At 39.2% G+C, this 72,089-nt stretch overlaps 1 protein-coding gene and 1 long non-coding RNA gene across 2 annotated transcripts; both read right to left on the bottom strand.

Moving 5' to 3' along the window:
- Positions 1-41,164: 41,164 nt before the first annotated feature.
- On the bottom strand, positions 41,165-44,005 carry LOC122358169. The gene is made up of 3 exons (XM_043257957.1): positions 43,183-44,005; positions 42,404-42,572; positions 41,165-41,566 (listed from the first exon to the last, which is right to left on the bottom strand). The coding sequence occupies exons 1-3, from the start codon at positions 44,003-44,005 to the stop codon at positions 41,431-41,433; spliced, it is 1,128 nt and encodes a 375-aa protein (XP_043113892.1). The 3' UTR covers positions 41,165-41,430.
- A 1,424-nt stretch (positions 44,006-45,429) lies between these two features.
- Positions 45,430-48,294, bottom strand: LOC122358048. The gene is made up of 3 exons (XR_006252564.1): positions 48,256-48,294; positions 46,640-46,764; positions 45,430-45,466 (listed from the first exon to the last, which is right to left on the bottom strand). It is a non-coding gene; the product is annotated as an uncharacterized LOC122358048 (long non-coding RNA).
- Positions 48,295-72,089: the final 23,795 nt, after the last annotated feature.

The raw sequence follows: 72,089 nt of genomic DNA, 5'->3' as shown, positions 1-72,089 counted from the left end.
TTTCATGGCTGTAGGAATGCCATAAATCATGTCTAACAAGGGCTGTGTTAGTATGGCGTAGTCTGCAATCCATTGTCTGCAGTAGTTACACAAACCTAAAAATTGCAACATCTGTTGCTTTGTCTCGGGTTTTGGTGCTAGCTGTATAGCCTCTTTTCTGCTGTCAGTTAGGGCTCTACCTAGCGGGGTTATTTTGTGACCTAAAAATACCACTTCCTGTTTTGCCCATTGCAGTTTGGCTAAAGAAGCTTTGTTCCCTGTCGCTGCTAAATGCTGAAACACTTTTACAGCAGCTTCTTTGTTGTGCTCTTGTGTGTCTGATGCAATCAATACGTCATCGACATAAACTAAAACCTGACTGTGGGTTGGAACCGCGAGGGGTGACAGACAGCTCATTAGTTCTGATGAAAAGATTGTCGGGCTATCAACAAATCCCTGAGGAAGGCGGGTGTAAGTGTATTTTTTACATTTGTAAGTAAACCCAAACCACCCCTGTGAGTCTTTATGTACTGGTATGGAGAAAAATGCATTGCTTAAATCCACTACCGTAAACCATTTCATTTCAGGTTTTAACTGATTCAACAATGTGTGTGGATCTGGCACACAGGGGGCCCTGCTCTCTACAGCTTGATTTACAGCTCTTAAATCTTGAATCATCCTCCAGCTCTGGGAGTCTGCTTTCTTGACAGGAAAAATCGGCGTGTTACAGTGGGCCTCGGGGGCTTCAACTATTATACCTGCCTTTATCATTTCTTCAATAACTGGTTTTATGCCTTCCTGTGCATCTGGCTTAAGGGATATTGCTTTATGCGGGGCCTATAGTTTGTTTTGGCTTTATAACCATGGGTGATGCTGTCGTCATTAACCCTACGTCTGTCTTCCCTCTTGACCAAAATTTTTCTGGCACTGCTTTGAGAAAAGGATCTATCTCAACAGCGGCTAAAGAATGTCATATTGTGTCTTCAGTCAAATGGGCTCTGGGGTAAGTGTACACATCCAGTTCACTGTTTTGGAATAGAGAGCGCCTCTCATTCACTTCCCACCCATCCCCATTGTCTGACCATCTGTCTAGCTGTCCTTGCTCTATCAGTTTTGGCAACACTTCCCACTTCATCTTATCTGTTTTAGACAAAGATACATGTGGCGGTCTGCCTTGACCTTCAAAAAGTCGCTGTGCCTCGCTGTAAAGTTTCACAGAGCAAACAGCATTTCCTTTTCTGTCTGTGTATAGTGTGCTCAATGTCACGTGTTGAGGCCCTAGCCTCAAAATCTTTCTGAGTAGGCTGGGTCGGGCCCTGGGTCTCGCTTGTAATACATAGTCACATGTAGGTCCCTGTCAGTTTTAACTTCTGTCTTTGGGGGTGTTGGTTCTGGTAACAAATCTAGCAGATTCTTCCCTATCCTCCCTGGATCTTGATCGGGGAAATCTAAAGACCAGTAGTAATTGGGCTCTTTTAAACACTGCACTGGGTATGTGGGCACTTCCTCATCCTTCCCTATAGCAACCATGCCTGTTTTCAGTGGGTGTATGGAGATTTGAAGTGGGGACATGAGATCCCTACCCAGGAGGTTTACTGGACAACCTGGACATAACACTACTTCTGTGTCTGTGCTGAGGCCCGTTTTTGGATCGTTAATGGTGGTTGGTTGAGAAAACTTATTCTCTGTAACCAGCCCATTGGCTGATTTTACATATATCTTTTTAGAGCTAGGCTGCAATCCTGGAATTATGTCATGTAATACTGTTCTGTCTGCCCCAGAGTCACAGAGAAATTTCACTCGGGTTCCATTCACTATTAGCTCTCGTTCGGGTGAGCGAGTATTTCCTGACAAAGCTAAAAAAGCCTCGATACTGCTCTGCAAGTCTAGGTCAGTTTTGGGGTCATTATCAGTCTCGCCTAGATCGGAGTCATTTTCTGGGTCACTTATGGGGTCGTTATTGGGCTCGACTAGTCATAATTGATCATTATATGGGGCTGGTCTGTAGCTCTCTTCGGGGCTTCTACCCTGTGTTCTGGGCTTTAGCGGTTCTGGGCAGTCTCGGCTATAATGGCCTTCCTTGTGGCAATTAAAACACCTATCATATTCTCTGTCATCGCGTGCCAGTTTCGACAACTCTCTCTCTCTACCTCGACCACGTGCTGCTTTTCTCCCCCTCCCTCTTCCTCTCCGATTAGCTTGGTAATAAGTGTCTGCACCACGTGAGGCCCCGCCTTGGGAGAGGGCAGTGAGTGCAGCGAAAGTATGGGCCCTGTCTGCTTTTTCTTTTTTATTTTTCAACAATCCCTGTCCATGTTTGGCATTAGTCATTATGCTATTCACTGAGTCGGTGGACCAACTTATATTATATTTTTTGATGTAGTTCGTCAACTGGGGATTGAATCCTGAAAGGAGTGCTTGTTTTAATTGCTGTTGGTATGGACTAGCCTCCACGACACTATACTGAATCCCACTGTTAACCCTAAAAACTTCTTCCAGACGTGCTCTGTATTCCTGTACATCTTCTCCATCTTTCTGTGTACACTGGGATATATTAGAGTAATCTGGGCGCGTTCCAAGGGTGTTTCTAATTCTTTCTGTCAATGCTCCTACTGCATTTTTCAATGCCTCTCCATCATGAGCTAACGGATCATTATTCCTATCTAGACCCGTGAAATTATCCCTAACCAGGCCATATTTGTATTTAAGAGCCAATCCCGCAACTCTGTCAACCTCTTGGCCATTTAAGCGATCGTGCGTATCAGTTGGTTAAAATTCTCTATCCATGCAGCGGTATTTTCAAGTGGACCAAGTGCCTCTGCTGCCTCTTTAATTTCTTGGTCTGACCATGGGCGATACACATTAAGGTATCTATTGCGATCGTCCTCTACACCGTAATGTGGATTTGCCACTTGGATGGCTGGAAAAACGAAATCTGATTCTGATGAAAGGTGTGAGGAGTTCAAGGGGTCTTTTTTATGCTCTTTTTCTTCCTTAATTCTCTCTATCAGGGCAACTGCTTCAGCATAGGGTGTATTTCGTCTAGTCTGAGGGGGACTGAATTCAGTTATCTTGGATCGGTCATGTTTTTCTGTCTCCTTCCCTTTTACTCGCACTTCGCTTTGTGCTGCCTGCTCTCTCGGCTCCTCTCGCTGAGCTGCTCTCTCTACTCTTAACTTTTCTTGCCTATACAATGCCTCTGGTCTCCCAACATAATCTGCTGGATCCTCTTCTTTTTGCACTGCAACCAATCTTTCTAGTTTCTGTCTTTTTTTCTCTTCGACTTCCACCTGTCTTTTATCAGCCTGCTCTTGCCACTTCGTCGCTTCAATCAATTGAAGTTTCAACAGATCAACCTTTTTTCCCTTGGCTAAGGATAAATCAACCTTTATTTTGTTTATTAAGAGAGCGCAGTACCTTTTGACTAATTTACCACTGAAATCATATTTTTTATTCCACTCATTGAGATATCGCACACTGTCTGCCGAATATGCATGCATAAACTTTGGATCTCCCGTCAATTTACTATTTCCTGCGCCCATGTTTGCTTTTTGGTAAGAGTCAACGATTAGTCACACGTCTGATCAGATCGTCCACTGCACCAAGCTTCTACAGACACTAATTTGTCTGCCGATACAGCCGTCTGAACAAACCAACTTTTCAATTTTGACTCAAACCCAATATAAATTTTATGTTTGAACAACACAACTCCCCTTCTAGTGGGGAAAAATATCAGTTGTGTTATTCCTAAACCACAACAACCACCTTATTCACCGCAAATCCTAGTGATTCACAATGACGTTCATACAACACATTCATACCATTCATACAATGCGCGCTTAGAACAACCTTTTGTCGACAAACCAATGTCCTAGACAATTGGTCGACAGATTCTTCTGTCGAGATTACTGTGCTCGCGGAGTCGATCCAGATCCTTCACCTTAACAGGTAAATCAACGGGTACGCTCCAGCCAGCAGCTAGTAACCTGATTACTGTGCCCTCAGAGTCGATCCAGATCCTTCACCTTAACAGGCAAATCAACGGGTACGCTCGAGCTAGCAGCTAGTAACCTGATTACTGTGCTACCAGAGTCGATCCAGATCCTTCGCCTTAGCAGGCAAATCAACGGGTACGCTCGGGCTAGCAGCTAGTAACCTAGGCTCGAGTCGATCCAGATCCTTCGCCTTAGCAGGCAAATCAACGGGTACGCTCGAGTTATACCTCGAGTACCTATTATACTGCAGTCTCATCCACATACTTCACCCATAAAAACAATACCGGTATATCACCTGATCAGTGCGTTGAGTTGTCCTTCCAACGGCTCCCGTCAGACAGCCCGGAGAAGTTGATTTTTCCAGACGAAGAATCACCGACCCCCCTCGAATTCACGCGGGTGGATTTTTTTTTCAGGCAGCTATTGCCTGGCTCTGCAGAGACTGTCTCTCGGCTCCTCTTCGTCCTCTCCTCCTCCGCTCTGTCGTGTTGGGATCCGGCTCGAAGGACCAAGTAAATGTTGAGACTATTTCACTCAAACGGCTCTTTACCAGGAAGGATCAACTCAAGGCGAAGTAAAACACAAGACAAGTTTCTGGATTTTAAAGCTTGCAAGGATTGCGCTGTCGATTGCAAGCGGGAGAGAAGCAGGTTTCTCCTTAACCTCCCTTTTGCCTCCGAAGCTCAGATTGCAAGTCGCTTTATTTATAGAGAAAAAGACAAGATACAGTAAATGAAAACAATTGGCAACTTCTCTCGTGCGTCAGAATCTTCACTCCTTCAGATTCTTCCGGTGGCCCTATCAGTATTATACAGAGGCCATGTCACGACTAAGGATCAAACTGAAACTAAAAGGCCACAGGTGCATAACTGTCAACATTCAACTCTAACATTCCGTTCTCACCAGGCTGACAAAGCCTGGCACCCGATGGAAGCTGAAACTGAAGGATCAAAGTTGCATAATTTCAATACATAACCCTAACACAGCTGAAGTCATAAAAACTCTCGTTTACATGAACAAAAAGACACAGTTTGGAGTGATCACATGGAGCGTGGAGTAGTTTTACGATTTATGAACACGCTTCAAAGATTTTATTTAATTTTGTTCGTGTCAAACAACTTTTAGAAGTCTTAGTTTGTTTGACACGTGACCACGTGATTAGTCCGAACGGAGCGACCACGTTGAAAACTCCATTTCAGCTGAAGTCATAAAAACTCTCGTTTACATGAACAAAGAGACACAGTTTGGAGTGATCACGTTGAGCGTGGACTAGTTTTACGATTTATGAACATGCTTCAAAGATTTTATGTAATTTTGTTCATGTCAAACAACTTTTAGAAGTCTTAGTTTGTTTGCCACGTCATCACGTGACCACGTGATTAGTCCGAACGGAGCGACAACTTTGAAAACTCCATTTCAGCTGAAGTCATAAAAACTCTCCCTTACATGAAGAAAAAGACACAGTGTGGAGTGATCACGTTGAGCGTGGAGTAGTTTTACGATTTGTGAACACGCTTCAAAGATTGTATTTAATTTTGTTCGTGTCAAACAACTTTTAGAAGTCTTAGTTTGTTAGCCACGTCATCACGTGACCACGTGATTAGTCCGAACGGAGCGACCACGTTGAAAACTCCATTTCAGCTGAAGTCATAAAAACACCCTTTTAAACAAAAAAAGAAACACAGTTTGGAGTGATCACGTGGAGCGTGGAGCAGTTTTACGATTTATGAACACGCTTCACAGATTGTATTTAATTTTGTTCGTGTCAAACAACTTTTAGAAGTCTTAGTTTGTTAGCCACGTCATCACGTGACCACGTGATTAGTCCGAACGGAGCGACCACGTTGAAAACTCCATTTCAGCGGAAGTCGATAAAAACTCTCGTTTACATGAACAAAGAGACACAGTTTGGAGTGATCACGTTGAGCGTGGAGTAGTTTTACGATTTATGAACACGCTTCAAAGATTTTATTTAATTTTGTTCGTGTCAAACAACTTTTAGAAGTCTTAGTTTGTTTGACACGTCATCACGTGATAAGTCCGAACGGAGTTTCTTTATTCATGTCAATGGGTGTTTTTATCGCGTTCAGCTGGAAATGGACTGTTTAACGTGGTCGTTGTGCATTACTGACACTGTGTCAGACCGATAAACCTTTTCTATCTCCATTTAAAGGAGAGTGGATGTGGTGGACCTTATTTGATCTTATTCGCTTAGTAGTTCGGAGAACAGGGTATCAGTATCGCACAGCGACCACGTTGAAAACTCCATTTCAGCTGAAGTCATAAAAACACCCTTTTAAACAAAAAAGAGACACAGTTTGGAGTGATCACGTGGAGCATGGAGTAGTTTTACAATGTATGAACACGCTTCAAAGATTTTATTTAATTTTGTTCGTGTCAAACAACTTTTAGAAGTCTTAGTTTGTTAGCCACGTCATCACGTGACCACGTGATTAGTCGAACAGGAGCGACCACGTTGAAAACTCCATTTCAGCTGAAGTCATAAAAACTCTCGTTTACATGAACAAAAATACACAGTTTGGAGTGATCACATGGAGCGTGGAGTAGTTTTACGATTTATGAACACGCTTCAAAGATTTTATTTAATTTTGTTCATGTCAAACAACTTTTAGAAGTCTTAGTTTGTTAGCCACGTCATCACGTGACCACGTGATTAGTCCGAACGGAGTTTCTTTATTCATGTCAATGGGTGTTTTTATCGCGTTCAGCTGGAAATGGACTGTTTAACGTGGTCGTTGTACATTACTGACACTCTGTGTCAGACCGATAAACCTTTTCTATCTCCATTTAAAGGAGAGTGGATGTGGTGGACCTTATTTGATCTTATTCGCTTAGTAGTTCGGAGAACAGGGTATCAGTATCGCTTTGGCGACCACGTTGAAAACTCCATTTCAGCTGAAGTCATAAAAACACCCTTTTAAACAAAAAAAGAGACACAGTTTGGAGTGATCACGTGGAGTAGTTTTACGATTTATGAACACGCTTCAAAGATTTTATTTAATTTTGTTCGTGTCAAACATTTTTTAGAAGTCTTAGTTTGTTTGACACGTCATCACGTGACCACGTGATTAGTCCAAACGGAGTTTCTTTATTCATGTCAATGTGTGTTTTTATCGCGTTCAGCTGGAAATGGACTGTTTAACGTGGTCGTTGTACATTGCTGACACTGTGTCAGACCGATAAACCTTTTCTATCTCCATTTAAAGGAGAGTGGATGTGGTGGACCTTATTTGATCTTATTCGCTTAGTAATTCGGAGAACAGGGTATCAGTATCGCACAGCGACCACGTTTGAAAACTCCATTTCAGCGGAAGTCGATAAAAACTCTCGTTTACATGAACAAAGAGACACAGTTTGGAGTGATCACGTGGAGCTTGGAGTAGTTTTACGATTTATGAACACGCTTCAAAGATTTCATTTAATTTTGTTCGTGTCAAACAACTTTTAGAAGTCTTAGTTTGTTAGACAAGTCATCACGTGACCACGTGATTAGTCCAAACGAAGTTTCTTTATTCATGTCAATGGGTGTTTTTATCGCGTTCAGCTGGAAATGGACTGTTTAACGTGGTCGTTGTACATTACTGACACTCTGTGTCAGACCGATAAACCTTTTTGTCTCTCCATTTAAAGGAGAGTGGATGTAGTGGACCTTATTTGATCTTATTAAACCTTAGTAGTTCGGAGAACAGGGTATCAGTATGTCGCTTTGCGACCACGTTGAAAACTCCATTTCAGCTGAAGTCATAAAAACTCTTTTACAATAACAAAAGAGACACAGTTTGGAGTGATCACGTGGAGCGTGGAGTAGTTTCTGATTTATGAACACGCTTCAAAGATTTTATTTAATTTTGTTCGTGTCAAACAACTTTTAGAAGTCTTAGTTTGTTAGACACGTCATCACGTGACCACGTGATTAGTCGAACAAGTTTCTTTATTCATGTCAATGGGTGTTTTTATCGCGTTCAGCTGGAAATGGACTGTTTAACGTGGTCGTTGTACATTACTGACACTTTGTGTCAGACCGATAAACCTTTTCTCTCTCCATTTAAAGGAGAGTGGATGTAGTGGCCCTTATTTGATCTTATTAAACTTAGTAATTCGGAGAACAGGGTATCAGTATCGCTTTGGCGACCACGTTGAAAACTCACATTTCAGCTGAAGTCATAAAAACACCCTTTTAAATGAAAAAAGACACAGTTTGGAGTGATCACGTTGAGCGTGGAGTAGTTTTACGATTTATGAACACGCTTCAAAGATTTTATTTAATTTTGTTCGTGTCAAACAACTTTTAGAAGTCTTAGTTTGTTTGACACGTCATCACGTGACCACGTGATTAGTCGAACAAGAAGTTTCTTTATTCATGTCAATGGGTGTTTTTTATCGCGTTCAGCTGGAATGGACTGTTTAACGTGGTCGTTTACATTACTGACACTCTGTGTCAGACCGAAAACCTTTTGTCTCTCCATTTAAAGGAGAGAGTGGATGTAGTGGACCTTATTTGATCTTATTAAGCTAGTAGTTCAGAACAGGGTATCAGTGGGCGACCACGTTGAAAACTCCATTTCAGCTGAAGTCATAAAAACACCCTGGAGTAGTTTGGAGTGATCACGTGGGCGTGGAGTAGTTTTCGATTTATGAACACGCTTCAAAGATTTTATTTAATTTTGTTCGTGTCAAACAACTTTTAGAGTCTTAGTTTGTTAGCCACGTCATCACGTGACCACGTGATTAGTCGAAACAAGTTTCTTTATTCATGTCAATGGGTGTTTTTATCGCGTTCAGCTGGGAATGGACTGTTTAACGTGGTCGTTGTACATTACTGACACTTTGTGTCAGACCGATAAACCTTTTCTCTCTCTCCATTTAAAGGAGAGTGGATGTAGTGGCCCTTATTTGATCTTATTAAGCTTAGTAGTTCGGAGAACAGGGTATCAGTATCGCTGGCGACCACGTTGAAAACTCCATTTCAGCTGAAGTCATAAAAACACCCTTTTAAACAAAAAAAGAGACACAGTTTGGAGTGATCACGTGGAGCGTGGAGTAGTTTTACGATTTATGAACACGCTTCAAAGATTTTATTTAATTTTGTTCGTGTCAAACAACTTTTAGAAGTCTTAGTTTGTTAGACAAGTCATCACGTGACCACGTGATTAGTCCGAACGGAGCGACCACGTTGAAAACTCCATTTCAGCTGAAGTCATAAAAACTCTCGTTTACATGAACAAAAATACACAGTTTGGTGTGATCACGTGGAGCGTGGAGTAGTTTTTCACGATTTATGAACACGCTTCAAAGATTTTATTTAATTTTGTTCGTGTCAAACAACTTTTAGAAGTCTTAGTTTGTTAGCCACGTCATCACGTGACCACGTGATTAGTCGAACAAGTTTCTTTATTCATGTCAATGGGTGTTTTTATCGCGTTCAGCTGGAAATGGACTCTTTAACGTGGTCGTTGTACATTACTGACACTCTGTGTCAGACCGATAAACCTTTTGTCTCTCCATTTAAAGGAGAGTGGATGTGGTGGCCCTTATTTGATCTTATTCGCTTAGTAATTCGGAGAACAGGGTATCAGTATCGCTTTGGCGACCACGTTGAAAACTCCATTTCAGCTGAAGTCATAAAAACACCCTTTTTAAACAAAAAAGAGATCACAGTTTGGAGTGATCACGTTTAGCGTGGAGTAGTTTCTGATTTATGAACACGCTTCAAAGATTTTATTTAATTTTGTTCGTGTCAAACAACTTTTAGAAGTCTTAGTTTGTTAGACAAGTCATCACGTGACCACGTGATTAGTCCGAACGGAGCGACCACGTTGAAAACTCCATTTCAGCTGAAGTCATAAAAACTCTCGTTTACATGAACAAACATACACAGTTTGGAGTGATCACGTGGGCGTGGAATAGTTTTACGATTTATGAACACGCTTCAAAGATTTTATTTAATTTTGTTCGTGTCAAACAACTTTTAGAAGTCTTAGTTTGTTAGCCACGTCATCACGTGACCACGTGATTAGTCGAACAAGTTTCTTTATTCATGTCAATGGGTGTTTTTATCGCGTTCAGCTGGAAATGGACTGTTTAACGTGGTCGTTGTACATTACTGACACTGTGTCAGACCGATAAACCTTTTCTCTCTCCATTTAAAGGAGAGTGGATGTGTGGCCCTTATTTGATCTTATTAAGCTTAGTAATTCGGAGAACAGGGTATCAGTATCGCTGGCGACCACGTTGAAAACTCCATTTCAGCTGAAGTCATAAAAACTCTCTTTTACATGAAAAAAAAGACACAGTTTGGAGTGATCACGTTGAGCGTGGAGTAGTTTTACGATTTATGAACACGCTTCAAAGATTTTATTTAATTTTGTTCGTGTCAAACAACTTTTAGAAGTCTTAGTTTGTTAGACACGTCATCACGTGACCACGTGATTAGTCGAACAAGTTTCTTTATTCATGTCAATGTGTGTTTTTATCGCGTTCAGCTGGAAATGGACTGTTTAACGTGGTCGTTGTACATTACTGACACTCTGTGTCAGACCGATAAACCTTTTCTCTCTCCATTTAAAGGAGAGTGGATGTGGTGGCCCTTATTTGATCTTATTCGCTTAGTAATTCGGAGAACAGGGTATCAGTATCGCTGGCGACCACGTTGAAAACTCCATTTCAGCTGAAGTCATAAAAACACCCTTTTAAACAAAAAAGACACAGTTTGGAGTGATCACGTGGAGCGTGGAGTAGTTTTACGATTTATGAACACGCTTCAAAGATTTTATTTAATTTTGTTCGTGTCAAACAACTTTTAGAAGTCTTAGTTTGTTAGACACGTCATCACGTGACCACGTGATTAGTCGAACGAAGTTTCTTTATTCATGTCAATGGGTGTTTTTATCGCGTTCAGCTGGGAATGGACTGTTTAACGTGGTCGTTGTACATTACTGACACTCTGTGTCAGACCGATAAACCTTTTCTCTCTCTCATTTAAAGGAGAGTGGATGTGGTGGCCCTTATTTGATCTTATTCGCTTAGTAATTCGGAGAACAGGGTATCAGTATCGCACAGCGACCACGTTGAAAACTCCATTTCAGCTGAAGTCATAAAAACACCCTTTTAAACATGAAAAAGAGACACAGTTTGGAGTGATCACGTTGAGCGTGGAGTAGTTTCGATTTATGAACACGCTTCAAGATTTTATTTAATTTTGTTGGTGTCAAACAACTTTTAGAAGTCTTAGTTTGTTAGCCACGTCATCACGTGACCACGTGATTAGTCGAACAAGTTTCTTTATTCATGTCAATGGGTGTTTTTATCGCGTTCAGCTGGAAATGGACTGTTTAACGTGGTGCGTTGTACATTACTGACACTTTGTGTCAGACCGATAAACCTTTTCTCTCTCTCCATTTAAAGGAGAGTGGAGGTAGTGGCCCTTATTTGATCTTATTAAACAGTAATTCGGAGAACAGACAGGTATCAGTATCGCTTTGCGACCACGTTGAAAACTCCATTTCAGCTGAAGTCATAAAAACACCCTTTTAAACAAAAAAGAGACACAGTTTGGAGTGATCACGTGGGCGTGGAGTAGTTTTACGATTTATGAACACGCTTCAAAGATTTTATTTAATTTTGTTCGTGTCAAACAACTTTTAGAAGTCTTAGTTTGTTAGCCACGTCATCACGTGACCACGTGATTAGTCGAACAAAGTTTCTTTATTCATGTCAATGGGTGTTTTTATCGCGTTCAGCTGGAAATGGACTGTTTAACGTGGTCGTTGTACATTACTGACACTGTGTCAGACCGATAAACCTTTTCTCTCTCCATTTAAAGGAGAGTGGATGTAGTGGCCCTTATTTGATCTTATTAAGTTAGTAATTCGGAGAACAGGGTATCAGTATCGCTTTGCGACCACGTTGAAAACTCCATTTCAGCTGAAGTCATAAAAACACCCTTTTAAACAAAAAAAAAAGACACAGTTTGGAGTGATCACGTGGAGCGTGGAGTAGTTTCACGATTTATGAACACGCTTCAAAGATTTTATTTAATTTTGTTCGTGTCAAACAACTTTTAGAAGTCTTAGTTTGTTAGACAAGTCATCACGTGACCACGTGATTAGTCGAAACGAAGTTTCTTTATTCATGTCAATGGTGTTTTTATCGACCACGTTGAAATGGACTCCATTTCAGCTGAAGTCATAAAAACTCTCTCTCTCCATTTAAAGGAGAGTGAAGCCCTTAATCTTATTACAGAACAGGGTATCAGTTTGGAGTGATCACAGCTGAAGCGTGGAGTAGTTTGGACGATTTATTTATGAACACGCTTCAAAGATTTTATTTAATTTTGTTCGTGTCAAACAACTTTTAGAAGTCTTAGTTTGTTAGCCACGTCATCACGTGACCACGTGATTAGTCGAAACGAAGTTTCTTTATTCATGTCAATGGGTGTTTTTATCGCGTTCAGCTGGAAATGGACTGTTTAACGTGGTCGTTGTACATTACTGACACTTTGTGTCAGACCGATAAACTTTCTCTCTCCATTTAAAGGAGAGTGGATGTAGTGGCCCTTATTTGATCTTATTAAACAAGTAATTCGGAGAACAGGGTATCAGTATCGCTTTGCGACCACGTTGAAAACTCCATTTCAGCTGAAGTCATAAAAACACCCTTTTAAACAAAAAAAAGACACAGTTTGGAGTGATCACGTTGAGCGTGGAGTAGTAGTTCACGATTTATGAACACGCTTCAAAGATTTTATTTAATTTTGTTCGTGTCAAACAACTTTTAGAAGTCTTAGTTTGTTAGCCACGTCATCACGTGACCACGTGATTAGTCGAGCAAGAAGTTTCTTTATTCATGTCAATGGGTGTTTTTATCGCGTTCAGCTGGAAATGGACTGTTTAACGTGGTCGTTGTACATTACTGACACTCTGTGTCAGACCGATAAACCTTTTCTCTCTCCATTTAAAGGAGAGTGGATGTAGTGGCCCTTATTTGATCTTATTAAACAGTAATTCGGAGAACAGGGGTATCAGTATCGCTTTGGCGACCACGTTGAAAACTCCATTTCAGCTGAAGTCATAAAAACTCTCTTTTACATGAAAAAAAGACACAGTTTGGAGTGATCACGTGGGCGTGGAGTAGTTTCACGATTTATGAACACGCTTCAAAGATTTTATTTAATTTTGTTCGTGTCAAACAACTTTTAGAAGTCTTAGTTTGTTAGCCACGTCATCACGTGACCACGTGATTAGTCGAACAAGTTTCTTTATTCATGTCAATGGGTGTTTTTATCGCGTTCAGCTGGAAATGGACTGTTTAACGTGGTCGTTGTACATTACTGACACTTTGTGTCAGACCGATAAACCTTTTCTCTCTCTCCATTTAAAGGAGAGTGGATGTGGTGGCCCTTATTTGATCTTATTAAGCTTAGTAATTCGGAGAACAGGGTATCAGTATCGCTTTGGCGACCACGTTGAAAACTCCATTTCAGCTGAAGTCATAAAAACTCTTGCTTACATGAAGAAAAAGACACAGTTTGGAGTGATCGCGTTGAGCGTGGAGTAGTTTTACGATTTATGAACACGCTTCAAAGATTTTATTTAATTTTGTTCGTGTCAAACAACTTTTAGAAGTCTTAGTTTGTTAGCCACGTCATCACGTGACCACGTGATTAGTCGAACAAGTTTCTTTATTCATGTCAATGGGTGTTTTTATCGCGTTCAGCTGGAAATGGACTGTTTAACGTGGTCGTTGTACATTACTGACACTTTGTGTCAGACCGATAAACCTTTTCTCTCTCTCCATTTAAAGGAGAGTGGATGTAGTGGCCCTTATTTGATCTTATTAAACAGTAATTCGGAGAACAGGGTATCAGTATCGCTTTGCGACCACGTTGAAAACTCCATTTCAGCTGAAGTCATAAAAACTCCCTTTTAAACAAAAAAAAGACACAGTTTGGAGTGATCACGTTGAGCGTGGAAGTAGTTTTGATTTATGAACACGCTTCAAAGATTTTATTTAATTTTGTTCGTGTCAAACAACTTTTAGAAGTCTTAGTTTGTTAGACAAGTCATCACACGTGACCACGTGATTAGTCGAACGGAGTTTAACGTGGTCGTTGTACCACGTTGAAAACTCCATTTCAGCTGAAGTCATAAAAACTCTCGCTTATAAAAACTCTCTTTACATGAACAAAAAGACACAGTTTGGAGTGATCACGTGGAGCGTGGAGTAGTTTTACGATTTATGAACACGCTTCAAAGATTTTATTTAATTTTGTTCGTGTCAAACAACTTTTAGAAGTCTTAGTTTGTTAGCCACGTCATCACGTGACCACGTGATTAGTCGAACAAGTTTCTTTATTCATGTCATGTCAATGGGTGTTTTTATCGCATTCAGCTGGAAATGGACTGTTTAACGTGGTCGTTGTACATTACTGACACTTTGTGTCAGACCGATAAACCTTTTCTCTCTCCATTTAAAGGAGAGTGGATGTAGTGGCCCTTATTTGATCTTATTAAGCTTAGTAATTCGGAGAACAGGGTATCAGTATCGCTGGCGCGACCACGTTGAAAACTCCATTTCAGCTGAAGTCATAAAAACTCTACGTTTACACAAAAAAAAAAGACACAGTTTGGAGTGATCACGTGGGCGTGGAGTAGTTTCGATTTATGAACACGCTTCAAAGATTTTATTTAATTTTGTTCGTGTCAAACAACTTTTAGAAGTCTTAGTTTGTTAGCCACGTCATCACGTGACCACGTGATTAGTCGAACGAAGTTTCTTTATTCATGTCAATGGGTGTTTTTATCGCGTTCAGCTGGAAATGGACTGTTTAACGTGGTCGTTGTACATTACTGACACTCTGTGTCAGACCGATAAACCTTTTCTCTCTCCATTTAAAGGAGAGTGGATGTAGTGGCCCTTATTTGATCTTATTAAACTTAGTAATTCGGAGAACAGGGTATCAGTATCGCTTTGGCGACCACGTTGAAAACTCCATTTCAGCTGAAGTCATAAAACACCCTTTTAAACAAAAAAGAGACACAGTTTGGAGTGATCACGTTGGGCGTGGAGTAGTTTTCTGATTTATGAACACGCTTCAAAGATTTTATTTAATTTTGTTCGTGTCAAACAACTTTTAGAAGTCTTAGTTTGTTAGCCACGTCATCACGTGACCACGTGATTAGTCGAACAGAAGTTTCTTTATTCATGTCAATGGGTGTTTTTATCGCGTTCAGCTGGGAATGGACTGTTTAACGTGGTCGTTGTACATTACTGACACTTTGTGTCAGACCGATAAACCTTTTCTCTCTCCATTTAAAGGAGAGTGGATGTAGTGGCCCTTATTTGATCTTATTAAACTTAGTAGTTCGGAGAACAGGGTATCAGTATCGCTTTGCGACCACGTTGAAAACTCCATTTCAGCTGAAGTCATAAAAACACCCTTTTAAACAAAAAGAGACACAGTTTGGGTGATCACGTGGAGCGTGGAGTAGTTTCACGATTTATGAACACGCTTCAAAGATTTTATTTAATTTTGTTCGTGTCAAACAACTTTTAGAAGTCTTAGTTTGTTAGCCACGTCATCACGTGACCACGTGATTAGTCGAACAAGTTTCTTTATTCATGTCAATGGGTGTTTTTATCGCGTTCAGCTGGAAATGGACTGTTTAACGTGGTCGTTGTACACATACTGACACTGTGTCAGACCGATAAACCTTTTCTCTCTCCATTTAAAGGAGAGTGGATGTAGTGGCCCTTATTTGATCTTATTAAGCTTAGTAATTCGGAGAACAGGGTATCAGTATCGCTGGCGACCACGTTGAAAACTCCATTTCAGCTGAAGTCATAAAAACACCCTTTTAAACAAAAAAAGAGACACAGTTTGGAGTGATCACGTGGGCGTGGAGTAGTTTCTGATTTATGAACACGCTTCAAAGATTTTATTTAATTTTGTTCGTGTCAAACAACTTTTAGAAGTCTTAGTTTGTTAGCCACGTCATCACGTGACCACGTGATTAGTCGAAACAAGTTTCTTTATTCATGTCAATGGGTGTTTTTATCGCGTTCAGCTGGGAATGGACTGTTTAACGTGGTCGTTGTACATTACTGACACTTTGTGTCAGACCGATAAACCTTTTCTCTCTCTCATTTAAAGGAGAGTGGATGTAGTAGCCCTTATTTGATCTTATTAAACAGTAATTCGGAGAACAGGGTATCAGTATCGCTTTGCGACCACGTTGAAAACTCCATTTCAGCTGAAGTCATAAAAACACCCTTTTAAACAAAAAAGACACAGTTTGGAGTGATCACGTGGAGCGTGGAAATAGTTTCACGATTTATGAACACGCTTCAAGATTTTATTTAATTTTGTTCGTGTCAAACAACTTTTAGAAGTCTTAGTTTGTTAGACAAATGTCATCACGTGACCACGTGATTAGTCCAGACATAAACCTTTCGACCACGTTGAAAACTCCATTTCAGCTGAAGTCATAAAAACTCTCGTTTACATGAACAAAAAAGAACACACAGTTTGGGTGATCACGTGGGCGTGGAGTAGTTTACGATTTATGAACACGCTTCAAAGATTTTATTTAATTTTGTTAATGTCAAACAACTTTTAGAAGTCTTAGTTTGTTAGCCACGTCATCACGTGACCACGTGATTAGTCGATTTCAAGTTTCTTTATTCATGTCAATGGGTGTGTTTTTATCGCGTTCAGCTGGAAATGGACTGTTTAACGTGGTGGTTGTACATTACTGACACTTTGTGTCAGACCGATAAACCTTTTCTCTCTCCATTTAAAGGAGAGTGGATGTAACTTTGGCCCTTATTTGATCTTATTAAACAGTAATTCGGAGAACAGGGTATCAGTATCGCTTTGCGACCACGTTGAAAACTCCATTTCAGCTGAAGTCATAAAAACACCCTTTTAAACAAAAAAAGACACAGTTTGGAGTGATCACGTTGAGCGTGGAGTAGTTTTCTGATTTATGAACACGCTTCAAAGATTTTATTTAATTTTGTTAAGTGTCAAACAACTTTTAGAAGTCTTAGTTTGTTAGACAAGTCATCACGTGACCACGTGATTAGTCGATCTTTATTCATGTCAATGACCACGTTGAAAACTCCATTTCAGCTGAAGTCATAAAAACTCTTTTTACATGAAACAAAAAGACACAGTTTGGAGTGATCACGTGGATCACGTGGAGTGGAGTTTTACGATTTATGAACACGCTTCAAAGATTTTATTTAATTTTGTTCGTGTCAAACAACTTTTAGAAGTCTTAGTTTGTTAGCCACGTCATCACGTGACCACGTGATTAGTCGAACAGAGTTTCTTTATTCATGTCAATGGGTGTTTTTATCGCGTTCAGCTGGAAATGGACTGTTTAACGTGGTCGTTGTACATTACTGACACTTTGTGTCAGACCGATAAACCTTTTCTCTCTCTCCATTTAAAGGAGAGTGGATGTGTCAAGCCCTTATTTGATCTTATTAAGCTTAGTAATTCGGAGAACAGGGTATCAGTATCGCTTTGCGACCACGTTGAAAACTCCATTTCAGCTGAAGTCATAAAAACTCCCTTTTAAACAAAAAAAGAGACACAGTTTGGGTGATCACGTTGGCGTGGAGTAGTTTCACGATTTATGAACACGCTTCAAAGATTTTATTTAATTTTGTTAAGTGTCAAACAACTTTTAGAAGTCTTAGTTTGTTAGCCACGTCATCACGTGACCACGTGATTAGTCGAACAAGTTTCTTTATTCATGTCAATGGGTGTTTTTATCGCGTTCAGCTGGAAATGGACTGTTTAACGTGGTCGTTGTACATTACTGACACTTTGTGTCAGACCGATAAACCTTTTCTCTCTCCATTTAAAGGAGAGTGGATGTGAGTGGCCCTTATTTGATCTTATTAAGCAGTAATTCGGAGAACAGGGTATCAGTATCGCTTTGGCGACCACGTTGAAAACTCCATTTCAGCTGAAGTCATAAAAACACCCTTTTAAACAAAAAAAGACACAGTTTGGAGTGATCACGTGGGCGTGGAGTAGTTTTACGATTTATGAACACGCTTCAAAGATTTTATTTAATTTTGTTCGTGTCAAACAACTTTTAGAAGTCTTAGTTTGTTAGCCACGTCATCACGTGACCACGTGATTAGTCGAACAAAGTTTCTTTATTCATGTCAATGGGTGTTTTTATCGCGTTCAGCTGGAAATGGACTGTTTAACGTGGTGATTTGTACATTACTGACACTTTGTGTCAGACCGATAAACCTTTTCTCTCTCTCATTTAAAGGAGAGTGGATGTAGTGGCCCTTATTTGATCTTATTAAGCTTAGTAATTCGGAGAACAGGGTATCAGTATCGCTGGCGACCACGTTGAAAACTCCATTTCAGCTGAAGTCATAAAAACACCCTTTTAAACAAAAAAAGAGACACAGTTTGGAGTGATCACGTGGGCGTGGAGTAGTTTCTACGATTTATGAACACGCTTCAAAGATTTTATTTAATTTTGTTCGTGTCAAACAACTTTTAGAAGTCTTAGTTTGTTAGCCACGTCATCACGTGACCACGTGATTAGTCGAGCAAGTTTCTTTATTCATGTCAATGGGTGTTTTTATCGCGTTCAGCTGGAAATGGACTGTTTAACGTGGTGGTTGTACATTACTGACACTTTGTGTCAGACCGATAAACCTTTTCTCTCTCTCATTTAAAGGAGAGTGGATGTAGTGGCCCTTATTTGATCTTATTAAGCTTAGTAATTCGGAGAACAGGGTATCAGTATCGCTGGCGACCACGTTGAAAACTCCATTTCAGCTGAAGTCATAAAAACACCCTTTTAAATGAAAAAAAGAACAGACACAGTTTGGAGTGATCACGTGGAGCGTGGAGTAGTTTTTACGATTTATGAACACGCTTCAAAGATTTTATTTAATTTTGTTATCGCGTTCAGTGTCAAACAACTTTTAGAAGTCTTAGTTTGTTAGACAAGTCATCACGTGACCACGTGATTAGTCGAGGGTATCAGCGACCACGTTGAAAACTCCATTTCAGCTGAAGTCATAAAAACTCTCGTTTACATGAACAAAAATACACAGTTTGGAGTGATCACGTGGGCGTGGAGTAGTTTCACGATTTATGAACACGCTTCAAAGATTTTATTTAATTTTGTTCGTGTCAAACAACTTTTAGAAGTCTTAGTTTGTTAGCCACGTCATCACGTGACCACGTGATTAGTCGAAACGAAGTTTCTTTATTCATGTCAATGGGTGTTTTTATCGCGTTCAGCTGGGAATGGACTGTTTAACGTGGTCGTTGTACATTACTGACACTTTGTGTCAGACCGATAAACCTTTTCTCTCTCTCATTTAAAGGAGAGTGGATGTAGTGGCCCTTATTTGATCTTATTAAGCAGTAATTCGGAGAACAGGGTATCAGTATCGCGCTGCGACCACGTTGAAAACTCCATTTCAGCTGAAGTCATAAAAACACCCTTTTAAACAAAAAAAGACACACAGTTTGGAGTGATCACGTGGGCGTGGAGTAGTTTTACGATTTATGAACACGCTTCAAAGATTTTATTTAATTTTGTTCGTGTCAAACAACTTTTAGAAGTCTTAGTTTGTTAGCCACGTCATCACGTGACCACGTGATTAGTCGAACAAGTTTCTTTATTCATGTCAATGGGTGTTTTTATCGCGTTCAGCTGGAAATGGACTGTTTAACGTGGTCGTTGTACATTACTGACACTTTGTGTCAGACCGATAAACCTTTTCTCTCTCCATTTAAAGGAGAGTGGATGTGGTGGCCCTTATTTGATCTTATTAAGCTTAGTAATTCGGAGAACAGGGTATCAGTATCGCTTTGGCGACCACGTTGAAAACTCCATTTCAGCTGAAGTCATAAAAACACCCTTTTACAAAAAAAGAGACACAGTTTGGAGTGATCACGTTGGGCGTGGAGTAGTTTCTGATTTATGAACACGCTTCAAGATTTTATTTAATTTTGTTAAGTGTCAAACAACTTTTAGAAGTCTTAGTTTGTTAGCCACGTCATCACGTGACCACGTGATTAGTCGAACAGTTTCTTTATTCATGTCAATGGGTGTTTTTATCGCGTTCAGCTGGGAATGGACTGTTTAACGTGGTGGAGTTGTACATTACTGACACTTTGTGTCAGACCGATAAACCTTTTCTCTCTCCATTTAAAGGAGAGTGGATGTAGTGGCCCTATTTGATCTTATTAAGCTTAGTAATTCGGAGAACAGGGTATCAGTATCGCTGGCGACCACGTTGAAAACTCCATTTCAGCTGAAGTCATAAAAACTCCTTTTACATGAAAAAAAAGACACAGTTTGGGTGATCACGTTGAACGTGGAGTAGTTTTTCTCGATTTATGAACACGCTTCAAAGATTTTATTTAATTTTGTTCGTGTCAAACAACTTTTAGAAGTCTTAGTTTGTTAGACACGTCATCACGTGACCACGTGATCAGTCGAACGTGACCACGTTGATTCAATCGAGCAGCTGAAGTCATAAAAACTCAATTACATGAAAAAAATATCAGTTCAGCTGAGGGGCGTGGACTTACGACACTTATGAACAGAGGCGTTGTACATTACTAACACTTTGTAGGAAGTCAAACATATAAACCTTTTCTCTCTCTAAGGAGAGTGGATGTGGTTTTCCTTATTTGATCTTATTAAACAGTTTTCGGAGAACAGGTATCAGTATCGCTGGCGACCACGTTGATTAGTCGAAACTCCATTTCAGCTGAAGTTCATAAAACCCTTTTAAATGAAAAAAAGAGACACAGTTTGAGAGTGATCACGTTGAGCGTGGAGTAGTTTCACGATTTATGAACACGCTTCAAAGATTTTATTTAATTTTGTTCGTGTCAAACAACTTTTAAAGTCTTAGTTTGTTAGAAGTCATCACGTGACCACGTGATTAGTCGAAAGAGTTTATTCATGTCAATGGGTGTTTTTATCGCGTTCAGCTGGAATGGACTGTTTGACGTGGTGCCATTGTCATTACTGACACAATGTATCAGACCGATAAAGATTTTCTTCTAATTTTAAAGGACAGTTTGGAACAGCCTTATTTGATGGTTGGACGTCATCACGTGACCATGATGAGTCACGAAAACGAAGTTTCTTTATTCATGTTAATGATGGGTGTTTTTATCGTTCAGAAATGGACTGTTTAACGTGGTCGTTGTACATTACTGACACTCTGTGTCAGCCGATAAACCTTCTCTCTCTCCATTTAAAGGAGAGTGGATGTAGTAGCCACGTATTTGATCTTATTAAACAGTAATTCGGAGACAGGATTATCAGTATTAGTCGCAGATTTTCTTTGAAAACTCCATTTCAGCTGAAGTCATAAAAACTCTTGTTTTTAACAAAAAAGGACACAGTTTGGAGTGATCACGTTGAGCGTGGAGTAGTTTTACGATTTGTGAACACGCTTCAAAGATTTTATTTAATTTTGTTCGTGTCAAACAACTTTTAGAAGTCTTAGTTTGTTAGCCACGTCATCACGTGACCACGTATCAGATTAGTCGACCACGTTGAAAACTCCATTTCTTTATTCATGTCAATGGGTGTTTTTATCATTCAGCTGGGAATGGACTGTTTAACGTGATCGTTGAGCGTTTACTGACACACTCTGTGTCAGACGATTAACTTCTTTTCTCTCTTAATTTTGTTGAGTGTGGAAGTTTTGGCCCTTATTTGATCTTATTAAACAGCAATTGAAATTATTACCAGTGATTAGGGTATCAGTATCGCTTTAAGGCGACCACATTGAAAACTCCATTTCAGCTGAAGTCATAAAAACTCCTGTTTAACATCACAGTTTGGAGTGATCACGTGGAGCGTGGAAAACTCACGATTTATGAACAGCTTCAAAGATTTTATTTAATTTTGTTCGTGTCAAACAACTTTTAGAAGTCTTAGTTTGTTAGAGCAGTCATCACGTGACCACGTGATTAGTCGAGCAGAGCGCTTTATTCATGTCCATGGGTTTTTAATCTCCATTTCAGCTGAAGTCATGGACTGTTTAACGTGGTCTTTGTAAAACTGACACTTTGTGGAGTGATCAAACCTTTTGGAGTAGTTTAAAGGAGAGTGGCTTCAGTGATTTTATTTGATTTTATTAAGTGTCAAACAATTTTAGGAGAACAGGGTTTGTCAGTATCACAAACTAACCACGTGAAAACTCGACATTTCAGCTGAAGTCATGTAAATGGGTGTTTTTATTCTCAGAGGAAATGGACTGTTTAACGTGAGTTTGTTGTAGTGGACAAATTTCAACTTTTCGGAAGTTTGGATGATCAGTATGAGCCATGCTTATCACTCTTCAGATTGGAAGTGGATGTTAGAAGTCTTAGTTTTATAGCGTCATTACGTGAACACGTGATTAGTCAGAGACCAGATATTTATTTTATTCATGTCAATGAAAACTCCATTTCATGCTGAAGTCTTAAAAACTTTGATCTTACATGAACGTGTACAGTTTGGTGATCACGTGACACTTTGATAGTTTTCCGATTTATGAACACGCTTCAAAGATTTTATTTATTTTTGTTGAAGTGTCAAAACAACTTTTAGAAGTCTTAGTTTGTTAGCCACGTCATCACGTGACCACGTGATTAGTCGAACAAGTTTCTTTATTCATGTCAATGAAGTTTTTATCGCGTTCAGCTGAAATGGACTGTTTACGTGGTGTTGTACATTACTGACACTTTGTGTCAGACCGATAAACCTTTTCTCTCTCCATTTAAAGACTCGGATGTAGTTTTATTTGATCTTATTAAGCTTTTAAATTAAAGAGAACAGGGTTCAGTTCGCAATCATCACGTTGAAAACTCCATTTCAGCTGAAGTTTCAAACTCCCTTTTAAATGAAAAGATTTACAGTTTGGGTGTTTTTATCGCGTGGGCGTGGAGTGGACTGTTTCTGATTTATGAACACGCTTCAAAGATTTTATTTAATTTTGTTCGTGTTTCTCTCTCCATTTAGAAGTCTTTGTGTTGTGCCAATCACGTGACCACGTTATTAGTCTTAGTGATTCTTTATTCATGTCAATGGGTGTTTTTATACCACGTTGAAAACTCCTGTTTCAGCTGATTGTCATACTGACACTTTGTCAGAGACCGATAAACCTTTCTCTCTCACATTTGGGTGATGGATGTGGTGGCGTGGAGTATTTGATCTTACACGCTTCAAAGATTTTATTTAATTTTGTTCGTATCAAACATCGCTTTAGAAGACCACGTTGAAAACTCCATTTCAGCTGAAGTCATAAAACGTGATTAAAGTCAAAAAGTTTCAGTTTATTCATGATCAATGGGTGTAGTAGTTTCGCGTTCAGCTGAAATGGACTGTTTAGATTTAGTTTAATTTTGTGCAAAAACAACTTTTATTTTTGAGTTGATGCTCATTCAAACGTGATTATCGTAGTTCAAACAACTGACTATTCAATTTTGAACAAAAGTAGCTTCAGTAGTCGCGTTCAGCTGAAATAGTTGTAGTCCGTGGTAATTGTACATGTTGACACATTGTGTCAGACCGATAAACCTTTTCTCTGATCATTTTTAAGGAGAGTGGATGTAATGAACAGTTTGGATCTTATTAACAGTAATTCGGAGAACAGCAGTGATCAGTATCGCTGTGACCATTTTATTGAAAACTCATTTCAGCTGAAGTCATAAAGTCAGTTTTTTAAAAAAAGACACAGTTTGGAGTGATCACGTTGATTCAGTGGAGTAGTTTCACGATTTATGAACACGCTTCAAGATTTTATTTAATTTTGTTAGTGTCAAACAACTTTTTTAGAAGTCTTAGTTTGTTAGCCACGTCATCACGTGACCACGTGATTAGTCGAAATCAAAGTTTCTTTAACTCATGTCTGAAGGGTGTTTTTACTCTTGTTTCAGCTGAAAAATGGACTGTTTGGAGTGATCACGTGGAGCGTGGTAGTTGTACATTTATGAACACTTCAAAGATTTTACCGATTTTTCTTCGTGTCAATTTAACTTTTTTGTGGATGTTAGCCCTTTTATCATGCTTCAAGATTTTTTTACGCTGTGTCAGTCAGGTGGTTTGTTCGATGTCACAGACCACGTGATTAGTAGCCCTTATGAAGTTATTTATTCATCCAATTCAGAACTGGTGTTTCAGTATCGCTTTTAACAAAAAAGACACAGTTTGGAGTGATCACGTGGAAGGAGTAGTTTTACGATTATGAACACGCTTCAAACCTTTTATTTAATTTTGTTTAGTGTCAAACAACTTTTAGAAGTCTTAGTTTGTGAACACGTCATCACGTGACCACGTGATTAGTCGAGCAATTTTTTATTCATGTCAATGGGTGTTTTTAAAGCGTTCAGCTTTGGACTGTTTAACGTCATCAAACGTACATTACTGACACTTTGTGTCAGACCGATAAACCTTTGAGACTCTCACATTTAAAGGAGAGTGGATGTATTGTTTTTGATCTTATTAAACTTAGTAATTGGAGAACAGGTATCAGTATCGCTTTGGCGACGTTGAAAACTCCATTTCAGCTGAAGTCATATTGCACTTTTATACAAAAAAAGACACAGTTTGGAGTGATCTTTGCGTAATGAGTTTGTTCGTGTTATGAACACGCTTCAAGGAAGTCTTTTATTTAATTTTGTTGCGGTAATGTCAAACAACTTTTAGAAGTCTTAGTTTGTTAGCCACGTCATCACGTGACCACGTGATTAGTCGAACAGAAGTTTCTTTATTCATGTCAATGGGTGTTTTTATCGCGTTCAGCTGGGAATGGACTGTTTAACGTGGTCGTGTACATTACTGACACTTTGTGTCAGACCGATAAACCTTTTATTTCTCTCTTCGTTTCAAAGGAGAGTGGATGTAGTTTGCCCTTATTTGATCTTATTAACGTAGTAATTAGAGAACAGGGTATCAGTATCGCTGTCACCACGTTGAAAACTCCATTTCAGCTGAAGTCATAAAAACTGTTTTAAACAAAAAAAGAGTACAGTTTGGGTGATCACGTTGAGCGTGGAGTAGTTTTACGATTTATGAACACGCTTCAAAGATTTTATTTAATTTTGTTAAGTGTCAAACAACTTTTAGAAGTCTTAGTTTGTTAGACAAGTCATCACGTGACCACGTGATTAGTCGAACAGACGACCACGTTGAAAACTCCATTTCAGCTGAAGTCATAAAAACTCTCGTTTACATGAATAAAAATACACAGTTTGGAGTGATCACGTGGGCGTGGAGTAGTTTCACGATTTATGAACACGCTTCAAAGATTTTATTTAATTTTGTTCGTGTCAAACAACTTTTAGAAGTCTTAGTTTGTTAGCCACGTCATCACGTGACCACGTGATTAGTCGAGCGAAGTTTCTTTATTCATGTCAATGGGTGTTTTTATCGCGTTCAGCTGGAAATGGACTGTTTAACGTGGTGTTGTACATTACTGACACTTTGTGTCAGACCGATAAACCTTTTCTCTCTCTCCATTTAAAGGAGAGTGGATGTAGTGGCCCTTATTTGATCTTATTAAACAGTAATTCGGAGAACAGGGTATCAGTATCGCTTTGGCGACCACGTTGAAAACTCCATTTCAGCTGAAGTCATAAAAACTCTCCTTTTACATGAAAAAAGACACAGTTTGGAGTGATCACGTTGAGCGTGGAGTAGTTTTACGATTTATGAACACGCTTCAAAGATTTTATTTAATTTTGTTCGTGTCAAACAACTTTTAGAAGTCTTAGTTTGTTAGCCACGTCATCACGTGACCACGTGATTAGTCGAACAAGTTTCTTTATTCATGTCAATGGGTGTTTTTATCGCGTTCAGCTGGGAATGGACTGTTTAACGTGGTCGTTGTACATTACTGACACTTTGTGTCAGACCGATAAACCTTTTCTCTCTCCATTTTAAAGGAGAGTGGATGTAGTAGCCCTTATTTGATCTTATTAAGCTTAGTAATTCGGAGAACAGGGTATCAGTATCGCTTGGCGACCACGTTGAAAACTCCATTTCAGCTGAAGTCATAAAAACCTCCCTTAAATGAAAAAAGAGACACAGTTGGAGTGATCACGTTGGGCGTGGAGTAGTTTTCGATTTATGAACACGCTTCAAAGATTTTATTTAATTTTGTTAAGTGTCAAACAACTTTTAGAAGTCTTAGTTTGTTAGCCACGTCATCACGTGACCACGTGATTAGTCGAACAAGTTTCTTTATTCATGTCAATGGGTGTTTTTATCGCGTTCAGCTGGGAATGGACTGTTTAACGTGGTGGTTGTACATTACTGACACTTTGTGTCAGACCGATAAACCTTTTCTCTCTCTCCATTTAAAGGAGAGTGGATGTAGTGTAGCCCTTATTTGATCTTATTAAGCTTAGTAATTCGGAGAACAGGGTATCAGTATCGCTTTGGCGACCACGTTGAAAACTCCATTTCAGCTGAAGTCATAAAAACTCCCTTTTAAACAAAAAAAAGAGACACAGTTTGGAGTGATCACGTTGGCGTGGAGTAGTAGTTTACGATTTATGAACACGCTTCAAGATTTTATTTAATTTTGTTCGTGTCAAACAACTTTTAGAAGTCTTAGTTTGTTAGCCACGTCATCACGTGACCACGTGATTAGTCGAACACAAGTTTCTTTATTCATGTCAATGGGTGTTTTTATCGCGCGTTCAGCTGGAAATGGACTGTTTAACGTGGTCGTTGTACATTACTGACACTTTGTGTCAGACCGATAAACCTTTTCTCTCTCCATTTAAAGGAGAGTGGATGTAGTGGCCCTTATTTGATCTTATTAAGCTTAGTAATTCGGAGAACAGGGTATCAGTATCGCTTTGGCGACCACGTTGAAAACTCCATTTCAGCTGAAGTCATAAAAACTCCCTTTTACATGAAAAAAGAGACACAGTTTGGAGTGATCACGTTGAGCGTGGAGTAGTTTTACGATTTATGAACACGCTTCAAAGATTTTATTTAATTTTGTTCGTGTCAAACAACTTTTAGAAGTCTTAGTTTGTTAGCCACGTCATCACGTGACCACGTGATTAGTCGAGCAAGTTTCTTTATTCATGTCAATGGGTGTTTTTATCGCGTTCAGCTGGAAATGGACTGTTTAACGTGGTGGTTGTACATTACTGACACTTTGTGTCAGACCGATAAACCTTTTCTCTCTCTCCATTTAAAGGAGAGTGGATGTGAGTGGCCCTTATTTGATCTTATTAAACTTAGTAATTCGGAGAACAGGGTATCAGTATCGCTTTGGCGACCACGTTGAAAACTCCATTTCAGCTGAAGTCATAAAAACACCCTTTTACATGAAAAAAAAGAGACACAGTTTGGAGTGATCACGTTGAGCGTGGAGTAGTTTCTGATTTATGAACACGCTTCAATTTAATTTTGAACACGCTTCAAAGATTTTATTTAATTTTGTTCATGTCGTGTCAAACAACTTTTAGAAGTCTTAGTTTGTTAGACCGAAGTCATCACGTGACCACGTGATTAGTCGAACAGGGACGACCACGTTGAAAACTCCATTTCAGCTGAAGTCATAAAAACTCTCGTTTACATGAACAAAGAGACACAGTTTGGAGTGATCACGTGGGCGTGGAGTAGTTTCACGATTTATGAACACGCTTCAAAGATTTTATTTAATTTTGTTCGTGTCAAACAACTTTTAGAAGTCTTAGTTTGTTAGCCACGTCATCACGTGACCACGTGATTAGTCGAACAAGTTTCTTTATTCATGTCAATGGGTGTTTTTATCGCGTTCAGCTGGAAATGGACTGTTTAACGTGGTCGTTGTACATTACTGACACTTTGTGTCAGACCGATAAACCTTTTCTCTCTCCATTTAAAGGAGAGTGGATGTGGTGGCCCTTATTTGATCTTATTAAGCTTAGTAATTGGAGAACAGGGTATCAGTCATTTCAGCTGAAGTCATAAAAACACACGCGACCACAGTTTGAAAACTCCATTTCAGCTGAAGTCATAAAAACACCCTTTTTAATTTTGTTCGTGTCAAAAACTTTTAGAAGTCTTAGTTTGTTAGTGACGTCATCGTGTGACGTGTGATTAGTCGAGCGAAGTTTCTTTATTCATTTCAATGAACACGCGTTCAAAGATTTTGGACTTTAATTTTGTTCGTTGTCAAACTGACACTTTTGTCAGACCGTCTTTTCTCTCTCCATTTAAAGGAGAGTGGATGTATCCCTTATTTGATCTTATTAAACGTAATTAGAACAGGGTATCAGTATCGCTGACGACCACGTTGAAAACTCCATTTCAGCTGAAGTCATAAAAACTCTCGTTTACATGAAAAAAAGACACAGTTTGGAGTGATCACGTTGGCGTGGAGTAGTTTTACGATTTATGAACACGCTTCAAAGATTTTATTTAATTTTGTTAGTGTCAAACAACTTTTAGAAGTCTTAGTTTGTTAGCCACGTCATCACGTGACCACGTGATTAGTCGAGCAAGTTTCTTTATTCATGTCAATGGGTGTTTTTATCGCGTTCAGCTGGGAATGGACTGTTTAACGTGGTGGTTGTACATTACTGACACTTTGTGTCAGACCGATAAACCTTTTCTCTCTCTCCATTTAAAGGAGAGTGGATGTAGTGGCCCTTATTTGATCTTATTAAACAGTAATTCGGAGAACAGGGTATCAGTATCGCTTTGGCGACCACGTTGAAAACTCCATTTCAGCTGAAGTCATAAAAACACCCTTTTAAACAAAAAAAAGACACAGTTTGGAGTGATCACGTGGGCGTGGAGTAGTTTCGATTTATGAACACGCTTCAAAGATTTTATTTAATTTTGTTCGTGTCAAACAACTTTTAGAAGTCTTAGTTTGTTAGCCACGTCATCACGTGACCACGTGATTAGTCGAGCAGAGACCACGTTGAAAACTCATTTCAGCTGAAGTCATTTTATCTCGTTTACATGAACTGGTCAAATGGACTGTTTGGGTGATCACGTGGATGTGGAGTAGTTTCTTATTAAACGATTTATGAACACGCTTCAAACCTTTATTTCTCTCCATTTTAAAGGTCAAACAATTTAGTTTGGAGTCTTAGATTTATTAACACGCTTCACGTCATTTTGTTACGTGAACAACGTGATTAGTCGATCACGACCACGTTTAGAAAATTTCTTTATTCATGTCAATGGGTGTTTTTATCGCGTTCAGCTGGAAATGGACTGTTTAACGTGGTGGTTGTACATTACTGACACTTTGTGTCAGACCGATAAACCTTTTCTCTCTTATTTAAAAGGAGAGTGGATGTAGTGGCCCTTATTTGATCTTATTAAGCCAGTAATTCGGAGAACAGGGTATCAGTATCGCTTTAGACCCACGTTGAAAACTCCATTTCAGCTGAAGTCATAAAAACTCTCCCTTTTCAGCTGAAAAAGACACAGTTTGGAGTGATCGTTGTGGCGTGGATTTTCACGTGACATGAACAGTTTCAGATTTATGAACACGCTTCAAAGATTTTATTTAATTTTGTTCGTGTCAAACAACTTTTTAGAAGTCTTATTTGTTAGTAAGTCATCACGTGACCACGTGATTAGTCGAACTTTGGCGACCACGTTGAAAACTCCATTTCAGCTGAAGTCATAAAAACTCTTAAACTTTTATGAAAAAAAACACAGTTTGGGTGATCACGTGGAGCGTGGAGTAGTTTCGATTTTATGAACACGCTTCAAAGATTTTATTTAATTTTGTTCGTGTCAAACAACTTTTAGAAGTCTTAGTTTGTTAGCCACGTCATCACGTGACCACGTGATTAGTCGAACAAAGTTTCTTTATTCATGTCAATGGGTGTTTTTATCGCGTTCAGCTGGAAATGGACTGTTTAACGTGGTCGTTGTACATTACTGACACTTTGTGTCAGACCGATAAACCTTTTCTCTCTCTCCATTTAAAGGAGAGTGGATGTAGTGGCCCTTATTTGATCTTATTAAGCTTAGTAATTCGGAGAACAGGGTATCAGTATCGCTGCGACCACGTTGAAAACTCCATTTCAGCTGAAGTCATAAAAACTCCTTTTACATGAAAAAAAAGACACAGTTTGGAGTGATCACGTTGGCGTGGAGTAGTTTCGATTTATGAACACGCTTCAAAGATTTTATTTAATTTTGTTCGTGTCAAACAACTTTTAGAAGTCTTAGTTTGTTAGCCACGTCATCACGTGACCACGTGATTAGTCGAGCAAGTTTCTTTATTCATGTCAATGGGTGTTTTTATCGCGTTCAGCTGGGAATGGACTGTTTAACGTGGTCGTTGTACATTACTGACACTTTGTGTGTCAGACCGATAAACCTTTTCTCTCTCCATTTAAAGGAGAGTGGATGTAGTGGCCCTTATTTGATCTTATTAAGCTTAGTAATTCGGAGAACAGGGTATCAGTATCGCTTTGGCGACCACGTTGAAAACTCCATTTCAGCTGAAGTCATAAAAACTCTTGCTTTAAACAAAAAAAGACACAGTTTGGAGTGATCACGTTGGCGTGGAGTAGTTTTACGATTTATGAACACGCTTCAAAGATTTTATTTAATTTTGTTCGTGTCAAACAACTTTTAGAAGTCTTAGTTTGTTAGCCACGTCATCACGTGACCACGTGATTAGTCGAACAAGTTTCTTTATTCATGTCAATGGGTGTTTTTATCGCGTTCAGCTGGGAATGGACTGTTTAACGTGGTGGTTGTACATTACTGACACTTTGTGTCAGACCGATAAACCTTTTCTCTCTCCATTTAAAGGAGAGTGGATGTAGTAGCCCTTATTTGATCTTATTAAACTTAGTAATTCGGAGAACAGGGTATCAGTATCGCTGGCGACCACGTTGAAAACTCCATTTCAGCTGAAGTCATAAAAACACCCTTTTAAATGAAAAAAGAGACACAGTTTGGAGTGATCACGTTGGCGTGGAGTAGTTTTCACGATTTATGAACACGCTTCAAAGATTTTATTTAATTTTGTTAAGTGTCAAACAACTTTTAGAAGTCTTAGTTTGTTAGCCACGTCATCACGTGACCACGTGATTAGTCGAACAAGTTTCTTTATTCATGTCAATGGGTGTTTTTATCGCGTTCAGCTGGGAATGGACTGTTTAACGTGGTGGTTGTACATTACTGACACTTTGTGTCAGACCGATAAACCTTTTCTCTCTCCATTTAAAGGAGAGTGGATGTAGTAGCCCTTATTTGATCTTATTAAACAGTAATTCGGAGAACAGGGTATCAGTATCGCTTTGCGACCACGTTGAAAACTCCATTTCAGCTGAAGTCATAAAAACTCTCGTTTACTGAAAAAAAAAGACACAGTTTGGAGTGATCACGTTGAGCGTGGAGTAGTTTCACGATTTATGAACACGCTTCAAAGATTTTATTTAATTTTGTTCGTGTCAAACAACTTTTAGAAGTCTTAGTTTGTTAGCCACGTCATCACGTGACCACGTGATTAGTCGAGCAAGTTTCTTTATTCATGTCAATGGGTGTTTTTATCGCGTTCAGCTGGGAATGGACTGTTTAACGTGGTCGTTGTACATTACTGACACTTTGTGTCAGACCGATAAACCTTTTCTCTCTCCATTTAAAGGAGAGTGGATGTAGTGGCCCTTATTTGATCTTATTAAACAGTAATTCGGAGAACAGGGTATCAGTATCGCTTTGCGACCACGTTGAAAACTCACATTTCAGCTGAAGTCATAAAAACACCCTTTTTAACAAAAAAGAGACACAGTTTGGAGTGATCACGTTGAGCGTGGAGTAGTTTCGATTTATGAACACGCTTCAAAGATTTTATTTAATTTTGTTCGTGTCAAACAACTTTTAGAAGTCTTAGTTTGTTAGCCACGTCATCACGTGACCACGTGATTAGTCGAACAAAGTTTCTTTATTCATGTCAATGGGTGTTTTTATCGCGTTCAGCTGGAAATGGACTGTTTAACGTGGTGGTTGTACATTACTGACACTTTGTGTCAGACCGATAAACCTTTTCTCTCTCCATTTATTTAAAGGAGAGTGGATGTAGTGGCCCTTATTTGATCTTATTAAGCTTAGTAATTCGGAGAACAGGGTATCAGTATCGCTTTGCGACCACGTTGAAAACTCCATTTCAGCTGAAGTCATAAAAACTCTTTTACATGAACAAAAAGACACAGTTTGGAGTGATCACGTTGGCGTGGAGTAGTTTCTACGATTTATGAACACGCTTCAAAGATTTTATTTAATTTTGTTCGTGTCAAACAACTTTTAGAAGTCTTAGTTTGTTAGCCACGTCATCACGTGACCACGTGATTAGTCGAACAAGTTTCTTTATTCATGTCAATGGGTGTTTTTATCGCGTTCAGCTGGGAATGGACTGTTTAACGTGGTGGTTGTACATTACTGACACTTTGTGTCAGACCGATAAACCTTTTCTCTCTCCATTTAAAGGAGAGTGGATGTAGTGGCCCTTATTTGATCTTATTAAGCTTAGTAATTCGGAGAACAGGGTATCAGTATCGCTTTGGCGACCACGTTGAAAACTCCATTTCAGCTGAAGTCATAAAAACTCCCTTTTAAACAAAAAAAGAGACACAGTTTGGAGTGATCACGTTGGCGTGGAGTAGTTTACGATTTATGAACACGCTTCAAAGATTTTATTTAATTTTGTTCGTGTCAAACAACTTTTAGAAGTCTTAGTTTGTTAGCCACGTCATCACGTGACCACGTGATTAGTCGAACAAGTTTCTTTATTCATGTCAATGGGTGTTTTTATCGCGTTCAGCTGGGAATGGACTGTTTAACGTGGTGGTTGTACATTACTGACACTTTGTGTCAGACCGATAAACCTTTTCTCTCTCTCCATTTAAAGGAGAGTGGATGTAGTGGCCCTTATTTGATCTTATTAAGCTTAGTAATTCGGAGAACAGGGTATCAGTATCGCTTTGCGACCACGTTGAAAACTCCATTTCAGCTGAAGTCATAAAAACTCTTTTACATGAAAAAAAGACACAGTTTGGAGTGATCACGTTGGCGTGGAGTAGTTTTACGATTTATGAACACGCTTCAAAGATTTTATTTAATTTTGTTAAGTGTCAAACAACTTTTAGAAGTCTTAGTTTGTTAGCCACGTCATCACGCGTGACCACGTGATTAGTCGAACAAGTTTCTTTATTCATGTCAATGGGTGTTTTTATCGCGTTCAGCTGGGAATGGACTGTTTAACGTGGTGGTTGTACATTACTGACACTTTGTGTCAGACCGATAAACCTTTTCTCTCTCTCCATTTAAAGGAGAGTGGATGTGAGTAGCCCTTATTTGATCTTATTAAACAGTAATTCGGAGAACAGGGTATCAGTATCGCTTTGGCGACCACGTTGAAAACTCCATTTCAGCTGAAGTCATAAAAACTCTTTTTTACATGAAAAAAAAGACACAGTTTGGAGTGATCACGTTGGCGTGGAGTAGTTTTACGATTTATGAACACGCTTCAAAGATTTTATTTAATTTTGTTCGTGTCAAACAACTTTTAGAAGTCTTAGTTTGTTAGCCACGTCATCACGTGACCACGTGATTAGTCGAACAAGTTTCTTTATTCATGTCAATGGGTGTTTTTATCGCGTTCAGCTGGGAATGGACTGTTTAACGTGGTCGTTGTACATTACTGACACTTTGTGTCAGACCGATAAACCTTTTCTCTCTCTCATTTAAAGGAGAGTGGATGTAGTGGCCCTTATTTGATCTTATTAAACTTAGTAATTCGGAGAACAGGGTATCAGTATCGCTTTGGCGACCACGTTGAAAACTCCATTTTCAGCTGAAGTCATAAAAACACCCTTTTAAACAAAAAAAAAGACACAGTTTGGAGTGATCACGTGGGCGTGGAGTAGTTTTACGATTTATGAACACGCTTCAAAGATTTTATTTAATTTTGTTCGTGTCAAACAACTTTTAGAAGTCTTAGTTTGTTAGCCACGTCATCACGTGACCACGTGATTAGTCGAACAAGAAGTTTCTTTATTCATGTCAATGGGTGTTTTTATCGCGTTCAGCTGGAAATGGACTGTTTAACGTGGTCGTTGTACATTACTGACACTTTGTGTCAGACCGATAAACCTTTTCTCTCTCTCCATTTAAAGGAGAGTGGATGTGAGTGGCCCTTATTTGATCTTATTAAACTTAGTAATTCGGAGAACAGGGTATCAGTATCGCTTTGGCGACCGTTTGAAACTCCATTTCAGCTGAAGTCATAAAAACTCCCTTTTATGAAGAAAAAGACACAGTTTGGAGTGATCGCGTTGGCGTGGAGTAGTTTTGACGATTTATGAACACGCGCTTCAAGATTTTATTTAATTTTGTTAGTGTCAAACAACTTTTAGAAGTCTTAGTTTGTTAGCCACGTCATCACGACCACGTGATTAGTCGAGCACTTTCTTTATTCATGATTTTATTTAATTTTGTTTTAACGTGTCAAACAACTTTTAGAAGTCTTAGTTTGTTTAGAAGGAAGTCATCACGTGACCCTTACGTGATTAGTCGAAGTTCGGAGAACACGTTCAGTATCGCTCCATCCATTTCAGCTGAAGTCATAAAAACTCTCGTTTACATGAACAAAAATACACAGTTTGGAGTGATCACGTGGGCGTGGAGTAGTTTTACGATTTATGAACACGCTTCAAAGATTTTATTTAATTTTGTTCGTGTCAAACAACTTTTAGAAGTCTTAGTTTGTTAGCCACGTCATCACGTGACCACGTGATTAGTCGAGCAAAGTTTCTTTATTCATGTCAATGGGTGTTTTTATCGCGTTCAGCTGGGAATGGACTGTTTAACGTGGTGGTTGTACATTACTGACACTTTGTGTCAGACCGATAAACCTTTTCTCTCTCTCCATTTAAAGGAGAGTGGATGTGAGTGGCCCTTATTTGATCTTATTAAACTTAGTAATTCGGAGAACAGGGTATCAGTATCGCTTGGCGACCACGTTGAAAACTCCATTTCAGCTGAAGTCATAAAAACTCTTGCTTACACAAAAAAAGACACAGTTTGGAGTGATCACGTTGAGCGTGGAGTAGTTTTGATTTATGAACACGCTTCAAAGATTTTATTTAATTTTGTTCGTGTCAAACAACTTTTAGAAGTCTTAGTTTGTTAGCCACGTCATCACGTGACCACGTGATTAGTCGAGCGAGAGTTTCTTTATTCATGTCAATGGGTGTTTTTATCGCGTTCAGCTGGAAATGGACTGTTTAACGTGGTCGTTGTACATTACTGACACTTTGTGTCAGACCGATAAACCTTTTCTCTCTCTCATTTTAAAGGAGAGTGGATGTAGTGGCCCTTATTTGATCTTATTAAGCAGTAATTCGGAGAACAGGGTATCAGTATCGCTTTGGCGACCACGTTGAAAACTCCATTTCAGCTGAAGTCATAAAAACACCCTTTTAAACAAAAAAGAGACACAGTTTGGAGTGATCACGTTGGCGTGGAGTAGTTTCTGATTTATGAACACGCTTCAAAGATTTTATTTAATTTTGTTCGTGTCAAACAACTTTTAGAAGTCTTAGTTTGTTAGCCACGTCATCACGTGACCACGTGATTAGTCGAACAAGTTTCTTTATTCATGTCAATGGGTGTTTTTATCGCGTTCAGCTGGAAATGGACTGTTTAACGTGGTCGTTGTACATTACTGACACTTTGTGTCAGACCGATAAACCTTTTCTCTCTCCATTTAAAGGAGAGTGGATGTGAGTAGCCCTTATTTGATCTTATTAAGCTTAGTAATTCGGAGAACAGGGTATCAGTATCGCTTTGGCGACCACGTTGAAAACTCACATTTCAGCTGAAGTCATAAAAACACCCTTTTTAACAAAAAAAGAGACACAGTTTGGAGTGATCACGTTGAGCGTGGAGTAGTTTTACGATTTATGAACACGCTTCAAAGATTTTATTTAATTTTGTTCGTGTCAAACAACTTTTAGAAGTCTTAGTTTGTTAGCCACGTCATCACGTGACCACGTGATTAGTCGAGCAAAGTTTCTTTATTCATGTCAATGGGTGTTTTTATCGCGTTCAGCTGGAATGGACTGTTTAACGTGGTGGTTGTACATTACTGACACTTTGTGTCAGACCGATAAACCTTTTCTCTCTCCATTTAAAGGAGAGTGGATGTGGTAGCCCTTATTTGATCTTATTAAGCTTAGTAATTCGGAGAACAGGGTATCAGTATCGCTGGCGACCACGTTGAAAACTCCATTTCAGCTGAAGTCATAAAAACTCTTGCTTACATGAAAAAAAGAGACACAGTTTGGAGTGATCACGTTGGCGTGGAGTAGTTTCACGATTTATGAACACGCTTCAAAGATTTTATTTAATTTTGTTCGTGTCAAACAACTTTTAGAAGTCTTAGTTTGTTAGCCACGTCATCACGTGACCACGTGATTAGTCGAACAAGTTTCTTTATTCATGTCAATGGGTGTTTTTATCGCGTTCAGCTGGGAATGGACTGTTTAACGTGGTCGTTGTACATTACTGACACTTTGTGTCAGACCGATAAACCTTTTCTCTCTCCATTTTAAAGGAGAGTGGATGTAGTGGCCCTTATTTGATCTTATTAAACAGTAATTCGGAGAACAGGGTATCAGTATCGCTGGCGACCACGTTGAAAACTCCATTTCAGCTGAAGTCATAAAAACACCCTTTTAAACAAAAAAGACACAGTTTGGAGTGATCACGTTGGCGTGGAGTAGTTTTACGATTTATGAACACGCTTCAAAGATTTTATTTAATTTTGTTCGTGTCAAACAACTTTTAGAAGTCTTAGTTTGTTAGCCACGTCATCACGTGACCACGTGATTAGTCGAACAAGTTTCTTTATTCATGTCAATGGGTGTTTTTATCGCGTTCAGCTGGAAATGGACTGTTTAACGTGGTCGTTGTACATTACTGACACTTTGTGTCAGACCGATAAACCTTTTCTCTCTCCATTTAAAGGAGAGTGGATGTAGTAGCCCTTATTTGATCTTATTAAACTTAGTAATTCGGAGAACAGGGTATCAGTATCGCTTTGGCGACCACGTTGAAAACTCATTTCAGCTGAAGTCATAAAAACTCTTGCTTTAAACAAAAAAAGAGACACAGTTTGGAGTGATCACGTTGGCGTGGAGTAGTTTCGATTTATGAACACGCTTCAAAGATTTTATTTAATTTTGTTCGTGTCAAACAACTTTTAGAAGTCTTAGTTTGTTAGCCACGTCATCACGTGACCACGTGATTAGTCGAACAAGTTTCTTTATTCATGTCAATGGGTGTTTTTATCGCGTTCAGCTGGGAATGGACTGTTTAACGTGGTTGTTGTACATTACTGACACTTTGTGTCAGACCGATAAACCTTTTCTCTCTCTCCATTTAAAGGAGAGTGGATGTAGTAGCCCTTATTTGATCTTATTAAGCTTAGTAATTCGGAGAACAGGGTATCAGTATCGCTTTGGCGACCACGTTGAAAACTCCATTTCAGCTGAAGTCATAAAAACACCCTTTTAAACAAAAAAAAGACACAGTTTGGAGTGATCACGTGGGCGTGGAGTAGTTTTCGATTTATGAACACGCTTCAAAGATTTTATTTAATTTTGTTCGTGTCAAACAACTTTTAGAAGTCTTAGTTTGTTAGCCACGTCATCACGTGACCACGTGATTAGTCGAACAAAGTTTCTTTATTCATGTCAATGGGTGTTTTTATCGCGTTCAGCTGGAAATGGACTGTTTAACGTGGTCGTTGTACATTACTGACACTCTGTGTCAGACCGATAAACCTTTTCTCTCTCCATTTAAAGGAGAGTGGATGTAGTGGCCCTTATTTGATCTTATTAAGCAGTAATTCGGAGAACAGGGTATCAGTATCGCTTGGCGACCACGTTGAAAACTCCATTTCAGCTGAAGTCATAAAAACTCTTGCTTACATGAAGAAAAGACACAGTTTGGAGTGATCACGTTGGCGTGGAGTAGTTTTACGATTTATGAACACGCTTCAAAGATTTTATTTAATTTTGTTAAGTGTCAAACAACTTTTAGAAGTCTTAGTTTGTTAGCCACGTCATCACGTGACCACGTGATTAGTCGAGCAAGTTTCTTTATTCATGTCAATGGGTGTTTTTATCGCGTTCAGCTGGGAATGGACTGTTTAACGTGTGGTGGTTGTACATTACTGACACTTTGTGTCAGACCGATAAACCTTTTCTCTCTCTCATTTAAAGGAGAGTGGATGTAGTGGCCCTTATTTGATCTTATTAAGCTTAGTAATTCGGACAACAGGGTATCAGTATCGCTGGCGACCACGTTGAAAACTCCATTTTAGCTGAAGTCATAAAAACTCTCGCTTATGTAGCGTGAGGGCATGGAGGAAGAGGAGCAGAACACACCTTACAGATGTTAGCTGCCTTCACCTATAGCGAATCCGACTACGCCACCTGGAGAGTTCTCCCCAGGAAATAGAACTAGCTCAAATATGACTATTTGGCCACACAGGTTCAATTCTCATATGAATAGGCGAGAGCGTGAGTAAAGTATGAAAGTACAAAATTTATTTTCACAATTGTTTCACCATTTAAAAGTCACATTGAATCTTCATCACCTACTGCCGGCAGCACTCTCAATGGTAACTGCAGTAAATCAAATAAAATTTTGTAAACAAATATATATATATATACACAAACTATTCCAAAATGGATGTAGGCATTAAATTACCAAAACAAAAACATAAAAAAAGTCATAAACCAACTCACAGGGCTGAGGTCACACAGGAGTGATCACCAGTGCTGAATTTAGCAAATTTACTGACACACTTACACACACACACACACACACACCCCGACACACTCACTGCACACACAAACGTGTCCACAGCAAATGATGAAGTGACACCACCACCTCAAGCTCCTGCACCGTGGAACCCCAGCTCCTGTAAGAAGATAAAAATAAAATGAGTATATGCAATGTGTATTACACAAACCAAAACCTTACACACTAATCCAGGCAATAATGTCACAAGAAAAGGAAGGAAACGAACAAACAAATTCAACCAGGGCAAACTAATGTTGAATATAAACAATACAAAATGTCCAACAAAACAAAAAATACACAAATTATAAAAAAGGAAAGAAAAAGAATACAATTTTTGTAGTTCCACAATGGAGAACAAAAATCCACACAGGGCACACGGCTACTCCATAATCAAATAGATGCCCTCAAGCAGAACCACTTTAAACAAAACAAAACAAAAACAAACAATAATAACCAGTAACACAAATCACAGGGATCAGTAGTAGATAGCAGGTAGTAGGTAGCAGATAGCAGGTAGCAGGTAGCGGGAAGCAGGTAGCGGGTAATAGATCTCCGTATCGACTAAGACTTCCGAGTAACCGAAAGTTCACGGCGCGACAGGAAAAAACGTCAGGAGCGGCGCATTTAATCGCCCAGGACGAAAGGCGAATCCTACAAAAAGATATGGGCAATTAACACCATTACAGCTTGCAAATCACACACTAATATTCCCTTTAACCACCACCTAATAGAGACTTACCAAACCGGAAAAAGTATGCTCGCACGCATTCACAAATTGGGATTCGGCATCCTCAGTAATACCAATAACAAGCTAGGGTACAGAAAACTGCCTATTATTCAAACTTGCACTCCGTCCATACCAACCCATTTTCTAGCAGTATTAGCGCTTACCTGAATAAACAGCAGTCATTAAACTCATGGCCATCGACAGAAAACAAAGGAAAAGACAGGCTAGAATGAAATAACAAGCGATTAGTCCACAACATTATAAAGAGACAAGCGAAGAGCTAACTGCTAACACATACCTAAAACACAAGTCAACATAACAAAAAACCAAAAAGGCGGGGCGGAGGTGACGCATGACCCAACAAAGCCAACCTGCTCTAAAATAGGTCACACTTACTGCTGATTGGCTGTTACAAATGTCAGTCACCATCACTTATCCAGCTGAAGTCGGTCACACTTACATGAAGACAAAGACACAGTTTGGGTGATCGCGTTGGCGTGGAGTAGTCTTACGATTTATGAACACGCTTCAAAGATTTTATTTAATTTTGTTAAGTGTCAAACAACTTTTAGAATTCTTAGTTTGTTAGCCATCACGTGATTAGTCGAGCGAAGTTTCTTTATTCATGTCAGTGGGTGTTTTTATCGCATTCAGCTGCACTGTAAAAAATAAACCGTAAATTTTACGGTAAAAAACCGGCAGCTGTGGTTGCCAGAACTTTACCGTCAAAAATACGGTAGCAACGTTACTGGTTTTACGGGATTGCACCCACTGTACTGTATATTTTACGGATTTTAATGTTTTTCACGGTTAAAAACTGTCTAATTAACACATTTACGTTGCTATAAAGACAGTTTGTACCTGTCAAATTCCAGGGTTTACACTGTAATATTTACGGTTCATTACCATCTTTTTTACAGCTCAGAACTGTATAATTTAAAGGTTTATGTTGTAATAATTACGGTTCATTACCATCTTTTTTTACAGCTTATAACTGTATAATTGAAAGGTTTATGTTGTAATAATTACGGTTCATTACCATCTTTTTTTACAGCTTATAACTGTATAATTTAAAGGTTTAAACCTCAATATTTACGGTTCATTACCATCTTTTTACAGCTCAGAACTGTCATAATTAAAAGGTTTATGCTGTAATAAATACAGTTCATGACCATCTTTTTACAGCTCAGGACTGTCTGATTTGAAGATTTATTTTGTAAAAATTATGGTTAAAACCTATAATTATTTCACAAAGCAGATAGGAAACTATTTAAACTAAGGAAAAAACAAAATATGTAAATTATATTAAATTATTTTATTACAAATCAATTAAATATAAGTGAATTCATTAAACAATTCTGTGAAAGCATAATTTTATTACACTAGCTGGGAGCTAGGAGAGATAGAAGTTACATTGCTAAACATTCAGATTTTTCCTTTAAGAAACTATTAAGAGTACTTACATACTAATTGATGAATACAAATCAAAATTAAATGATCAAAAACCGTCAAGTGGTCCCAAGTATTTTTAATGAAGACTGGCAGGCATTTCAAACAACATTACAGTTTTTTCTGTTCTTGTGTTTTATCAGAAGTATACAATGGCTTAAGATCAGTCTTAAAATCAGCATCAGACTACGCATTTAAAATTTAGATTCAGAGTTTAAAATATTTCTGTTACCTAACTGCCACTTCAAACTGAGCTTGGGAATATATAAAGGTTGTCGAATATTTACAATAATAACTACTAAAGCAGAACAAAGCACAACACAAGTGCTTAGAGAGTATACATTTCAACGTTTAACAAAAGTTTAAACATGGAAACCGTTTCCGTTGCAGGCCACCTTTACGAGGTCTCTCGCCACTCGTGATCAGAAAGGTCAGAGATTAAGGTGAAGACTCTTGGGTTCACTGGGAGTCGTTTTTTGTTCTTCTTTTCCACAACCTTTGTGCCCTTTTCAGGATTGATGATGAAGAAGCACCTTTAAAAGAAAAAAAAACAACAACACTGAAAACCTCTGCAAATGTAGCCACATATACAAAATCTCACAAAAATACACCCCTCACATTTCAACAATCATTTTGATATATATTCTTAAGGAAAATACTATAGAAATGAAATATGGATATATTTTAGAGTAGTCAATAAGTTTATCTTAAGACGTACCAAAGAAGAATTTCTAGTATATTAAGTACAAAATTAGTGCATGAAAATAGAGCACATTGAGCACTTGAAGTACATTGTGGAAGTGTAGTTGTTTCCCACCAAGCCAGTTTGTGACCCCAGAGTATATATTTCCTCTCTAAAAATAACTTAACATACAGCCATAAGTGTCAAAATAGCTTGCAACAGAAGTGAGTACACCTAATGTTAAAACAGATGTATGTCATTTAATCATGCATTGCCATATATCCTATTCATCACATTCATGTTAGTATGAGATAATTGTACACATACCAAATTTGAACATCTCTAATACAATATACACAAATTTGTATGGTCCTGTCAAGCAGACAAAAACATTAACATGATGAATAGGACATGTGGCAATGCATGGTTAAATGACATTCATCTGTAAGTTATACTCACTTTTGTTGCCAGCTATTTGACAATAATGACCGTATGTTAAGTTATTTTAGAGAGAAGAAAAATCTATACTTCTCTACAAGTAACATATTGACTACTTTACAATATATCCATATTTCATTTCTGTAGTATTGTCCCTTAAGAAGATATACTAAAATGATTTCTGAAATGTAAGGGGTGTACACACTTTTGAGGATATTGTAAACCTCGCCTCCTAGGTGTCTTTACATACCATTGCAAAAATTCAAGCACTGATGCCAGTTCAGTAGGGTAGTGTATATTGAAACAGTAATAACTGCCGAACATTAGGCAAACAGCAGCGATGAATGTAGTGATGTCATCATTCACAATCTTGCGGTCCACACTGAGCATAAATCGAACAGCAGCATAGCAGGAGGGTCCTGTGGATACATTTCAATACAATAAAGTTATGTGCATGTAGCAAGGTATGTGTATTTACATATTTGACTCATTTGATCATAAAAATTGCAGTTTATTTAGTCCTGCCTGAAAAACTATTTCACATAATATATTTTACACATTCTACAACACAGATTACTGACTCCTTTTACTAAAGTAACCTAGTTTGAAAGTTTAGATACCCCAAATGGTTAATAATTAAAAAGTATAAGGTCATTCACAACTATTACTTTAAGGCCAAATATGCAGAACATGTCAAAAGCAAATGATGTGCTAGTTTTATGTCTAATATTAAACAAGACTTGTGAAAAACTACCACAAAACACAGAAACGCTCATGATTTAGGTAAAATCATACAGTATTAAGCATCTAGGGTATCTAAACTTTTGAACTGAATTATTTTGTAAACTGAGTTACTAGTCTGTGTTGTGAAATATATGTAAAACCATCTATTATGTGGTGCAGTTTGATCTGGGCAATCCTAATTAAACATATACTGCAAGGAGTATGTAAAATATATAAACTCAAGATAAACATTTAATCATTAAAGCTTTGAGGGTGCTACTGTATAAGAAGAAAACTTAAACTTACCACACACAATAATGCAAGGCGTCGGAGGCAGGTTGTCCAACTCTACATCCTTTGCGAGGCTTGTCTCTTCTACATAATGAAGAAGGAGCTCTTCTTTCTCATCAAAATAGGAGAGAAGTAGAAGAATCATGTCTTTCACATCCTCTGAGCAACCATTCGTCTGTCCTCTCAAAACTTCAAGTTTTGTGACAGCCTGTAAGACACGCTTGTTCCTGGTTGCACAAACATTCCTCATAAAGTTCAACAGCCTGTTTCCTTTTCTGTCAATGCTGTTCAGGAAGGTCTCTTTAAGTGGTATCCCTGTGAGGTCTTTAAAGTGCACTTCCATTCCACTTTCCTGAAACAAAAATGGCCACTCCTCAGTGAGAGTTTTCATGTCTGTTCCATTGTTGATATCTTTTCGTTGACTGTAGTATGTAGACTTCATGAGAACCTTCACTTCCTCTTCATTACAGTCAGTTGTTTGTGACAGACTCCTCATCTTCTCTTTTTTCAACAGCTGACTCTCAGCAGTTTCACTGAGGGGCATAAATCTAACTTCCCAATTAATGCAGCCGTATGTATCTTGGACTGCAGCTCTTTTTTCAGGTGTGACTTCCTCAGTGTCACATTCGTCTGTATCATGAATGCGCTTTTTTATTTTTGGTGTGCTGGTCCTTCTTGCATTTTCGACCCTGGCTTGAAATTGTTTGACCAAGGAGTAGTATCCAGGACCAATCACACTCTCTTCAATCACATCTTGTAAAGACTTTGGATATTTGGCAACTATCCTTTTGGCGACCTCTGTTAAATTCTTCCTACTTGGACAAGCACAAACTTTCATCATTGCATAACAACAATCCTCACCATTTCCCTCGCAACCGAGGACTTGGCCTTTTCTGTCTCTCAAGTGCCTGCATTAATTCCTCAGGAAACTTATTCCATGGGACTTCAAAGCTGTCCACCCAGTTCACAATAGAAGGGGAGGTGCTGGGAGAGGAGTATGAAGAACTCTGGGACAGAAAAGATCCTGGAGACGAACTGACTGGTTGCTCTGGGGTTTCAGAAATTTGTGCTGTAAAAAAGTTGGACCAGGAATAGTTCAACCAAAATGAAAACCACCATCACTGTTTATTATCCTATTGTTATTAAAAAACAGGTGTTCATTTAGAATGACAAAATAGTAAGTAAATTCCAAACTTGTTTTAACAGTTGAACAGTTACTTTACAGGGATAGTTCACCCAAAATTTATTTTGTGTATATATTTTATTTAATACATTTTATTTTAACAGTGAGGCAAAATATTATTGTGACCATTAAAAGTATAGTTCGCCCAAAAAAAAAAATTCTGCAATCAATTACTCACCCTCAAGTTGACCCAAACCTGTATATATTTATTTGTTTTGCTGAAGACAACTAAAGAGATATTTTGAAGAATGTTTGAAAATAAACAGAACAGAGGCACCATTTACATTTCATAGAATGATTTGTTTTACTATGAAGTGAATGGGGCCTCTGATCCGTTATTTTCAAACATTCTTCAAAATGTATTCAGTTGTGTTCAGCAAAACATAGACTTTATACAGGTTTGGATCAACAAAGGGTGAGTAAATAGTGACAGAATTTTCAATTTTGGGTGAACTATCCTTTAATGGTCACAATTATATTTTGCCTCACTGTTAAAATAAAATGTATTAAATATAATACATTACCAGAAGTAATAACAAAAGCATTTGCTGCTTTTTAATAACAAAAGTAATAAATATGTCTGACCATAAAAGCGATAGTTAATCTAAAAATTCTACAATTCTGTCATCCTTTACTCGCTCTCAGATTGTTCCAACGCGTGTATACATTTCTTTGTTCTGCTAAACACAAAGGAAGATATTAGTAAGAATGTCAGAAGCCAAACAGGGAGTAAATAGGGGATGAGATCTGCTTGGTTACTTACAAATATCTGCCTTTGTGTTTAGCAGAACAAAGAAATGTGTATATACGTTTGGAACAATCTGAGAGTGAGTAACTGACAGAATTGTCATTTTGAAATAAAACTATCCCTTTTTTTTAAAATATACATGGACTTACTGGTCTCCTTTAGAACAGAAATAAATTTCCTGGCTTGAATGGGCCTCAGTACAGCTCCCAGATCCGATTCCTGAAGAAATCTGAAATCTTCTGGGGTCTCCACTCCAAGTGATTTTAAGGTGTCCTCAAGAGATTTTTTAGTTGCGATTGGGAGTTCAGGTAATACAGCATCAATGGCATTTCTAATGTTTGAAATGTTTAGCTCTGAATCATCCATTTCTAAAAAACAACCAAAATAAAAATTCACATAAATTAACCAAAACTTGAGAAAATACAGATCAACCATCATGTTCAGTGTGACATCACACTGTGCTTTAATGGAATTACCCTTTTTCATTCATCATATATGATGTTAAAGGATAGAAATCTGCCAGGTCATTGATTTTCACACAGTGCATTATTTCAGTCTGATTTTTCAATTCATGCAAATGGTATGCAGGAATGAACTCTGTTACATACTTTCTCAGCAGAAAATGAACAACTTCATCTTTAATGAAAATAAGTGCAAGTTCTCCAAACTCTACTGAGTCCATATGGTTTGTCACAAGGAACTGGCCTTTTTGTGTAGCGTACCCCTGTACATTACTTCTGCTGAGACTTTGGTATTGTTCTCTGTAAATCCAAACTGCCTCACTGCATCTTTAACAGAATCACCATATAGCTCTGGGTAATATGCAGTGCTGTTTTTTCTCTCAAAGTTAGATCACACATTGACCCTTCTGACAGATAAGCCTGGTACAATTGATGCCTTTCAGAGAGAGTGAAGCACAGGTTTTGAAATTCTTTAAGTTTCTAGCACATCTTTTAAAGTAACTGTGCTTGCTCTCAAACCGCATTGTCCACAACCTGATTAAAGGACCAAACTTTAAAATCAGTGCAGGGTTGTGTCATAAGTAGTGATGATTAGGCTTTAGTCCATGTCCTGGAAAGAGAGAGAATCTGCAAGCAAGATATTCTTGGATAAGAACATCAAGGTATCGACCTCTGGCAATGAAATTTTCTGCGCACAAATCATCTCCACAATGTCTTTTAGTTGAAGGGTCAACTGCCAAACATCATCCATGGGCTCTTTCACCTTGTCACACATGATCACAGGAAGAAGTCTTAGAAAATTCCAGTTCTGAACAGCCTGACCAGAAAGCCTTACTCCATTGGAGTTCACTGCACATGGCTTACTCAACGCATCAGAGGCACTGTACTTAAATTGCTTAATGCGTCTATTCAGAACTGAATAAGTGAACCACTTTTTCTGCTTGATGAAGTACTTGAGGTAAAGGGCTAAATCATAGGAAAGGATACCCTCAAAAATGTCATGGCCTAAACAAGGTGGTAGGCCAGGCATACAAACATTAAAGTAATTCAGTGAATTAAAAATTGACTCAGATGTTATACCTTCAACGTTTTGTTGTCCCTCAGACTGTAAAATGTCTACTGCAGATTGGTAGTTTTCAGGAGTGCGCTGAGGTCCACATGCATTTGGATCTGTTTGAAAATCTGCTCGTGTTATCCGGCAATACCTGCAGAAATATTTAGAAAAACTAAAATTTTCTGTAAAACCACCAATATTATGAGACCCCAAATTGTCCCCTGCAATGCACAAAACAGTCCCTTTAACTTTTTTCTCTGCCACAGTTATTCCATTGTCTTCCAGGTCTTTTAAGTCTGAAATTAGCCTTGAAAAAACTTTGTCATGGCCAAAGTGTTTAAAGTCTTTTCTCGACACAGCATTACAAGTGACATGTGGTCTGTATTTGATCTTATATGAGGTGGTAAATTAGCCAGAGACAAATATACAGCTAGTACTTTGTGCTTGCTTTTTGCTGAACCTAATGGGTTCACCACCTCAAAAGAATCTTGATATAGAATTAGTTTGAGACTTGATGGGTTCTGAGAAAAGAACTCATTGTTTTTGTATACCTGACCATCAGTGACATCACAAAGCACATCTGTGCATGATAAGCATGTACCCTGTGTAGCACAATTTCGCCATAGGTCAGACTCAATAAACACGTCAAAGTGTCTTTCAATGGAACATAGTAGGCAAACCTTTGTGACCTTGTTTCATCTCTTCCTAAGTACAACATTACAGGTTCTGTGTATCTGAACATCTCTTTAAAAGCCTTTGTTCTTGAAAAATTGGTTCTCATTGGTCCTCGTGACTAATGCTGAAAAGGTCAGATTCCTTCACCACATCACATATTCTACCAATGTCTTCATCTGTTAATTCTAAATCACTTTTCAGAAATGCACTCAATTTATTTAAAGTATATGTCTGTCCTAGTTCATGTATGCTTTGCATCTCTTCAACAATATTTTGTATAGTTGATGCTGGCAGAAGAAATTGTCCATGTAATTTCAAGTAGAAAAGAGAAATATTTCTGAGAAACAGGTCATTGAAATTTTCTGTAAGATGAACTTCGCCATCATCAGTCTCACTAAATCTCTCTGTAGGGCCTGATACTAATGGTTCGGTTTCAAGAGACTGAGAAACTGTCTCCTTATAATGATCTCTTATACTGTCCACAGAACATTGTCTGTGTTTCCTGGACATGTGGGATGTAAACGACGACCTTACAGTAAACGTATGGTCGCATCCTGTCACGGACATGTCACAACACGTCCTTCGCCTATATGCTCTTTTAAGTGAGCTGTTAGCGATTTGACATCGCGACACTGGCACTGGCACATAGACACATTACACGTAAACACCGTAAGGGCATTTGTAGTATCAACATATGAATCTGTGTTATGTTTACGGTAAAAATGAGCCTTAAATGCCCCATATGAGCGAAGCGTGTCGCGACAATCTGTAGCGGCGCACTTGAACACGCATCGTGGTTCATTACGGTGAAGTTTTACATGTAAAACATGTTCCCTAAGGGTTTGCACTGATATTCCACAGAAATAACAGCTAAACATTGTAACTGAAATTCTGCGCTTATGTGCCAGGGTACATGCTACTCATGTTTAAAACCACACACTGCTTAAAACTGTTTAATCCAACTTACCAATGTGCCCAGACACATTTATTTCAGACAGTATTCCCATGAGTTTGTAGTTCGGGCTCTTCAGTGTTTACTAAAGAAAAGCCACTGGTCCACTCCACTGCAGATGTGCTGGAAAGCTAAATTCTCGCGCCAATGAGAATTCAGCCAATCAAATTCTTCGCCTAAAGCGCGATGTTTATAATGATTGGATGATGCTTAACAGTTCTCTTTCAAATTCTTAAAACTAATTCCTGAGGTCAGAGTCAAAACAGAGCATTGAATTTCAGAAATTTTATATATTTCATCTAACACACCATAATAAAAAATGTAAAACCACTGTTAATTACAGCAAAAGAATATTTCAATTTTTAAAATCAAATATACAAATGTTAAAGTGGACGTAGGCAGACAATTTAACCATACAATTGTAAAGTCCTTCTATACAGTGTTGCACAAAAAGATGATTTTATCACACATGTTAAAAATGTTTATGTCCTGTCTCCTGAATTGTGTTTTTCAAGTGCACACTGTACAGAGGTGTCAAATATGTTTATGTATTTTTAATAAGACATGTTAAGAGGGCAATAATTGCACATAACCTTACAAAATGAAAAAAAGCTTTTACTATAACACAGATGTCAATATCTGACTTAAAAACATTACTGAGAAATATGTTTGGAATATACTCTTATGTATACTTAATTGTTGTCATAAAATATAATCAAAGCACTGTACTGTTGTTTTAAATGAAAGTAAACATGTTTACAACATTAGAAATTAGCTATTAGCTAACAAGCTAATATATCCAAAACGGATTCTTATGTACACAATGTGCTACAGAGGTCTGGCAGTCACGTGACCAGTTCTGCTTATGCCGCCATACTGGCAGGAAAGAACAGCCGGGAGCATATATGAAATAAATGGGGCCAGCAGAAGTTTCATGGCAACAGAGTTCACTGCAAACTTTAATTCAAAGATATTTACCAGATTTTAAGCTCTTTAATGTCATTTTAGGGTTACTATCAAACATAAAACCCGTATCCAACATGTTGAAATTGTAAGGTTTGTAAGGTATAAACAGTCTGGTTTTAAATTGTTGTTCAACCACCAATGATACCAATGCTACAGTGCTCAAAATATCTCTGTTTGCCTGCCAAAAGTGAGGAGTTTAGGCTGCGTGATGTCAACTGCAGGAGCTCTATTCTTATATCAAATTAATTCTAATTTTTTTAAACATCAATGTTTTCTGAAGTTCTTTGTCCTGTTGAAATTTGTTAAGTAATGTATTTTCTGTTTTGATGGTAGAATGACCAGCATATCGGTACAAATCAATGCGCTTAAAGTAGTGTTTCTCAACTCCTATCCTCACGACCCACCTTTAAGAACGTTTTGTTGTCTTAACCCTCTTTGTTGTATCATGCAGAACAATCAGCTTGTGACATCACAGTACCGCGAGAGCGATTTGAAAGCATACAAAGTCCTGTACTTGTCACATGCCGATCGGTATGCACAGCGTTGAACAAACCTATTTCCTTAATTAACACACTAACAAGATGATGAGTTAAATCAGGTGTTTTATATTAATTTTAAAAAGACATCTAAAACATTTTGGGATGTGGGTTGTGAGGACTGGAGTTGGGAAACACTGGTTTAAAGCACATGCTCTTGAATGCTATCCCTCACAGCCTTGATTTGGAATCAAGATGGCTGCAGGCTGAATAAGGAGTATAGCACATGTTTATTTCCTTTTTTAAAATAGAAAACTAGTGCATATCTAGGCAGATATTATTTTCACTTTTAAACTCTATCAAGGGTTTGGTAAAATATGAACAGTTCTTCCAGGCCTGCTATAATCCAAAATATGTGTTCGCTGTGTCCTGTGTGAGGCTTGTCATGTCAAAATATGGAATTACCTGGAATTGCCCAAGACATAATGTTTTTCTTTTAATGTTAATTTAATGATCAAATTTTTTTACGTTTCATCACATGTTGGACATTTATACTATGGGCTTTCAAATAAGAACTCACATGGGATTCACACAAAAATGTTCCAAAAACACACATTTCACATGTTTTTGCACATGTAAGAACATGTGGTACACGGATCACATGTGAAACACATGAAATTCATATTCTTAGTCTTAGTATATTGTTAATTAACTGCAATAAGCCGTATTTTCATATGTTTTTAACTGTAAAACTTACGGTCTTACTCTGTAAAACTATAAATATGTTTTTCACTGTAAATTTTACAGTTATGACATGTTTTTGGAATACGGTTTTATCCTGTAGACTTATACTGTACTTTACTGTTTTTTTGCACTAAACCGTATTTTCATATGTTTTTAACTGTAAAACTTACGGTCTTACTCTGTAAAACTAAATACGTTTCTTCACTGTAAATTTTACAGTTATGACATGTTTTTGGAATACGGTTTTATCCTGTAGCATTTATACGGTACTTTACTGTTTTTCACGGCAGTAAACCGTATTTTTATATGTTTTTAACTGTTAAATTTAAGGTCATACTCTGTAAAACTAATTACGGTTTTTCACTGTAAAATCTATGGTTATCCATGTTTTGTGGAATACGGTTTCATTCTGTACCATTTATACGGTATTTTACTGTTAAATTTACGGACATTTTTACAGTGTGGAAATGGACTGTTTAACGTGGTCGTTGTACATTACTGACACTTTGTGTCAGACCGATAAACCTTTTCTCTCTCCATTTAAAGGAGAGTGGATGTAGTGGCCCTTATTTGATCTTATTAAGCTTAGTAATTCGGAGAACAGGGTATCAGTATCGCACAGCGACCACATTGAAAATCACATTTCATCTGAAGTCATAAAAACTCTCGCTTACATGAAGAAAAAGACACAGTTTGGAGTGATCACGATGAGCGTGGAGTAGTTTTACGATTTATTAACACGCTTCTAAGATTTTATTTAATTTTGTTCGTGTCCAACAACTTTTAGAAGTCTTAGTTTGTTTGACACGTCATCACGTGACCACGTGATTAGTCCGAACGCAAGTTTCTTTATTCATGTCAATGGGTGTTTTTATCGCATTCAGCTGGAAATGGACTGTTTAACGTGGTCGTTGTACATTACTGACACTCTGTGTCAGACCGATAAACCTTTTCTCTCTCCATTTTAAGGAGAGTGGATGTGGTGGCCCTTATTTGATCTTATTAAGCTTAGTAATTCGGAGAACAGGGTATCAGTATCGCTTTAGCGACCACGTTGAAAACTCCATTTCAGCTGAAGTCATAAAAACTCTCGCTTACATGAAGAAAAAGACACAGTGTGGAGTGATCACGTTGAGCGTGGAGTAGTTTTACGATTTATGAACACGCTTCAAAGATTTTATTTAATTTTGTTCGTGTCAAACAACTTTTAGAAGTCTTAGTTTGTTAGCCACGTCATCACGTGACCACGTGATTAGTCCGAACAGAGCGACGTTGAAAACTCCATTTCAGCTGAAGTCATAAAAACTCTCGTTTACATGAACAAAAATACACAGTTTGGAGTGATCACGTGGGCGTGGAGTAGTTTTACGATTTATGAACACGCTTCAAAGATTTTATTTAATTTTGTTCGTGTCAAACAACTTTTAGAAGTCTTAGTTTGTTTGACACGTCATCACGTGACCACGTGATTAGTCCGAACGGAGTTTCTTTATTCATGTCAATGGGTGTTTTTATCGCGTTCAGCTGGAAATGGACTGTTTAACGTGGTCTTTGTACATTGCTGACACTCTGTGTCAGACCGATAAACCTTTTCTCTCTCAATTTAAAGGAGAGTGGTTGTGGTGGACCTTATTTGATCTTATTCGCTTAGTAATTCGGAGAACAGGGTATCAGTATCGCACAGCGACCACGTTTGAAAATCACATTTCAGCTGAAGTCATAAAAACACCCTTTTAAACAAAAAAAGAGACACAGTTTGGAGTTATCACGTTGAGCGTGGAGTAGTTTCGATTTATGAACACGCTTCAAAGATTTTATTTAATTTTGTTCGTGTCAAACAACTTTTAGAAGTCTTAGTTTGTTAGCCACGTCATCACGTGACCACGTGATTAGTCCGAACGAAGTTTCTTTATTCATGTCAATGGGTGTTTTTATCGCATTCAGCTGGAAATGGACTGTTTAACGTGGTCGTTGTACATTACTGACACTGTGTCAGACCGATAAACCTTTTCTCTCTCCATTTAAAGGAGAGTGGATGTGGTGGCCCTTATTTGATCTTATTAAAGCTTAGTAGTTCGGAGAACAGGGTATCAGTATCGAACAGTGATCACGTTGAAAACTCCATTTCAGCTGAAGTCATAAAAACTATCGCTTATGAAGAAAAAGACACAGTGTGGAGTGATCACGTTGAGCGTGGAGTAGTTTTACGATTTATGAACACGCTTCAAAGATTTTATTTAATTTAGTTCGTGTCAAACAACTTTTAGAAGTCTTAGTTTGTTAGCCACGTCATCACGTGACCACGTGATTAGTCCGAACGAAGTTTCTTTATTCATGTCAATGGGTGTTTTTATCGCGTTCAGCAGGAAATGGACTGTTTAACGTGGTCGTTGTACATTACTGACACTTTGTGTCAGACCGATAAACCTTTTCTCTCTCCATTTAAAGGAGAGTGGATGTGGTGGCCCTTATTTGATCTTATTCGCTTAGTAATTCGGAGAACAGGGTATCAGTATCGCACGGCGACCACGTTTGAAAACTCCATTTCAGCGGAAGTCGATAAAAACTCTCGTTTACATGAACAAAGACACAGTTTGGAGTGATCACGTGGGCGTGGAGTATAGTTTTCGATTTATGAACACGCTTCAAAGATTTTATTTAATTTTGTTCGTGTCAAACAACTTTTAGAAGTCTTAGTTTGTTTGACACGTCATCACGTGACCACGTGATTAGTCTGAACGGAGTTTCTTTATTCATGTCAATGGGTGTTTTTATCGCGTTCAGCTGGAAATGGACTGTTTAACGTGGTCGTTGTACATTACTGACACTCTGTGTCAGACCGATAAACCTTTTCTCTCTCAATTTAAAGGAGAGTGGTTGTGGTGGACCTTATTTGATCTTATTAAACTTAGTAATTCGGAGAACAGGGTATCAGTATCGCTTTGGCGACCACGTTTGAAAATCACATTTCAGCTGAAGTCATAAAAACACCCTTTTAAACAAAAAAAGAGACACAGTTTGGAGTTATCACGTTGAGCGTGGAGTAGTTTCTGATTTATGAACACGCTTCAAAGATTTTATTTAATTTTGTTCGTGTCAAACAACTTTTAGAAGTCTTAGTTTGTTAGCCACGTCATCACGTGACCACGTGATTAGTCGAGCAAGTTTCTTTATTCATGTCAATGGGTGTTTTTATCGCATTCAGCTGGAAATGGACTGTTTAACGTGGTGCGTTGTACATTACTGACACTGTGTCAGACCGATAAACCTTTTCTCTCTCATTTAAAGGAGAGTGGATGTGGTGGCCCTTATTTGATCTTATTCGCTTAGTAGTTCGGAGAACAGGGTATCAGTATCGAACAGCGATCACGTTGAAAACTCCATTTCAGCTGAAGTCATAAAAACTCTCGCTTACATGAAGAAAAAGACACAGTGTGGAGTGATCACGTTGAGCGTGGAGTAGTTTTACGATTTATGAACACGCTTCAAAGATTTTATTTAATTTTGTTCGTGTCAAACAACTTTTAGAAGTCTTAGTTTGTTAGCCACGTCATCACGTGACCACGTGATTAGTCCGAACGAAGTTTCTTTATTCATGTCAATGGGTGTTTTTATCGCGTTCAGCAGGAAATGGACTGTTTAACGTGGTCGTTGTACATTACTGACACTTTGTGTCAGACCGATAAACCTTTTCTCTCTCCATTTAAAGGAGAGTGGATGTGGTGGCCCTATTTGATCTTATTAAACTTAGTAATTCGGAGAACAGGGTATCAGTATCGCACGGCGACCACGTTTGAAAACTCCATTTCAGCGAAGTCGATAAAAACTCTCGTTTACATGAACAAAGAGACACAGTTTGGAGTGATCACGTGGGCGTGGAGTAGTTTTACGATTTATGAACACGCTTCAAAGATTTTATTTAATTTTGTTCGTGTCAAACAACTTTTAGAAGTCTTAGTTTGTTTGACCGCGTCATCACGTGACCACGTGATTAGTCTGAACGGAGTTCTTTATTCATGTCAATGGGTGTTTTTATCGCGTTCAGCTGGAAATGGACTGTTTAACGTGGTCGTTGTTGTACATTACTGACACTCTGTGTCAGACCGATAAACCTTTTCTCTCTCAATTTAAAGGAGAGTGGTTGTGGTGGACCTTATTTGATCTTATTAAACTTAGTAATTCGGAGAACAGGGTATCAGTATCGCTTTGCGACCACGTTTGAAAATCACATTTCAGCTGAAGTCATAAAAACACCCTTTTAAACAAAAAAAGAGACACAGTTTGGAGTTATCACGTTGAGCGTGGAGTAGTTTTACGATTTATGAACACGCTTCAAAGATTTTATTTAATTTTGTTCGTGTCAAACAACTTTTAGAAGTCTTAGTTTGTTAGCCACGTCATCACGTGACCACGTGATTAGTCCGAACGAAGTTTCTTTATTCATGTCAATGGGTGTTTTTATCGCATTCAGCTGGAAATGGACTGTTTAACGTGGTCGTTGTACATTACTGACACTGTGTCAGACCGATAAACCTTTTCTCTCTCCATTTAAAGGAGAGTGGATGTGGTGGCCCTTATTTGATCTTATTCGCTTAGTAGTTCGGAGAACAGGGTATCAGTATCGAACAGCGATCACGTTGAAAACTCCATTTCAGCTGAAGTCATAAAAACTCTCGCTTACATGAAGAAAAAGACACAGTGTGGAGTGATCACGTTGAGCGTGGAGTAGTTTTACGATTTATGAACACGCTTCAAAGATTTTATTTAATTTTGTTCGTGTCAAACAACTTTTAGAAGTCTTAGTTTGTTAGCCACGTCATCACGTGACCACGTGATTAGTCCGAACGAAGTTTCTTTATTCATGTCAATGGGTGTTTTTATCGCGTTCAGCAGGAAATGGACTGTTTAACGTGGTCGTTGTACATTACTGACACTTTGTGTCAGACCGATAAACCTTTTCTCTCTCCATTTAAAGGAGAGTGGATGTGGTGGCCCTTATTTGATCTTATTAAGCTTAGTAATTCGGAGAACAGGGTATCAGTATCGCACGGCGACCACGTTTGAAAACTCCATTTCAGCGGAAGTCGATAAAAACTCTCGTTTACATGAACAAAGAGACACAGTTTGGAGTGATCACGTGGAGCGTGGAGTAGTTTTACGATTTATGAACACGCTTCAAAGATTTTATTTAATTTTGTTCGTGTCAAACAACTTTTAGAAGTCTTAGTTTGTTTGACACGTCATCACGTGACCACGTGATTAGTCTGAACGGAGTTTCTTTATTCATGTCAATGGGTGTTTTTATCGCGTTCAGCTGGAAATGGACTGTTTAACGTGGTCGTTGTACATTACTGACACTCTGTGTCAGACCGATAAACCTTTTCTCTCTCAATTTAAAGGAGAGTGGTTGTGGTGGACCTTATTTGATCTTATTCGCTTAGTAATTCGGAGAACAGGGTATCAGTATCGCACAGCGACCACGTTTGAAAATCACATTTCAGCTGAAGTCATAAAAACACCCTTTTAAACAAAAAAAGAGACACAGTTTGGAGTTATCACGTTGAGCGTGGAGTAGTTTTACGATTTATGAACACGCTTCAAAGATTTTATTTAATTTTGTTCGTGTCAAACAACTTTTAGAAGTCTTAGTTTGTTAGCCACGTCATCACGTGACCACGTGATTAGTCCGAAGAAGTTTCTTTATTCATGTCAATGGGTGTTTTTATCGCATTCAGCTGGAAATGGACTGTTTAACGTGGTCGTTGTACATTACTGACACTGTGTCAGACCGATAAACCTTTTCTCTCTCCATTTAAAGGAGAGTGGATGTGGTGGCCCTTATTTGATCTTATTAAACAGTAGTTCGGAGAACAGGGTATCAGTATCGAACAGCGATCACGTTGAAAACTCCATTTCAGCTGAAGTCATAAAAACTCTCGCTTACATGAAGAAAAAGACACAGTGTGGAGTGATCACGTTGAGCGTGGAGTAGTTTTACGATTTATGAACACGCTTCAAAGATTTTATTTAATTTTGTTCGTGTCAAACAACTTTTAGAAGTCTTAGTTTGTTAGCCACGTCATCACGTGACCACGTGATTAGTCCGAACGAAGTTTCTTTATTCATGTCAATGGGTGTTTTTATCGCGTTCAGCTGGAAATGGACTGTTTAACGTGGTCGTTGTACATTACTGACACTTTGTGTCAGACCGATACACCTTTTCTCTCTCCATTTAAAGGAGAGGGGATGTGGTGGCCCTTATTTGATCTTATTCGCTTAGTAATTCGGAGAACAGGGTATCAGTATCGCACAGCGACCACATTGAAAATCACATTTCAGCTGAAGTCATAAAAACTCTCGCTTACATTAAGAAAAAAACACAGTGTGGAGTGATCACGTTGAGCGTGGAGTAGTTTTACGATTTATGAACACGCTTCAAAGATTTTATTTAATTTAGTTCGTGTCAAACAACTTTTAGAAGTCTTAGTTTGTTAGCCACGTCATCACGTGACCACGTGATTAGTCCGAACGAAGTTTCTTTATTCATGTCAATGGGTGTTTTTGTCGCGTTCAGCTGGAAATGGACTGTTTAACGTGGTCGTTGTACATTACTGACACTGTGTCAGACCGATAAACATTTTCTCTCTCCATTTAAAGGAGAGTGGATGTGGTGGACCTTATTTGATCTTATTAAACTTAGTAATTCGGAGAACAGGGTATCAGTATCGCTGGCGACCACATTGAAAATCACATTTCAGCTGAAGTCATAAAAACACCCTTTTAACGAAAAAGAGACACAGTTTGGAGTGATCACGTTGAGCGTGGAGTAGTTTTACGATTTATGAACACGCTTCAAAGATTTTATTTAATTTTGTTCGTGTCAAACAACTTTTAGAAGTCTTAGTTTGTTAGCCACGTCATCACGTGACCACGTGATTAGTCCGAACGAAGTTTCTTTATTCATGTCAATGGGTGTTTTTATCGCGTTCAGCTGGAAATGGACTGTTTAACGTGGTCGTTGTACATTACTGACACTCTGTGTCAGACCGATAAACCTTTTCTCTCTCCATTTAAAGGAGAGTTGATGTGGTGGACCTTATTTGATCTTATTCGCTAAGTAGTTCGGAGAACAGGGTATCAGTATCGCACAGGGACCACGTTGAAAACTCCATTTCAGCTAAAGTCAATAAAAACTCTCGTTTACATAAACAAAGAGACACAGTTTGGAGTGATCCCGTTGAGCGTGGAGTAGTTTTACGATTTATGAACACGCTTCAAAGATTTTATGTAATTTTGTTCATGTCAAACAACTTTTAGAAGTCTTAGTTTGTTTGCCACGTCATCACGTGACCACGTGATTAGTCCAAACGAAGTTTCTTTATTCATGTCAATGGTTGTTTTTATCGCGTTCAGCTGGAAATGGACTGTTTTACGTGGTCGTTGTACATTACTGACACTCTGTGTCAGACCGATAAACCTTTTCTCTCTCCATTTAAAGGAGAGTTGATGTGGTGGACCTTATTTGATCTTATTCGCTAAGTAGTTCGGAGAACAGGGTATCAGTATCGCACAGGGACCACGTTGAAAACTCCATTTCAGCTAAAGTCAATAAAAACTCTCGTTTACATGAACAAAGAGACACAGTTTGGAGTGATCCCGTTGAGCGTGGAGTAGTTTTACGATTTATGAACACGCTTCAAAGATTTTATGTAATTTTGTTCATGTCAAACAACTTTTAGAAGTCTTAGTTTGTTTGCCACGTCATCACGTGACCACGTGATTAGTCCAAACGAAGTTTCTTTATTCATGTCAATGGGTGTTTTTATCGCATTCAGCTGGAAATGGACTGTTTAACGTGGTCGTTGTACATTACGTAATTTCTCATCATCTCATCTGTAATTTCATTTGTACATATTTGTACATAATCTCATTATCTCATCTCATCTGTAATTTAATTTGTACATATTTATCACATATTTATCTTTGTAATTTATATTTATATGTGTACCTATATCCTGCACTTGCTGCTTATTGCACTCCTGGTTAGACCTAAACTGCATTTCGTTACCTTGTACTTGTACATGTGTAATGACAATAAAGTTGAATCTAATCTAATCTAATCTAATTACTGACACTCTGTGTCAGACCGATAAACCTTTTCTCTCTCCATTTAAAGGAGAGTGGATGTGGTGGCCCTTATTTGATCTTATTCGCTTAGTAGTTCGGAGAACAGGGTTTCAGTATCGCACAGCGATCACGTTGAAAACTCCATTTCAGCTAAAGTCGATAAAAACTCTCGTTTACATGAACAAAGAGACACAGTTTGGAGTGATCACGTTGAGCGTGGAGTAGTTTTACGATTTATGAACACGCTTCAAAGATTTTATTTAATTTTTTATTCATGTCAATGGGTGTTTTTATCGCGTTCAGCTGGAAATGGACTGTTTAACGTGGTCGTTGTACATTACTGACACTGTGTCAGACCGATAAACCTTTTCTCTCTCCATTTAAAGGAGAGTGGATGTGGTGGCCCTTAATTGATCTTATTCGCTTAGTAGTTCAGTTCGGAGAACAGGGTATCAGTATCGCACAGCGACCACATTGAAAACTACATTTCAGCTGAAGTCATAAAAACACCCTTTTAAACGAAAAAGAGACACAGTTTGGAGTGATCACGTTGAGCGTGGAGTAGTTTTACGATTTAGGAACACGCTTCAAAGATTTTATTTAATTTTGTTCGTGTCAAACAACTTTTAGAAGTCTTAGTTTGTTAGCCACGTCATCACGTGACCACGTGATTAGTCCGAACGAAGTTTCTTTATTCATGTCAATGGTTGTTTTTATCGCGTTCAGCTGGAAATGGACTGTTTAACGTGGTCGTTGTACATTACTGACACTCTGTGTCAGACCGATAAACCTTTTCTCTCTCCATTTAAAGGAGAGTTGATGTGGTGGACCTTATTTGATCTTATTCGCTAAGTAGTTCGGAGAACAGGGTATCAGTATCGCACAGGGACCACGTTGAAAACTCCATTTCAGTTGAAGTCATAAAAACTCTCGCTTACATGAAGAAAAAGACTGTTTGGAGTGATCACGTTGAGCGTGGAGTAGTTTTACGATTTAGGAACACGCTTCAAAGATTTTATTTAATTTTGTTCGTGTTAAACAACTTTTAGAAGTCTTTGTTTGTTTGACACGTCATCACGTGACCACGTGATTACACTTGTAACCCGGTTACTCAAACATAGAGAAAATATTTTCTGTATAATGATCTACTTTAATGTGTATTTTTCTCTTTAAGAGGCTTGTGTAAACAGGGAGTTTGGTTGTAATGCACTGGGTCAAACATGTGCTTAACAGCATGTTAGTGTGTCTCTGTTATCACCTTGGTTAAATTAGAGTTTTCAGATCGTTTCACCAATCAGGGAAGAGAAGGGCGGGACTTAAGAAAGTACGCGAGGGATTGAAGCAGGAGTGAGGGAGAGGAGAAAGACGCGAGAGACGTGAACACAGAGAGTTCCTGTTAACAGAGGATTTTAGACCATACAATCCTAAACGTTTCCAGGCATAATTTTCAAGTTATTATCAGAAACTGAGTATTAGACTATAAAACTTCAGAGTTTAAGTGTGTCTGTATTCCATCACCGAAGAAGCACTGCCCGTGTTTGTTAAAGTGACGGAGGCGAGTGACGCAGTTAGTATCTCAGAGAAATCAAGGATTTTAAGATATAAAACCCTTTATATTTCTATCGATACCCACGTTATAAGTAAGCTAGAAGTACTACTCGTATTACTAGATAGAAGAGAAGTGAAAACGATCGTAACTATTCGTGAATCACACGTGTAGCCCTGTGTAGTGTGTGATGCTTTGATCTGTTTTTTCGCCTCATTACTTTATTTTCTGAGAGCCCATTCGAGGAAAAGTGAACGGAACGCTTATTGTAGTTGATGTGTATTGAAGATGGACCAAGGACTTCACCAGATAGCCCTGTGACTACCGTGAGCTCATTAGGTCCTCTGGCACCGTGGGACGTCGCGTTTCAGCGGAGGAATTGCAGCAACTCGCACCTATACGAACTCTTTCTTTTCATCGTGGATCATTGAGGTAACACAGACTTTATTTTGATTGCTCGGCTGAGCGAAGAGTTTCTTTTGTTTTTCGTAAGGAACGCTACCTTTAAATCAGGCCTGCAACGGGGTGGGTTTCAGCCACATTTTGTGTGCTTGTGTGTGTGACTGAGTGAGTGTGGATCCATACATTTGTTTATCTGACCGGTCTTAAAGTAGCATTTCACTGTGATATTCTAATCTTATCTGTTTGTATACTGTTAAAATCAGGTTTGTAAACGTATTATACCCAGAGTATTCAAATTGTTAATATTGGTTTAAAGAATGTAAGCAAATGCTATAGGAACTCATTCATGTCATGTTAAAAGGAAATTTACATGTTGTAAGAGAAAGTTAAGTGATATAGGAGCAGAAGATACATCAGAGCGTATTATGTACAAAACAAACTGGTGAAGAAAAGAAGTCTTATTTAGTGAAACAAAAGCCAGATAACAGGTTGTAGTAATCCATTTCGTGGAATATTTTTTTTTTTTTATTTTTTTTTTTTTTTTGTGTATTTCTTACCTCTTGTTTTGGATTCCTTTATTAGTGAAAACCCCACATTATACCATATTCATACCTATTCGTAATGGGAATACAATACATTTTTGAAATCACTCACTTAAGTGCGTAGTGTGGTGTTTTCTTCTCTTTAATTGAATTGTGCTGTAAAGTAATATTAGACTTTCACCAGAAGACAACTCAACAGGATCCAATAGTGTTTTCGAGCTCAGGCCCTTATCAAATCAGTGTATAGTGGTAAGGGGGCTACACACTGAACGGAGTTTCTTTATTCATTGTACTGTTCTCTTTATATGTTTTGCTTCCTAGCGTGTAATATAAATAAACCTCAAGCCAAACTCTGTTCAAGAGCCAGGATATGAGCGCCTTGCTCCTTTAATAGTCCAATATGCGGGTTACACAATTAAACTGTTCGGCCATTGAACCGAGTAAAACTGTAAATGAAATAAAAGAAATATAGAAACATAATTAGTAACCTGTAACAAGCATAGTTTAGCAAGTACAATGTATACAGATACATCGCTAACTCAAAAGGCACGTTTAAAGCGTTATCAATACAAATAGTGCAATTTGTGCTCAGCGATCACTAACATATTTGTTTACATTAACGTAACACTCTAAACCAAACAAACTCTTCCGCAATATAAACGGGATCGATTCATGATTAAAATGAACTTGCAGCCAATGCTTCCGACAGGGTGTAGAAGAACGATTAATCGAAATGCGTTACAAACATGTCCAGGCTTGCTGCGTCGCAATCGCACTGTTTCCTATTTCCCACTGTGCGTCGCTCGCGGAAACACGTCAAAATAAGAGTCCTCGCATAAGACCTTATACAATTGCGGCAGGCAAAATGAAACTTAAACAGAACATTAAAGAATCGCATAGATATAATATTAATAAATGCAAATGTCCATCATAAAATCACACAAAGAGAGGCAGAACACTCCTCGTCTGGCATTTATTAATTCCACTGTAACAGTCTGTGTTCCTTTCAGTCATTTGTTCCTCTTTAGCTAGCAGTAAGACAACATCAGAAATGGGTCTTAGGAATGATTTCATGTTGCCACCTGAGGTTGTTCTAACCTCTACTTTGCGGACCTTTCCGTCATTGCTTGGGAAAACGGACGTGATTAAGCCCAAAGGCCAGTCGTTCCTTGGGATTTGAGCTTGCTTCAATAGCACAACATCTCCAGGTTGTAGATTTCGGTGAGTCTCATGCCACTTGCGTCGAGGTTGGAGTGTATTGATGTATTCTTTTCTCCATCGACTCCAGAACTCGTTAGCCAATGCCTGCACTCGCTTCCACTGACATTTCAAAAGATCCTTTTCAGTGTAGTTCTCGAACAGAATAGGCACTCCGGGCTTCTGGGTTAAGAGCATTGCTGGAGTGAGTATACACGGAGAACAGGGATCTGATGAGACAGGAACCAGGGGTCTAGCATTTATGATTGCGGACACCTCTGCCATCAGAGTGCAAAGTACCTCATGGGTCAAGTGAGCATGTTTCTTTTGCAAAAGCATACCGTCCAGAATCCTGCGGGTTACACCGATCATGCGTTCCCACGCACCCTCCATGTGAGATGCATGTGGTGGATTGAATTCCCACGTACAGCCATTCTCATGGAGGTATTTCAGAAGACTGCTCTGGTTTTCTTTCGCTGGTTGCATGCCTAGTTCTTGACTTGCTCCGATGAAGTTGGTTCCTCTGTCTGATCTGAGCTGTTTTGCCGGTCCTCTCACAGCAAAAAACCTTCGCAGGGCATTGATGCAACTGGCAGTGTTCATAGACTCTATGACTTCTATGTGTACTGCTCGTGTACTCATGCATGTGAAGAGTATAGCCCATCTTTTGTTTTCAGCTACACCACCTCTGGTGCGCCGAGTGATCACAGTCCATGGACCAAAAAGTCTAACCCCACATATGTAAACGGGGGAGATGTACTGAGGCGCTCAGGAGGAAGATCTGCCATCTTTTGAACTTCTTGCTTTCCTCTGAGTCTGCGGCATGTTACACAATGATGAAGGATAGTGTTTATCAGTCTTTTCCCTCCTATAATCCACAAACTAGCCAGTCGGATTGCTCCTTCTGTGAACTGTCTCCCTTGATGATGCACTTTAGAGTGGTAGTAACTCACTAACAGTTTAGCAACATAACTTTGCTTTGGGAGGGTGACTGGATTCTTTACCTCTGGCTCAATCGAAGCATGTTTCAAACGTCCTCCAACCTTCAAGAGGCCGTTATCCATGTAGGGGTCGAGATTCCACAGTGCACTTGAATGTGAAACTTGCTCGTTTCTCTGTAAAGCAGCATACTCCTCTGGATACGAGTCTTTCTGGGCGTGTAGAAGTATTAGTCTCTTTGCTGCTTTCTGGTCTTCAGGTGTACGAATTTTGGTGCACTGATGCCATCCTTTGCATGTATGGGATGTACTGATGGAATTTGATGTGTGAGAATGTGCTTGATGAATCAGAAAGGAAATAGCTCTTAACAAAGACTCCCAGGTAGAAAAGCGTTTAAACCGTTCTGAAAAGAGGCTTCTTTCAACTCGAGTATCAAAGTTAGTTACACAAGGTCTGACTTCTGCGTCTGCGTCAGGCTTAACCAGTTCAAAAGACTCGCACTGCTGCTCTTGGGGCAGTTTGTAGAGGAAGTCAGGTCCTGTGAACCATATGGTGTCGTTCAGTTGTGACGTAACCACTGATCTTGTTGCCAGGTCAGCTGGATTTTGAACTGTGGACACATAACTCCACTGGTCTGGAGAAGTCGACTGACGTATTCGCTGAACACGGTTGTGCACATAAACAAAGCAGCGTCTGGACTGATTGTATATGTATCCTAGGACTACTTTGCTGTCACAATAGAATTTCACTGCATTTGGTTTGTGGTCTAGCTCATCAAGAATGTACTCAGCCATCTCAACAGCCAACACTGCACCGCACAGTTCCAGGCGAGGGATTGAAGGTTCAGGACGAGGTGACAGCTTTGCTTTGCCCAGCACAAATCCTACTTTGACCTCGCCTCCATCAGTCAGAGCTCTGAGGTAAGCCACGGCTCCTATGGCCCAGCTTGAGGCATCTGAAAATACGCACAACTCAGTGTATGTGGTGTTAGAAAGAGAATGGTTCAGATATGTACGTGTGATGTGAAGGTTACTTAGCTTTTGAAGTGAGATTTTCCATTCTTCCCAAATGTTTTTCTTCTCTTCAGGAAGAACTGTGTCCCAGTCATGTACCTCTTTAGTAAGCTCACGTACCAATGCTCTGCCCCGGATTGTCACTGGTGCTACAAAGCCCAAAGGGTCGAAGAGGCTATTGACGACAGAGAGCACTCCACGATGAGTGTAGGGCTGGTCGTTTGCTGCAACTTTGAAGGTGAAAGTGTCCGTTTTTATGTCCCAGTACAAACCCTGACTTCTTTGTGCAGTCCAACTCTAATTTCCAAAATTCAGATCTTGTAGACCCGAAGCAAGATCTTCTGGTGTGAAAGCTTGCATGACTTCAACACTGTTTGAGGCGATCTTGTGGAGCTTAATATTCGACTTTGAAAGCGATTCTTGAGTGCGCTTGAGCAGGTCAATTGCTTCTGCTTCTGTGGGAAAGGACATGAGGCCGTCGTCCACATAGAAGTGCCTGTTAACAAAGTGGGCAGTGTCAGTTCCATACTCTAGCTCACCTTGTTGTGCAGCTAACCTTAGTCTGTATATAGCCACTGACGGAGAAGGGCTGTTTCCAAAAACATGTACCCTCATACGGTAGTCTACCACTTCTTTGTTCAAGTTGTTGTCACTGTACCAGAGGAATCTCAAATAGTTTCTATGGTCCTCTTTCACCAGGAAACTATAGAACATCTGTTGGATGTCTGCCATAACTGCAATGCGATCTTTCCTGAACCGTAGAAGCACACCTAACAGGGAGTTGTTTAAGTCTGGGCCTGAGAGGAGCACGTTGTTCAAAGAAATGCCTTCATGCTGCGCACTGGAATCAAATACCACCCGAATTTGTCCGGGTTTTTGCGGATGATATACTCCGAAGATGGGTAAGTACCAATATTCTTCATCCTCGTGGATAGGTGGTGCTCTTTCTGCATGTTGATTCTGAAAGAGTTTCTCCATGAAGGTTGAAAACTGTTCTTTCATCTCAGGATTTCTATTCAATGTGCGACGCAAAGAATTAAGGTGAGATGAAGCTTGTTCCCGATAATTTGGAAGTAATGGTCTGGGTGATCTGAATGGCAAAGGAGCGACCCAGTTTTTCTGTTCATCTTGGTGGAACTCTGCTTGCATGATTTTCAAGAAGGTCTCATCCTCGAAGGACATGGCAGGTTTGTTATCATTTTTGGTTCTGTCAAATACCTTGAGCCCAAGTTCATCTTCTGCTTGCACACAATGAGTAGAGTGATTGAATGTACAGGGAAAAACAGATTTATGCTCCCCGCTGTAGGGTTTCCACACCTAATTTTAATTATGATTATGATAATTGTGAATTATCACTTGAATTCGCTCTTAATTCAAGTTTGGGGAATTGAATCTTAAAAGATTCACGTAGTATGTAATTCAAATACACCTTTAAATCACCTAATACGTCCAGCGTTTTAGGGCAATTTAAATGTATGTTACCAATATGAATTTACTCTGTGATCAGCAAAATAAATTAATTGGATTCTTCGCTTTACCTCGAGCAGGTAACAACGGATCTGGGCATGAGTTTGACTTTCCAGTTACATAACACACAACCAAGAATCCGTAATAATGAAACACAATTTATTAAACAGTACCTACTATTTGATAAGACTACACTGAGAAGACTAAACATAAACACACACACACACATTCATTCACACACACATTCACGGGTTGGAAGGGAAATGGATAATTGTCTGTCCAAAGTCTGTTAGCTAGTTCTGAGATCGCACTGAGAGCACCAACAAAGCAAAGTTAGGTTTAGCCTCGCTTATATGTGTCTGCGCGCCAATTCAGTACAGACGGAAAGGTAGTTTTACCACTCGGCTTGTCTGGGGAAATCCCGGCTTGCTGATTGGGCAGGCTCGTCCGTGGGATGACGTGGTCGGGCTTTCCCGGGCCGTTTGAATGAAGTCTCTCTAGCTTGGTGGTTCGCTTTGGATGAACCGGGTTGGTTATGGAAAGGGCAGTGAGTGTCCGTGGAGTGATGTGACGGAGCGGACCGGAGTCGAGGGTATCGGGTCGTTCTAGTTCGGAGTCTTCTAACTTCTCCCAGTTCCGAAGTTTCTCCGTTTCCTTGGCGATTCCTGCAGCGACCGAATTCCCTCGACTCCTGTGGTTCGAAGAAGTTCTTCTCGACTCGACTCGACTCTTCTCAACTCAACTCAGAGAGCTCTGTTCCTGCGTTTTGAGGTGCAAGTTTTTGGCGTGCCCTGGGCAGTTGTCCAATCCCGAGGTCGAAGGGGCGTGTCCACGCCTGCTTTCGACTCCGGTTTCGTGCATACTTTATCCCAGTTAGAATTGACATTCTGCAGTTCTGTTCCCTATCAAAGCTTATAAGTGGAATACACTGTTGTGCATTGCACAAACACATATATTCATTCATCACGATATTGGAAACATCGTAAGCTTCAATTTGATATCAAACATGCATTATCTAGCGCTTATGGAACGCTCTCTGTTAGAGGATTATTTAAAGAGTATATAGCGGTTCCTACATACATCCCTAAACATTTGTGAAGCAGTTATTTACAGATGAACCTTTATTTGTTTGAAAGGAAAGCATTTAGATTGTTCGTTTAGTAGTTTTATGTGTGTCCTGGCAGTTCCTTTATTGTAGCGAAAAGGAAAAAGGCGTGCTTTTAAGGAATGTATGTTGGGACAGAGCAAACCTCCTTGGGGGGGTTTGAAAGTGTGAGGCTGTCCTGGCCACGTTGATTCACCGCGGGAGTCTTATCACCTTTTGACTTGGTGGCTTGGTAGAACTGGTCCCAGGTCAGTGCACAGAACGGGTTATCGCGCTGTCGACCAGATGTTGCGTTTTCAATCATCCCACTCTTGGCGCGTGGTACTCTCGGATTGGCCGAGCTCACTGCAGCGACAGTCCCTTGAGAGTGTTTGGTAGACTTTGCGGCGCTCTGCATCGCTCGGCTGACCATCTTGATTGCCTTTATGGTCCGGGGTGCGGAGGATGCGCGATTTTACGACCTGGTTCTAGAGCGATTCCCCCTTTTATGGTTCGTGTCTGTTCATCGAGGCCCCACACCGCCATGACACAATTTCTCTTTCACTTTGATGTGGCTCTGACATGGAGTGAGAAGTGAAGGGCGGCCATTGTCCATAATGTTAGTTTTAAAGACACTCACCATTGGCTTATGGGCTCTGTCAATGCAGACATCACCCACAATCACCCAGCCTAAATCTAACCTTTGTGCAAAAGGTGCATTGTGAGGCCCGTTGATTTGTTGTCTCGCTTTGTGTACACGGATTATGTCTCTTCCCAGCAAAATTAAGATCGGAGCATCAGGATCTAGCTTTGGGATAAACTGTGCCACAGATTTCAAGTGTGGATGAGCAAGAGCGACTTCTGGAGTGGGTATGTCAGATCTGTTGCTCATTATCTCGTTACATTCAATCAGTGGTGGGAGCTCAAGACATGTCTTACCATCCAGGGTCTCGATTTGGAAGCCAACCGCTTTCCTTCCTGACGTTTCCATGGAACCAGCACATGTTCTCAACAAATACGGAGAAGGGTTACTTTGGATCCCAAAAAGTTGAAAAAACTCTCTTTTGGCGAGTGAGCGATTGCTCTGATCATCAATAATGGCATACATCCTGATAGCTCGTTCTCGTTGTTCTTGAGGGAAGACACGCACCAAACACATTTTTGCACAGGATCGCATTGACACACTTTGTCCACAAACTTCTGTACACTTTGAAGTTACAGAGGTAATGGCATCCTGTCGATCTGTGTCTGGTTCTTGCATCAGAGAAGTGGAGAGAGGTGAAGCCGTGTCTGGATGCATGACTGTGCAATGTCGATCAGAATCACACTCAGCACATTTGAGGTTTGCTAGACATTCTCTGGATACATGATTTGGAGAGCAACACCTGAAACATCTTTTATGTTCTTTCAGAAGGTTCTTACGTTCTAACAAAGACTTTTTTTCTGAAGGCTCTACATTTCCACAGAGGATGTGCTTTGTTGTGAATAGGGCAATGTTTCGTCAAATCTCTCTTGGCAGCCTCACTCAAGCTCACTGAATCAGACTCATAATTTTTAGAAACATCAGTCTTGTGTACTAACACAGGAACTCTACTAGTGCTATGTTTATAAATGGGTCTCTCATTCCGGACGACTGTGTGGCTACTGTTTGAAAGCTTGAAACTAGGATCATTTCTTGCTTTAGCTTCACTGCAAACGAAATGAGTGAAGAACGAGAATGGAGGAAAACTGACCTTATTTTCTTCCTTGAAGCGGGAGCCAGCGAACAGCCATTTCTCCTGAAGATTCGCTGGTAACTTCTCCACTATAGGATTAATGCCACGAGGGGTATCAAGGTAAGCTAATCCAGGTAAGTATGCATCTCCTTTTGCTGCAAGTATCTCCATAAGCACGTCTGCAAGCTCTCTGAGTTTCACATTGTCCTTCGGAGATAGACGTGGAAAGTTATCCAGACGCGTAAATAAAGCACTTTCAATCACTTCTGGGGTGGCATAACATTCCTGAAGTCTCGTCCTTGACATCTGGAGAGCAGCTTGAGGATTAGTAACATACACTGCTCGCATCCTCCTCACATGATCTGACGACTCCTTCCCCAGCCACTTATCTAACAAATCTAACTCTTCACTAGCTGAAAGCTGTAAGTCTTTTGTGGCGTTAGCAAATGAAGACTCCCAAGCTAAGAAGTTTTCTGGGTTATCATCAAACTTAGTAAGCCCAGTAGTGACAAGCTCTCTACGCGCTATGAATTTAGCAAAGTCTAGCATAGGCGTGGCTTGATTTTGAAAGTAATGCTGTGCGTCTGAATGATTTTGCTGTGGTGATGCTTTAAATGAAACATTCGGGATGGAATGAGGCAAATTGTTTGGGGAATCTGGAATTCTTGTGCTCTGTAGACGTCCACTATCGCATAACCTGCTCCGCTCCTGAACTGTATTTCTGTCACCACCACACGCAGCATTCGAGCTCAAAGGCTTATTGAGGAAACATGGAGGCGGTTCCTGTGCACCAGCTGGTGAAGAGACACTCAGAGGTAGTGTAGAAAATTCAGAGCTCACCTGAGTCTGTTGTTTCACATATTCCTGCGTTCTCATTGAAATCACATGTGATGAAAGGGAGCTTACTTCACTGCGATTGTCATCATGTCCCATTGCTGCAGCCTCTAGCACTTCCGCTTCAGCGAGAGCGGCAGCAGCTTCCTTTTCTAATTCTAATGCTTCCAGATTTGCTTCTACAGTAGCTCTTTCCTGTTCCAGCCTTGCTTTCTCCATTTTCATTTCAAGCTGTTTCTTTGCGAAAACCATCTTGGCACGTGCAGCTTCTGCTGAGGCTCTAGCTTTTGCAGCAGCACTAGCAACTGAGGACTTGGAGGAAGATAACGACCTTTTAGAACTGACTTCTGATGGTGCCTTTTCTTTCCCTCTGCTTCCTTCAGTTAGCATGTTTGCTTCTGAGCATTCCTCATGCACCTGCTGATCTATGTCTTTTTACTATGGCTTTTTACTGTACTGTTCTCTTTATATGTTTTGCTTCCTAGCGTGTAATATAAATAAACAGCAAGCCAAACTCTGTTCAAGAGCCAGGATATGAGCGCCTTGCTCCTTTAATAGTCCAATATGCGGGTTACACAATTAAACTGTTCGGCCATTGAACCGAGTAAAACTGTAAATGAAATAAAAGAAATATAGAAACATAATTAGTAACCTGTAACAAACATAGTTTAGCAAGTACAATGTATACAGATACATCGCTAACTCAAAAGGCACGTTTAAAGCGTTATCAATACAAATAGTGCAATTTGTGCTCAGAGATCACTAACATATTTGTTTACATTAACGTAACACTCTAAACCAAACAAACTCTTCCGCAATATAAACGGGATCGATTCATGATTAAAATGAACTTACAGCCAATGCTTCCGACAGGGTGTAGAAGAACGATTAATCGAAATGCGTTACAAACATGTCCAGGCTTGCTGCGTCGCAATCGCACTGTTTCCTATTTCCCACTGTGCGTCGCTCGCGGAAACACGTCAAAATAAGAGTCCTCGCATAAGACCTTATACAATTGCGGCAGGCAAAATGAAACTTAAACAGAACATTAAAGAATCGCATAGATATAATATTAATAAATGCAAATGTCCATCATAAAATCACACAAAGCCTCTAAGAGAGGCAGAACATTCATGTCAATGGGTGTTTTTATCGCATTCAGCTGGAAATGGACTGTTTAACATGGTCGTTGTACATTACTGACACTCTGTGTCAGACCGATAAACCTTTTCTCTCTCCATTTAAAGGAGAGTGGATGTGGTGGCCCTTATTTGATCTTATTCGCGTAGTAGTTCGCGGAACAGGGTATCAGTATCGCACAGCGACCACATTGAAAACTCCATTTCAGCTGAAGTCATAAAAACACCCTTTTAAACAAAAAAAGAGACACAGTTTGGAGTGATCACGTGGAGCGTGGAGTAGTTTTACGATTTAGGAACACGCTTCAAAGATTTTATTTAATTTTGTTAGTGTCAAACAACTTTTAGAAGTCTTAGTGTTAGAGTTATGTATTGACATTATGCAACTTTGATCCTTCAGTTTCAGCTTCCATCTGGTATAACACGTCTTGTTCTAGGTCATGACATGACATGGCCTCTATATAGTATCTTAGAGTGGTATGGGCGCCAGAGGAATCTGAGGGAATGAAGATTCTGACGCACAAAATGATATGTGACTAGTCATAACTTATGTGACGAACATGTCTGAAGTCTTTGTTTTGCCTGTTGCTTTTACTTATCTTGCTCTGTCCTTTCCTCTATAAATAAAGTGACTTGCGATCTGAGCTTCGGAGGCAAAAGCAGGGAAAGGGAGGCAAAGGCCTGCCCGGCCCCCGGCCTCAGGCGGACTGAGATCCGTCTGGAGGCAAAGGGAGGCAAAAGGGAAGTAAAGGAGAAACCTGCTTTTCCCCCCGCTTGCAACCGACAGCGCAATCCTTGCAAGCTAAAAATCCAAAAACTTGTCTTGTGTTTTACTTCGCCTTGAGTTGATCCTTCCTGGTAAAGAGCCGTTTGAGTGAAATAGTCTCAACACTTAGTTTGTTTGACACGTCATCACGTGACCACGTGATTAGTCCGAACGGAGTTTCTTTATTCATGTCAATGGGTGTTTTTAGCGCGTTCAGCTGGAAATGGACTGTTTAACGTGGTCGTTGTACATTACTGACACTCTGTGTCGGACCGATAAACCTTTTCTCTCTCCGTTTAAAGGAGAGTGGATGTGGTGGACCTTATTTGATCTTATTCGCTTAGTAGTTCGCGGAACAGGGTATCAGTATCGCTTTGGCGACCACGTTGAAAACTCCATTTCAGCTAAAGTCGATAAAAATCCCGTTTAAATGAACAAAAGACACAGTTTGGAGTGATCTCGTTGAGCGTGGAGTAGTTTTTACGATTCATGAACACGTTTCAAAAATTTTATTTAATTTTGTTCTTGTCAAAGAACTTTCAGAAGTTTTAGTTTGTTTGACACGTCATCACGTGATCACGTGATTATTCCGAACGGAGTTTCTTTATTCATGTCAATGGGTGTTTTATCGCCTTTAGCTGGAAATGGACTGTTTAACGTGGTCTTTAGAACGTGCTTAGAATTACTAAAAGAGCATGAAAATCTGAAAATCTTTTTTCTGCATTTGAAACAGCTTCAAAATGCTTTCTCTCACTGAGAAACAAGTGTTAAAGCATATCTGGGCATGTTTTGAGTTGGTTTGCTTAGAATTACTAAAAGAACATTTCTGACCATAGAAGCCAAGAACTAAGCAAATTGAGCTTTTTGAGCCCTGAAATGACTTTCTGTGTCT

This window comes from Puntigrus tetrazona, chromosome 14, assembly GCF_018831695.1.
Source record: "Puntigrus tetrazona isolate hp1 chromosome 14, ASM1883169v1, whole genome shotgun sequence".
Classification (NCBI taxonomy): domain Eukaryota; kingdom Metazoa; phylum Chordata; class Actinopteri; order Cypriniformes; family Cyprinidae; genus Puntigrus; species Puntigrus tetrazona.
The sequence above is the reverse complement of the archived record's forward strand: the minus strand, read 5'-3'. Positions and strand labels throughout refer to the sequence as shown.

Excerpts from the sequence above, each read along its gene's own strand:
- LOC122358169 (XM_043257957.1), bottom strand. The coding sequence starts at position 44,005 with ATGAAAGTTTGTGCTTGTCCAAGTAGGAAGAATTTAACAGAGGTCGCC. Across the intron at positions 42,573-43,182 it reads GCCTTGCATTATTGTGTGTG|GACCCTCCTGCTATGCTGCT; the intron begins GTAAGTTTAAGT and ends ATGTATCCACAG. Across the intron at positions 41,567-42,403 it reads GTGCTTGAATTTTTGCAATG|GTGCTTCTTCATCATCAATC; the intron begins GTATGTAAAGAC and ends TTTCTTTTAAAG.